Source organism: Brachyhypopomus gauderio, chromosome 20, assembly GCF_052324685.1.
Source record: "Brachyhypopomus gauderio isolate BG-103 chromosome 20, BGAUD_0.2, whole genome shotgun sequence".
Lineage (NCBI taxonomy): Eukaryota > Metazoa > Chordata > Actinopteri > Gymnotiformes > Hypopomidae > Brachyhypopomus > Brachyhypopomus gauderio.
The window spans coordinates 10121256-10193344 of record NC_135230.1 but is presented as its reverse complement, the minus strand read 5'-3'; the positions used below and the strand labels follow the sequence as shown (position 1 = coordinate 10193344).

At 45.1% G+C, this 72089-nt stretch overlaps 2 protein-coding genes and 2 long non-coding RNA genes across 9 annotated transcripts in view; 3 read left to right on the top strand and 1 right to left on the bottom strand.

The window, feature by feature from the left end:
- Positions 1-21670, top strand: part of atp11a (ATPase phospholipid transporting 11A) — a 62682-nt gene extending 41012 nt beyond the window's left edge. The window contains exons 14-31 of one of the 6 annotated variants that reach the window (XM_076983351.1): positions 61-227; positions 1271-1342; positions 2709-2782; positions 3194-3297; positions 4807-4988; positions 6369-6620; positions 6728-6905; positions 7742-7844; positions 8297-8442; positions 8958-9017; positions 9105-9232; positions 12033-12168; positions 13058-13081; positions 15511-15576; positions 15903-16006; positions 16268-16433; positions 19534-19624; positions 21101-21240. In XM_076983351.1, the coding sequence (XP_076839466.1) occupies positions 61-227; positions 1271-1342; positions 2709-2782; positions 3194-3297; positions 4807-4988; positions 6369-6620; positions 6728-6905; positions 7742-7844; positions 8297-8442; positions 8958-9017; positions 9105-9232; positions 12033-12168; positions 13058-13081; positions 15511-15576; positions 15903-16006; positions 16268-16433; positions 19534-19614 (2043 nt within the window). In that variant the 3' untranslated portion in view covers positions 19615-19624; positions 21101-21240. Of the gene's footprint in view, positions 1-60; positions 228-1270; positions 1343-2708; positions 2783-3193; positions 3298-4806; positions 4989-6368; positions 6621-6727; positions 6906-7741; positions 7845-8296; positions 8443-8957; positions 9018-9104; positions 9233-12032; positions 12169-13057; positions 13082-15510; positions 15577-15902; positions 16007-16267; positions 16434-18573; positions 18672-19533; positions 19625-21100 lie in introns of those variants that run through there. The other 5 variants (XM_076983352.1, XM_076983354.1, XM_076983349.1 and 2 more) reach the window with 5 other exon arrangements.
- A 1224-nt stretch (positions 21671-22894) lies between these two features.
- LOC143484267 (uncharacterized) lies at positions 22895-26462 on the top strand. Its single transcript, XR_013122591.1, has 2 exons — positions 22895-24407; positions 24446-26462. It is a non-coding gene; the product is annotated as an uncharacterized LOC143484267 (long non-coding RNA).
- Positions 26463-32861: 6399 nt separating this feature from the next.
- Positions 32862-41529, top strand: LOC143484630 (uncharacterized). The gene is made up of 5 exons (XR_013122666.1): positions 32862-33167; positions 33430-33659; positions 34126-34248; positions 34842-34961; positions 41320-41529. It is a non-coding gene; the product is annotated as an uncharacterized LOC143484630 (long non-coding RNA).
- Positions 41530-57100: 15571 nt separating this feature from the next.
- Positions 57101-58977, bottom strand: sox1b (SRY-box transcription factor 1b). Its single transcript, XM_076983244.1, has one exon. The coding sequence runs from the start codon at positions 58712-58714 to the stop codon at positions 57689-57691; it is 1026 nt and encodes a 341-aa protein (XP_076839359.1). The 5' UTR covers positions 58715-58977; the 3' UTR covers positions 57101-57688.
- Between the last annotated feature and the right edge of the window lie 13112 nt (positions 58978-72089).

Genomic DNA, 72089 nt, shown 5'->3' with positions numbered 1-72089 from the left:
AAAAAGTGTGTGTGTGTGTGTGTGTGTGTGTGTGTGTGTGTGTGTGTGTGTGTGTGGCAGGAGCGTGAGGAGCTCTTCTTCCGGGCGGTGTGTTTGTGTCACACGGTGCAGGTGAAGGAGGAGGAGACGGTGGATGGTATTAAGAGGGGCCTCCACCAGGGCAAGACCTCCTCCGTCTACATCTCCTCTTCACCCGACGAGGTCGCGCTGGTGGAGGGCATGAAGAGGTCTCACACACACACACACACACACACACACACACACACACACACACTCTAAATAGATGACTAACAACAGCCGTGTGTCTGAGTGTGTAGCTGAGATTCTCTTCTAAGCAATAACTGCTCTTCTAAATGCACACTGGGGACCCACAGCACTATTTGTAATGCCTTAAAGCAGCTCTGAAGTCTCTCCAGCTGAAGTGTTTCCCCACACCTGATCTCAGAGCAGTGTTTCCCCACACCTGATCTCAGGGCAGTGTTTCCCCACACCTGATCTCAGGGCAGTGTTTCCCCACACCTGATCTCAGAGCAGTGTTTCCCCACACCTGATCTCAGAGCAGTGTTTCCCCACACCTGATCTCAGGGCAGTGTTTCCCCACAGCTGATCTCAGAGCAGTGTTTCCTCACACCTGATCTCAGAGCAGTGTTTCCCCACACCTAATCACAGGCCAGTGTTTCCTCACACCTGATCTCAGAGCAGTGTTTCCCCACACCTGATCACAGGGCAGTGTTTCCCCACAGCTGATCTCAGAGCAGTGTTTCCTCACACCTGATCTCAGAGCAGTGTTTCCCCACACCTGATCACAGAGCAGTGTTTCCCCACAGCTGATCTCAGACACTCAACACAGTTTCTGAACTGCTAAACTGCACTAATACACTGAATAACCAATGATTACACTGTATTAGACTGAACATGGTGTAACTATTCGAATGTCTGTACGGTGCCAGGGCTGAGAGTTTTAATATTGAGCAAAGACTAAATAAATAAAGAAACAAAAAGATAGAAATTTCACAAAACTCTTCAAAAAGTGTTCAGGCCTGTCTGAGACCAACACCTGCATATCCCTTCTAAGAAAACAAGACCGAGTTCTCACAAATTCTGTTGGGCTGTAATTAACAATTAATTATTTATCGACCATTCTATGATTTACTGCTTGCTTATTACCGAATGTTAATTCATGATAAATAGTGTTTAGGCCCCATTCATGATAAATAGTGTTAAGGCCCCATCCATCAACCTGATGTCTGATGTCCTCACGCTCATCCAGGCTTGGCTTCACGTACCTGCGTCTGAAGGACAACCACATGGAGATCCTGAACAGGGAGGATGAGATCGAGAGGTGAGGACCACACGCGGCCACACCGGCACGCAGCTACGTCGTTCTGGACGGGCCTCTGGCATCTCTGGGTTCCGGCGGGCTGGATCTCCATGGCGCTGAGAGAAGAAGTGTCAAAGGGGGATTTATGGGAATGGGATGTGTGTGTGAAACGTGATGTTTATAGGGGTGTCGGGCTTAGCACGGTGTGGGGGGGGGGGGTGAGTCCTGGAATGGTTTAATGTGGGCTGACTGGGAGGTGTGAAGGTGTGTTGTGTGTGTGTGTGTGTGTGTGTGTGTGTGTCTGGTAGTTGGGCGTAAATATACAAGCAACTGTGGAAGTGTGTGTGTGTGTGTGTGTGTGTGTGTGTGTGTGTGTGTGTGTGTGTGTGTGTGTGTGTGTGTGTGTGTGTGTGTGTGCTTTGCTTCCTGCCCTGCAGGAAAGTGCAAGTCTGACTTCACTGTAATTATCTCAGCAATATAATGCCCTGCAGAGGAGTACATGCAGGGGCGTGTGTGTGTATGTGTGTGTGTGTGTGTGTGTGTGTGTGTGTGTGTGTGTGTGTGTGTGTGTGTGTGTGTGTGTGACGAATCCAACATACCTCACTTTTATATTTCCTTAGCTGCACCCTGTGTGTGTGTGTGTGTGTGTGTGTGTGTGTGTGTGACGAATCCAACATACCTCACTTTTATATTTCCTTAGCTGCACCCTGTGTGTGTGTGTGTGTGTGTGTGTGTGTGTGTGTGTGTGTGTGTGTGTGTGTGTGTGTGTGTGTGTGTGTTCTGTTGCCTCTCTACTCTGTGTGTGGGAGTCACCTTGCGTGCTTCTCATGTTCTTTGGCTCTGGTATGTATAATCGTATTGGCACAGACCGGCTTGTGTGCCCGGCCGCTCTGCACGTCTCTACTGAGGTGGATCGTTTGCAGTTGTTTGGACTGTTTGGTGTTTTGTATGTGGGCTAAACTCTACAGAACATGTTGAAATTGCTGAATGCTTGAGACATGATAGAAAGCTACAAGAAGAGGCTCTTACCTCCGTATGTGGAGATTTAACCGAACCGGTGACTCCCTACGTCATTAAACCCACCTGAACGGTTCCGCGGGTCCAAGCACGGTTAACTAAGCTGAATCGTGTTGGGGTTTAAATGTGGTTGTCGTGGTTACTCTGCGTACCCAGAAGTGCTTGGCCCCATTGTGGAGAAGAGGCTCAATTCTCTCTAACCTAACACTGCGTCTCCTCACACTGCGTCTCCTCACACTGCGTCTCTTCACACTGCGTCTCCTCACACTGCATCTCCTCACACTGCGTCTCCTCACACTGTGTCTCCTCACACTGCGTCTCCTCACACTGCGTCTCCTCACACTGTGTCTGTGTGCATCTGGATTCACAGGTTCGAGCTTCTGGAGGTGTTAAACTTCGACTCTGTAAGGAGGAGGATGAGTGTCATAGTCAGGTCCAGCTCAGGTACACACACACACACACACACACACACACACACCATGATCTTAACCACACTCGACCCGGGGCAAACTGGTACTGCTGGTGAACTGGATGTTACTGTGTGTGTTCCTTCAGATCTGGCACTGTGGAGTGTAAATGCAAACGCAACCTCCATCACTCTGACTTAAAAAAACAAAAACAAAACAGTAGTTGATTTAATTAAACCCGTTTGTTTATTCCAGAATGATGCGTTAATATAAGCAGTGATCAAAGTGATGCGTTATTAAGAAGAACTTAGCGTCAGGGTAGCTGAGGTCTAGATAATGAAACAGATAATGATGCTCTAATGCTCACGCTGGCCTGGCTCCCGCTCTTTGATTGTGGCTGATTGCTCACGTCTGTGTTTGTTTGTTTGTTTGTTTGTGCTGTCCTCAGGGGAGCTGTACCTGTTCTGTAAAGGCGCTGACTCCTCCATTTTCCCGCGGGTCATCTCGGGGAAGGTGGCCCGGGTGCAGGAGCGCGTGGAACATGATGCTGTGGTGAGCAGAACGCGTCTCCGTCACCGTCCTACACCCCCGCAGTTATTTATGGGCCGTCTGCGGAACCGCTGTGGCCTGGGGGATCTCCATCTTTCTTCTGCTTTAGTTTACTTCTTCTTTTGTTGTTGTGTAGTGTGTGATTTTTTTTTTTCTGGAATTTTGTGATGTACCCTGACATAACAAAGAGAAAGCGTGGACCTGGGAGATGTGGGGGAGGTGGGAAAGACCAGGGACCCATGACAGGGTCCTTCACACCTGGGACCTTCACACCTGGGCCCTTCACACCTGGGTCCCATTACAGGGTCCTTCACACCTGGGTCCTTCACACCTGGGACCTTCACACCTGGGTCCCATTACAGGGTCCCTCACACCTGGGCCTTTCACACCTGGGTCCCTCACACCTGGGACCTTCACACCTGGGTCCCATGACAGGGTCCTTCACACCTGGGACCTTCACACCTGGGACCTTCACACCTGGGTCCCATTACAGGGTCCCTCACACCTGGGCCCTTCACACCTGGGTCCCTCACACCTGGGTCCTTCACACCTGGGTCCCATTACAGGGTCCCTCACACCTGGGTCCTTCACACCTGGGTCCCATTACAGGGTCCTTCACACCTTGGACCTTCACACCTGGGCCCTTCACACCTGGGTCCCATTACAGTCCTAGTAGTGTAATATAGGATTTTATAGGGTTGTTATTATTATTTTTTGGTGGGGGGTTATACTGAGCTTAGATCAATCTTTATGTTGCTCTTGATATTTATCTCAGTATATGATACATTTGAAAAAATGATATAGTTTAAAAGAATTGGTGAACTGCACCATGGTTTTTAGCTGTATAGCACCCCCACCCTTAACTTCAGCTCATCTTTTAGACCTGTGGTCTAAAAATAAACAGTCAGAAAATCTGACCTTCAATTCTGAGACTTTTCTAAACCACATATGCGTCTGTGAGGTGTGCTCGAGCTGCTCGGTCCTGACCCGGTGCTGACTGATGCGGGCCAGGCCCGTCGCCAGGGCCCTGCGGCCCAGGATGACTGAAATGCTGGAACAAGTTCACTAGGCGCTTGTGACGCATGCGGTTGCCATAGCGCATGCGGTTGCCATAGCGCATGTTGTTTTTGTTTAGTTTTTTTTTTTCGGGTTGGAGTCCGGGCAGCGCGGCGGAGACTGGTCAAGGTGAGGGAGCTGATAGTAGCCAGTCAGCTCGGGGGACGTGTCAGAGGGGACGTCCTTGTATTGGTCCCACACATGTCTGCCTGTTTAAAGAGCTCCGTTTGAAGGCTGAAGTGAATACGCAGAGGACCATCACCATCAGCGTTATTACAGAACACTGTAATATCTGTACTGTTAAATATAATGGCAGGAATATTTTATGTGACTATTGTATTATTTCATTGCCACCTATCGAGTGGCGGTATTACAGGTAATGCCTGTACTGGTGTATTTTAGATGGTTGTTGGCAGTATTGGTGCGACTCTCTCAGTCCCGCCTCTTCCCCTTTAGGAAGGGTTACGGACGCTTTGCGTGGCCTATAAGAAGCTGAGTCGGGAGGACTACGAGGAAGTCTGTCATCGCCTCAGCAACGCTAAGCTGGCTTTGCAGGACCGGGATAAGAAACTAGCCGAGGCTTATGACCTCATCGAGCGGGATTTCATCCTGCTTGGAGCAACAGCCGTGGAAGACAGGTGAGTCGTGACCCTCGCACGCCCAATCAGACTCGGTTGAAGCGAGTCAGACCTGGTCAATCAGATTTGATTAGGTCAATGCTAATCAACTAATCCTATCTCGCACGGAGTCAAACTCCACGACCGAACCTCTCGGAGAAAACATGGCCTGGAATATACAGCATTATTTACAACCAACAGAACTCCTCCAGCCACAACCGAATATACTTCGCATCTTACTTCAAACTTCACAGGATATCAACCATGATGTTGATATCTCTCGTTAGAGTTAGTTGGCAGGTAGCCAGGAGTCGACACCTTTCGGCCCCCTCGCCCATCCCCCGTGTCCCCGCCCCCCCTCTCCCATCCCCCGTGTCCCCGCCCCCCCAGTTCTCTGATAGCCTTGTACATTCAAGCTCTGTAGTGACTGGTGCAAGAGCTCCGTGTCCATGTTAATTGCACATCCAGTCAATACAGCCTGTCGTCCTGGCGATTAACGAGGGGCGGCTCTTAAGTCATTACTGCTCCCTTCCGGTCGATTGGCAGTCTGGACAGGCAGTACCCTGATGAAGGGCGGATGTATTTAGTGCCTTTATTAGTCAGACACGCCACACGACATGTACGAAGTTATCAATCAGCAGAGATGCTCGGGGCTGTCGAGATGTGATCGGTGCTCAGGAGAGACCGTCTGAGAGCCGCGGTGGGAAGCGGTCATGAAGGATCCACTTCCACCACCCGGACGAGTCCAGAGGCCAGAATGGAAGGTCCACTGGTGAGTCATTGGTCCACAGGCTAGATATGGAGCCTTTGAAAATTCTCGATGAACGTGACGGTGGTGAAATTAGAGCTACAAGTGTCCTTTGCCCTTAAACTGGGAAGTGAAATTGAATGTTTGGTTTAGAAAAGAAATGCAGCGTTCAGAGCGGTCACCTCTGGCAGGTGAGCTGGACTCTGTGAAGGAAGGGGCCCTGGGGCCCGGCGAAGACGTCTGGGCATGGGGCCGGGCCTCAGACTCCCGCTCCATACTAGGCTGGATGGAGACTCCCCCCACCGCCTCAACCCTGGGAGGTTTCAAATTTTGTCTCTTTCTCCTTGTTTGTTTTTGTGGGTTTTTTTTTTTACACCTTTACAATGTTTTCGGGTTTGTGAACTACTGTCCTCTGTCCTCTGCCTGAGCAGTGAAACTGATAGAACATTCCGGAAAATACCTGCTTATGCTCTAATGTGCTGTATCGACTTTGACATTACTGAAGTTGTAAATCGAACAGCGAGGTTTTCCTATAGTATAGTATACTATACCAGAGGTATAGTGTCTGGTACTCTGTGCAGATCCCAGTTAATCATCTCCTTTATGTTATTAATTCTTAATAAATAATGCCCCGCCCCTGCCCCGCCCCCCAGACTACAGGACAAGGCGGCCGACACCATCGAGTCCCTGCACAAGGCCGGCATGAAGGTGTGGGTGCTGACGGGGGACAAGATGGAGACAGCTGCGGCCACGTGCTACGCCAGCAGGCTGTTCCGCCGCTCCACCCAGATCCTGGAGCTCACCACCAAGCGCACGGAGGAGCAGAGCCTTCACGACGTGCTGTTCGAGCTGAGCAGGACCGTCCTGCGGCAACAGGGCAGCATGAGCCGCGACGCCTTCTCGGGGTGGGCAGACACACACACACACACACACACACACACACACACACACACCTGCACACGTGTATGTGTGTGTTGAAGCTGTAGGTGTGTGGGCCTGCCTGTGTCCGCAGTCTCTCCGGCGAGTTCCAGGACTACGGGCTGATCATCGACGGGGCGACGCTGTCCGCGGTGCTGAAGCCGCCCCAGGAGGACAGCAGTGGCGGCAGCTACAAGGACATCTTCCTGGAGATCTGTAGGAACTGCAGCTCCGTGCTCTGCTGCCGCATGGCGCCCCTGCAGAAGGCACAGGTAAACCCCACCCCTCCACCCCGCGGCCAATCGCACGTTAGGAGGGGCGCCACGTCACTTCCTGCTGACTCGAGCGTGTCGTTTGGTTTTGCTTCGTCGCGTCCTGCGTGATGCTGGCTCGCTGACGGGGCGGTCACTTCATGACCTACAGAGCTGTGATTTAAGGGCTGGCCCTCTACGTTTGGATTCCGAGCAATCAGCCAATCATATCAAGGCAAAGTTTAGTTCCGCCTCAGACTGGAACTGTTTCAGAAGTGTCTGTGACCCTAAAACCACAGGAAACAGGGTGTTGTCCTGCCTCTCCAGCAGTACCATATCACTGTAGAGTGACCCGACACACACCAGTCACTCCACCTTTCTCTCTCTCTCTCTCTCTCTCTCTCTCTCTCTCTCTCTCTCTCTCTCTCTCTCTCTCTCTCTCTCTCTCTCTCTCTCCTTCATCATTGAACAACAGGCCAGATGTCACTACAACAGTAAAATTCCAATGTTAAAATGAGCTATTAGGGAATAACACAGTATTCATCCGAGTGAGGATATGGCTATTCAACATTATCACGCATCTTAAAGATGCACTTACATTTTCTATCGGTGGTCAGAGAGGAATATTAAATCGTTCCTTGTCCTAAAAAGATTACAGGGTTCGTGTTGGCCTTAGGTTTGCAGTCATGCTGGCCTGCACCACTCTGACCTTCAGTCAGACGTGCTGAAATCACAGGCACTAAAATGAAAGCAGGTCATTGATTGGTTGCTCACCTCCGTAGTACCAGCCTTTCTTGGTTAACTGTCCTTTTAATGCCTTCTGGGCCTGGAATTGAAATGAGGTTTGGTTCTGTCAGATCGTTAAACTGATCAAGGCCTCGAAGGAGCATCCCATCACGCTGGCCATCGGGGACGGGGCCAACGATGTCAGCATGATTCTGGAGGCTCACGTGGGCATAGGTGAGTATCCGTCACACGCACCCGCCATCAGCTGAGCCCCACGACACCCTAAATCAGTGATCGCCCCACGACAAATGCCCTGAAACACTGGGTCGTGATGATCCTGGTGGCCACGCCGATCTCGAGTCAAACCCGCAGCTCTCCGTAAGCACCCGTCTGTGAAACGACCTCCTGGTTACGACTGTCAAGAAGCAAATTACATTTTCAAAATTGAATAAACGTTCAAAATTCATTTGAAGCACTTTCCTTAGCAACCACTTGCCTGATCAGTCCGTGTCTTCACAATAAGTTGTCATGTCGTCATACTCTGTCATGAACGTAACACAGTGGGATTCCCAAACCTCCACTAGCCCCTCCGTCACACCACACTTCATCTTCGTCACGTCCGCTCCCTCTGCCCTCGCTCAGTCAGAACGGCCTCTAAACGACTAACCTCAACGTTCTGCCCCAAGGCATCATGGGTAAGGAGGGGCGTCAAGCAGCCCGTAACAGCGACTATGCGATCCCAAAGTTCAAACACCTGAAGAAGATGCTCCTTGTGCACGGACACTACTACTACATCAGGATCTCCGAACTGGTGCAGTACTTCTTCTACAAGGTACGCCTCTCCCTCAAACATCTGCTGTGCACATCTGCCGTGTACATCGGCCATGCACCTCGTGCACTGTCCTCTTAGAGACTTTTCTGCCGTTGTCTTGTTTCCTGGGTGTGTATGATGATTAGATCTTTCTAATCTTTCTAATTACTCTTTCACACGTAGATGTTATTTATTTACCTTTATTTAACCAGGAAGTCCCTTGAGATTAAAATCTCTTTTTCAAGGCAGGCATTATGTACGTAGTAAAGCTGAACAGTTATTTCAAAAGGCAAGCGCCTTCTCCCAAGACGTAAATATATTTTTGTATATTTTCTACTTAAAAACGTACATAGTGATGGGCATTCTTCCCAAAAACTATTGTGGTACCATCGTGCAGTGCTGGTTGTGTTATTTATAGTCTCTGAGTTCTCACTTTATACCGCAAGGTGCTTTTGTTCACTTGGGACTGCAGCTAGTGGAGATCTGTGAATTTTACTTCTCTCTCTCTTTTCTTTTGCTCGTCTCTCTCTCCGCAGAACGTGTGTTTCATCTTCCCTCAGTTCCTTTATCAGTTCTTCTGCGGCTTCTCACAGCAGGTACGTGTGTCCTGCCCAGTGGTCCTGCCCATTGTGTAATTCTTCCTGTACGCCCTCAGAGTCACTCGTGTTTTTGTCCCTCGGCAGCCACTGTACGACACGGCGTATCTCACCTTGTACAATATCAGCTTCACATCCCTCCCCATCCTGCTGTACAGTCTGATGGAGCAGCACGTTAACACAGACACCCTGAAACGAGACCCGTCACTCTACAGGTCAGTCCCCGTATGGACACCCTGTCCCCAGATTGGATTGCACTACGTTCCCTCATCCCCATCTGTGCCCTTCTCTCTCTCTCTCTCTCTCTCTCACACACACACACACACACAAACACACACACACACACACAGACCTGTTTGTTTTCAGTGGATTTTGTACTTTTTATTTTTCTTTTTTAAGGATCAAGGAAAAGAACGTGTAAAGTGATCGTGTATCCCAGGGCGATCAAGGTAGCACTGTAGAAAGTTCACTCGCGATTTCTGCTAATTGTCCACCCAGTTTAGCGGTTGGGCCGGTCCTTTAAAGCATGCGTGCCTCACAGGAAATGACAATAATCCGGATCAGCAGGTGTCGTCATAGTTACTGACCTGCTCGTGTGGCTCAGGGCACAAAGGGAGGTGATCCACCTCTGTGTGTGGAGGCCTCTGGGTATTTTTAGGGCTTGCGCGTTTCTATATTTGGCCTTCTCTCCAGGAGCTATATATAAACCCCACGCTTGCCTGCCTGCTATTTATACCTGCTGTATCCTCGTATGGAGACAGAGCCCTTGGTGGATGCGCACACTCGCTCGCACGCATGTAGTGAGCGAGCCGTTAAGCCCAGAAGAAACAGTGAAAAGTGTGTCCAGTGACAGTTTTACACTCATAACAGTTAATTAGGTTTTATTGAGCCTCGCCAGAGCTCTCACGTCATATTAATACGTTTTTATGCTTTTAATCTTGCTTCAAACAATCTGAACTTCTCGCCAAATCAGTAACAAAAGAAATTGTTGACAGGATTGTGAAAATGGCTCTTTCCAAATGTTTGTCATAAAAGTATGTCCTGGTGGGTTGTGTGTTGACTGTTCATTGTAAAGTGTGTCCTGGTGGTTTGTGTGTTGACTATTCATTGTAAAGTATGTCCTGGCGGGTTGTGTGTTGACTGTTCATTGTAAAGTATGTCCTGGAGGGTTGTGTGTTGACTGTTCATTGTAAAGTATGTCCTGGTGGGTTGTGCGTTGACTGTTCATTGTAAAGTATGTCCTGGAGGGTTGTGCGTTGACTGTTCATTGTAAAGTGTGTCCTGGGGGGTTGTGTGTTGACTGTTCATTGTAAAGTATGTCCTGGAGGGTTGTGTGTTGACTGTTCGTTGTAAAGTGTGTCCTGGTGGGTTGTGTGTTGACTGTTTGTTGTAAAGTATGTCCTGGAGGGTTGTGTGTTGACTGTTCGTTGTAAAGTATGTCCTGGAGGGTTGTGTGTTGACTGTTCGTTGTAAAGTATGTCCTGGTGGGTTGTGTGTTGACTGTTCGTTGTAAAGTATGTCCTGGTGGGTTGTGCGTTGACTGTTCGTTGTAAAGTATGTCCTGGTGGGTTGTGTGTTGACTGTTCATTGTAAAGTATGTCCTGGAGGGTTGTGTGTTGACTGTTCGTTGTAAAGTATGTCCTGGTGGGTTGTGTGTTGACTGTTCGTTGTAAAGTATGTCCTGGTGGGTTGTGTGTTGACTGTTCATTGTAACGTATGTCCTGGTGGCTTGTGTGTTGATTATTCGTTACCCTGTCTGAGGTCTGCAGGGCGACCGGCAGGCGGCGGATACGGTGCTCCTGTTTGGTCTTGGAAGGCAACAAACAAAACAAAAACAAACTGACAATTTAGTCATCATTAGCAAACGTGGCATGAGGCAGTTCCAGAGCTCACCCCCCTTCACTGTGTGTAGTGTCAACCAGCATGCTGCAGTCTGATTGTGGCAGTATTAACAGATGATCATGTTTAAAAACAGACGTAAAGGGCTCCTTCACGCTGCAATGTTAACGTGGGTTATGGTAGCAGATTGACCGCAGGCAACGTGACCGGTCGCCGTGGCTCCCTTTCGCTCTGATCCTCCCTTAACCCGTCTTTAATAGATTAGCTATTTACGCGTTTACTTTCCGCCCCTTCGGCTTGTCATGTCAGGGTAACGAAAGACTCCGGGTGCCTCCCAAATCCTCCTTTCCTTCAGGAAGACTTTGTTAAGCCCCTTGGCCTTCATGTAATGATCAGTGTGCCGTTTTCCTCGTTCCTGGATGTAATAGCAAACGGTCTCTCTCTCACTGGGGCTGCGGGATAAGCTGCAGGATAACGCGGGACCTCTGCCTGGCTCCCAGTGTCCCGCTGACACTCTCCTCCCCACTTAAGCGCTCGATTATTCCAGCGCCATCGATCCAGTAATCCATCCAGTGTGGTTCTCTCAGGAGCGTGGCCCCCAGGGCCTTGGGCCCCCAGCTGCACGCTGGGGAGACCGCAGAGATGGAGCGTTCCAGAGATGGAGACCGCAGAGATGGCATTTAGGGGGTGGTTATCGGGAAAGCGTGTAATGGTGCATAAGATGCAACTGTGTATCAGCATCCCTTCAATATCGTCAGATTCAGATGGATCATAAAAGACACTGAGAAATCATTTATGTTTACTGTAGTTACAGTTATGCTCTTAAAGCAAGTGTGAACGCAAGGCCAAGCACTTTGTAAGCTGCATCTGCTAAATGCCCATAATGAAAATGTAAATATTCAAAGTTCGTTATTTGTCAAAAGATCTAAAATAAATAAATAAAAAATGACCCTAACCTTAGATGGCTAGAGTGTCCGGGCTGTGCTGCACACTCTGGACGGGCCCTTCCCTTCGTGGCCCTGTTGACCCGAGACCCCAGCAGGCTGGAGCAGGCAGCCCCGCCTCCCTGAGTTAGACACCATCCATCCTTCAGTTTGGACAAGATGGCCGACCCCTGCCCACACGAACAAAGGTTCATTTGTGCTGAGGCTTCAGACCTGTTCTTCTCGTCTCTAGGGACATTGCGAAGAACTCTCTCCTCCAGTGGCCTGTGTTCGTCTACTGGACCTTCCTAGGGCTCTTTGATGCCATGGTCTTCTTCTTCGGAGCCTTCTTCCTGTTTGACAACACCACCTTCACCAGCAACGGGCAGGTAATGGCCGTATCGCCATGACAACCCATTTTTGCTTCATATATATATATATATATATATATATATATATATATATATATATATATATATATATATATATATATATATATATTTTTTTTTCTTTTTTCTTTCTTATTTTTGTTCTGTTTTTGATGTTATATAAGCCACAGTCGTCTTTAGGTCCTTTACCTGATTGAGTAATCAAATCGCATGCTTAGTGAATGGTTGTGAGGTGTACTGGAAGTGTGTGTGTGTGTGTGTGTGTGTGTGTGTGTGTGTGTGTGTGTGTTGTTTTGTGTGTGTGTGTGAGAGAGTGTGTGTGTGAGTGTGTGTGTGTTTGTTTTGTGTGTTTGTGTTAGTGTGTGTGTGTGTGTGTGTGAGAGAGAGTGTGTGTGTGAGTGTGTATGTATGTGTTTGTGTGTGTGTGTGTGTGTGTGTGTGTGTGTGTGTTATCTGAAGTGCTGCTTGTCATGGTGCTCGTGCTGGTTACTGTTTGTATGTAATCTGAGGTGGTGAGCTAGCGTGCAGACATCTCGTCTGTCCTCCTCCACACACGTTTATAGCCATTATAGGTGCTTCTCCATTCACATGTGCGACGCAGGGTATGCTGGGTAATCAGTCAGACATCTTTCTCTGTATCATTAAGTTCAGCACATTGATCTTTTTGGATTACGTTTTTTGCCTGTTTGGTTCGATTTTTAAGTTTATAACATCCTAATTTTTTTCTTTACTTTCTTGTCCCCCCCTCCCCCCTCCTCCCCCTCTTCTCCGGTTGATCCTTTATTTTTCTCTCTTTCTGTTTCTTCTTCCTCTACCTCTGCTTTTTTGTCTTTTTTCCCGTTTTTGTTTCTGTTTGTTTTCTTTTTTTTGCTTTTCTTCCTTTCCTCAGCTAATGGCCACCAACACGCAGATGGTAAGCCTGTCCCTGTCTGTCTTTTCATCTTCTCTTGGGTTTTAATTAGCTCTGTTTCTACCCCTCCCTGACCTATTCCTACCAAACCTGATGCTCACAATCACACCATTTTAATCTCCTGTGTCTCAAAACGACCCCCCCCCCCCCCACCAATCCACCCCCCCCCCCCAATCCCCCGTACTCACGTCTTCGCGAGGCCCGGGTGTGGCGAGGCTGACCCCACCCCCCACCCCCGTCTCATTGTGTAGTACAGTAGGGCTTTGTGTTGTCATCTAAGTGTGCGGAGCCCTCCGGAGGGAGAGGGGGCGCTGTAGTCGTCCTCGTCGGTTTGTTGGACCCGCGGTCTGTCATTCATGGCTCACTGCAAGGGCAAACGGTGAAACGGGAAGAAGTGGGGAGGCATAGGGTCACATGACCCTTATCTGGGTCATGTGATCAAATGTCCATAATCCAGTGTGGAATAAAAGGTTTGTCATATTGTGTCCTCCTCTGCTTGATGCTTTTATCACATGCAGTCTGCATGGGAAGCTGATTAAAGCCAATCCAACACAAATGTTTGTCTTTTCCGTATCGTTTGGCCTTGCAGTGGATGTTAACATTAGATTGTTTTATTGTTATTTGTCACAGTGGTAAGTTCCCCGTACACCCGTTTGTGCGTGTGTATGTTAACTGTTTTACTGTGGTGTTGCAACTCATCAACTTCACGTGGTGTTTACTAAATCTCTAAAATATAGTCTCACATTCTGTACTGTTTCATGTTCGCTGTGGCTTTATTCCTTTTTTTAATCCATTGTTTTTGGTGTGAGTGGTGGTATCAGGGTCAGCAGACATGAAGGAATCACTAGATGTGTGCGGCCGTCCTGATGAAGATGTAGTTCAGTACAGATAGGAAAGCTGACGTGCAAAATATCTACACAAAAATGAGATCTTACTGACCGAGCAGCCCTTCTGAATCCGTTACATTACCGGTCAGGACACTGGCTGTCTCCTATGCTGTATTCGGTCATTTGTCTGCTATGACCACGAATAAAAAGTTAACATTAAGTCCCATTAAGGCTGTCGATTTAAAAAGCCATTACTGCAGGCCCAGAGGCTGAGGGAGCAATAATACCAACAAAGTGTTCACAAGAGAGCTGAAGATGCGTTACCGTGGCATTTATGGGATGTATACGTGTGTCATGAATTCAGTAACTTCGAATTTATGAACATCGCTTGAGTTTTTGTTGAATCTTCAGTAATGGATACCTTCGTAGATCTCTTAGTACTAACTTAGCTTTCATTTTTCTGTCTGCTCTGCATTTCTTCAGAGTCAATGGAATATGATAGTTAAGACCATCGCCCATTATAAATCCAGGGATGATTTAAAAAACAATTGTTTATTCTCCGCCCATTTCTGTTATTCTTAGATCATTTAAAAGGAGTAAAAGGAGTAAATAATTAGTTTGAAATTATTTAGTTTGAATTTATTTTATTTGAAATTATTTAATTCTCTAAGTCTGTAAGTTGTGGAAGTTCTGCATCTACTTGATTCAAACAGCATTCAGCAGCAATGAATATCCCAGGAGACTCTTCTGTCAGACGCGTCTGTCGAAAATAAACTTTTAGTTTTCCCAGTGTAATGAGGTAATTACACGTAGTTCTATAGTTTATACATCCAAGACAGAGTAGCGTCTTGTTCAATGACTTGAGGTCTTAAACTCTTTCTGGTTCTAATACATAGCAGCTTCTTTAAATGTGCTTCAAATGTGCTTTCTTTTTTATTGAAAATCAACTTAATACTATTCAATAAATAAGTCGCCCATTAATGCTGCAAACCTGTCAAATATTTTTAAATGTTTTGGTTGAATAAAAAAATATCTTGTAGTAAAATGCTAAACTCTTTATTGAGAATTTGCACATCTTCCCAGATTTCTTCACATCCTTTGGAATATTCAGTGATTAAATGTTAAATTAAAATTTATTTTGACTTTGCAGTAATCAAATCTGTTGATATTGTCCAGAAATGAGTTTTATTTATTAACCCTTATAAATTTTAAATGTTTCATAATGTATTCATTTTAAATGGTTTTTAACAATGTATTTTTTCAGTCACATCCTTACTGGTCCTCTAGGTAGTCATTCCATACTGATATTGCATCTTTGTTCTTTTCAATATATATAAAAAAATAATCCCTAAGGTAACTAGGTCAAACTATTTCATATGCAGGAAATTATCTCATATGCAGAAAGATTTTTTGCTATAACATGTAGCTACAGCTTCTAATAGATTTATAATTGTTTTACACACTGGCACAATTTTACATAATGGTAAATGAAATGGTAAGTAGTGTAACAGGTTACATTAGGTTCTTGTGCATTTGTTTATTTTATTTTGTGGATTTTTATTAAGTGTGTGTTATTATTTTTATTATGTTGTTATTCTGTTCCAGATGTTTGGAAACTGGACGTTTGGAACTCTAGTGTTCACAGTGCTGGTGTTTACGGTCACTTTAAAGGTAACAAAGAACAAACAAACACACACACACACACACACACACACACACGCACACACACACACACACACACACACACGCACACACACACACTCACACAGGGTGCAGCTAAGGAAATATAAAAGTGAGGTATGTTGGATTCGTCACACACACACACACACACACACACACACACACACACACACACACACACACACACACACACACACAGTATTATCGCCAACCTTGTTTCTGAACTGCCAGAAAATAGTCCTTTTGTTGACTTTACATAAAACAGTATTTTTGACAGTGTGTTTTCTTTGTGTGTGTTTGTGTGTATATGTGTGCAGCTTGCTCTTGACACACACTACTGGACGTGGATCAACCACTTTGTCATTTGGGGATCGCTGTTGTTCTATGTGATATTCTCCCTGCTTTGGGGGGGCATTATATGGTATGGATTTGTACTTGTGTGCTTCTGTGTTCTTTCTTTATTGTTTAATACACTTAGGTTTCAGTGCACAAAATGTAGTGCTATATACCGCCAAAAAATCTCTATTTTATGGCTTATAACAAGCAAAATAAAGTGCTAAGATCTTTTTTATCATGATAAGAGCACACAAAGCCCCAGATCACATCATGTCAGTGGTGGCCTGTCCTGAGGTTGAACAACACGCTGCACTTCTGTCTTCCTGCCGGCGCTCGCTGGTAAAAGGCCGTTCCTGAACTACCAGAGGATGTACTACGTCTTCATGCAAATGTTGGCCAGCGGTCCGGCCTGGCTAAGTATCGCCCTGCTGCTGGTGGTCAGCCTGCTGCCCGACGTGCTGAAGAAGGTCGTGTGCAGGTCTCTGTGGCCCAGCAGCACCGAGAGAACACAGGTGCGTGCCGCCAGACCCCCCGCGCTCTCCGCCGCAGCTCCCGACTCGTTTTCAGGTTCGGAGCGCGCAAAAGCTCCCTGGAGAAAATAACGCAGGCTTCACACAACGAAACGGACGTCAGTTTAAGACACTGTGAAACACATCTATGGAGGCCCATTCCCGCCGCTTGAAGAAAAAAAAGTCCATATAGTATCTCATAATTATGACATAATATTTCGTAATAATGACTTACAATCTCATAATTATGACATACTTTCTCATAATTATGACGTACTTTCTCATAATTATGACATACTTTCTCATAATTATGACTTAGTATCTCGTAATATTGACTTACAATCTCATAATTATGACTTGGTATCTCATAATTATGACTTAATATCTCGTAATGATGAGTTACAAAGTCATAATTATGAGATTGTAAGTCATTATTATGAGATATTAAGATACTGTATGGACTCTTTTTTTCTTCAAGCGGCGGTAATGAGCCTCCATATTTATCTCCTGTGCCAGAAGCCAGTGGGTTGTGTTTAAGGTTGGGTATCAAAACCTGGTTGCAGTTTGGAACCGGTTCCAAAATGCCAAGAGCCGGGTATCTGATAAAAAAAAAAAAAAAAAAATAGAATTCCTATTTCACTTATCGATTCTTACCAACACATTTTATAGTGTACCGTATACCAACTATGCACTCCTAGCCAAAGTGCTACTTCAGTCAGCGTCACACAGCGCTAGCAGCTCGCTAACAGTATTACATACAGCAAACCTGTGATGGCCGTTTCTCATTAGCAGTGAGTGGAAAACTAACCAGGGAGAAATTCAAGGAGTGTCATCATAGCACTGAGGGAATTTGTAGTTAAAGGGCTGCCTCCTTTCTCAGGTGTCCTTGGTGGGCAGATTAAAAAATAATAATAATCACTAGTCTGATATTAGTTTTCTTGTGCATTATTACTAAGCTGTGTCTACAGCGTTGATGTTTTTTTTCAGGAAGATAGTAGTAGTAGTAGTAGTAGTAGTAGTAGTAGTAGTAGTAGTAATAATAATAAAGCTATTCTTTGTAGCTAAACATTTGGCTCCTTTTTTCACCATTTTGAATCGAAGCTTGGCAGAACCAGAATCTATATGCAGAATCGGAATGAGAATTGGAATCAATACAGTGTAAACGATACCCAACCTTTGCTGTGTTCCAAGTGTTTATAACGCTGAGGACAGGTTTACAATGTAAAGAAAATCTACAATACTAAATACAATAAGGGCTAGTAAGTGATCCTAGTTGTAATGTAATCTTGCTAGTTTTCTTGCTTGCTAGGTAAAAAGCTCTTTAAACGGTATTCTGTGTAACTGTAATGGAATACCTCTTGTAGTCTGATTACGTAACACCGCCACAAGTATTGCATTACGACCCAACGTACACAAAGTAGGAAGCATGGGCTGATATCAGAGACAGCAAATCAAATCACAAATGTAAGGCTTCTTGTGAAGATATGAAGACGTGTAAATTGTTCCTTCACATCCTTTTGGAGGATTTTCTTAAGCTTGTTAAACATCTTTAAAAAGAAATACGTGTGCAGATGGAAGTGAAAATATGCTATTTTTTGTCATTCTTTTTCAAATTTCCAGTTTTGCTATTAAACTGCTATACTTCAGCTATCTACTAAAAAGAGTAGTTTGACCAAAACATTTGCTAATAAAATATTTTAATAGTCCCTTAATTATTGTGATTTGCATATTACCTCAATGATCGTTCTCATATTGGATCTGTCATGTGTTTTGTACTGTTAGCCAAATATTTCTGGTTAAACTACACCTACATTCAGCTAACACTTCTTAAGCTAATCTTGCATGATGATTCCTGTCAGTCTGTTCTTCTTTGCTAATATACTACAGTATTCTAGTTCTAGATATTCTGTGTGGATTCCAGAGTGACTTCTTCAATCCTTGCTAATAGTTCTAAACTTTTACCTTTTTCCTCTTCCCTTCTCTTCCTGTCGCCTCTCCTGCGATGGCGTGACCCCAACCTTGAACTTGCCCCCCCCCCCCCCCCCCCCCATATTTCCACCCCTCCCCCGACGCATCCACTCCGGCTCTTTAACCTCTGACCCCCTGACGTTTGCCCTATGAATGCCCGTCGCTGTGGTAACAGCTGACAAAGCGCCAGTGCCTTACCACCGAACAGTCCACCATCTTCATGCTCTCACAGACCTCCAGCAGTGTCAGTTTCTGAGCAGGAGGTGGCAGGAGGTGACCCTTTCACACTCTCGGCATGCGCGCGCCTGTGTGTGTGTGTGTGTGTGTGTGTGTGTGTGTGTGTGTGTGTGTGTGTGTGTGTGTGTGTGTGTGTGCGCCCACGTGCTTCTGTCGGCCTACAACAAGTCATTGTCGGGTACTCGTAGCTCCACGCTAATTATCGTATTCATCTGACCCAGGTAACAGGAGAGGGGGAAAAAAATGTGACAAACAGAACAATGCCACCCCGTGCAGTTGGCCCGATGTAAATTGCTGTGGATTTAAATGCTTGATTGGAGACTTTTATTCTGACATGGCCAAAAGCATGCATAATTAACTGGAGATCTGTGGTTTTACCACCAGCAGACCCTGGCACTCATCAGGCCCCCTGAATTATTGAAGAGGCGCTAGTTAGACTCGTATGACTCCCGCGTTGTCGTGGACGCCGGTACCCTGCAGTGCCTCTTGTTTACTGGCTTGTGCTGTGCGTGACCTTTGGCCTCTGGCCACAAGCATGGATGTGCACATCTGTGCTGAACTTGTCTTGTCCAAATGTCCAGATACATCCCCCGCTAGCTGCAGGACATTGAGCATATCAGTTGCTAGCTGTCTGTCTGTCTGTCTGTTTTGTTTCTTCTCCTGATTTAAATATCAGCTCAATATGATTTCATGTGTTGGTTTTTACCAGAGAGGGGTTCAAAGTGTTCAAAAGGGTACTGAAGGAATCTCTTCAGTAGAAACACCAGCAATTGAATATCCACATAAAAATACAGTTGTTTCTTTTAGTGTATGTCATGTGCATGTGTGTATGTGTGTGCGCGTATGTGGGGTCGGTGTGTGTGTGTGCGTGTGTGTGTGTGTGTTTGACCATTTCCAGAAGATGAAAGCTGATAAGATCTTACTCGCACACAGTGAAGACTCACTGTTAGATGGGGTTCAGACGACCACTGAGACATAACAGTACCATGGTAAAGCAAGAACTCTGGGTCTAGCGTCACAAATATGACCCACCATCAGACTGACCAAGTCTGGAATCAGTTTTTCCATAGAAATATTATATTGAATTGTTAGCCACTTCTGGCACTTCTAGTATAAACACACCATGAAGAAAGCGTTTGGCATGATGTCATAAACCAATCACAAACACTTGGAACCAGAACTATTGTGATGAGGTTCCGTCTGCGGTGCTGTGTCACAATAGTGTTTCTGAAGTCGTGATTGGACCATACTCGGTGGTCAGGGCCTTGATTGGTCTGATGGTGCTGGACCCAGAGGGAGCGTGATGCAGTGTGGACCGTGTGTTGCTGTGGCAGCCTTACACGCTTCTTTGGTCTGGGAGTTTTACTACAAGGGGGTGTTTGCTCGCATCTGACAGAGCTTAATTGCTATAATAAAGTTCTCTAATATTGCTTCTCTCTCACACACACACATACACACACACACACACACTCACAACCACACAAACAGCAAAGGAGGAACACAATTCATTAATTACACTTCTGTGCATTCACTGATTGCGAAATAGTCTGCAGAAAGACACCATTCAAACATCATTCAAACAGTACTGGATAGCCGTTCAGTCCTGGACAATGCCAGAAGATAGATACCTACTGTAAATATCCTGTACAGTGCAGTACTGTTATGCTGTATAAAGTAGGAGTATTTTAATCGTTTTCCCTATTAACTGCTCTGGGACCCTCTAGCGTTCAGATTTGTTACTGCAGGATTGTATTTCAATAGTCCTATGGGGGTTATTTCATTCAAATTGCAGGGTACTTTTCACATGGCTCCTTAATAGTTCAGGGATTTTAAACAAGTTCAGGCTACTTTGAGAATTTCCTCTACTTCTGTCTGACTAATGCATAAAATGCTTCATATTCAGCCTACAGGCCAAAGCAATAGAGTCCCGATCAGACAATGTACTGGATACAGCTCACGTCTGGCTGCATAAATATATATGCATTGTCGGAATGATTGATTATTCAAGCCTTAGCTTCCTTAGCATTACAATTAAATGTAACCCTGCAGTGTCATTTCATTGTAAACACTCATCCTGGACAAAGGCATATTGTCTTGTCCATATTGATCAAATCGACACTTTCTAGGACTGAATGATCTTAAGTCTCTCATGTAGTCTTATCAGTAAGTGTGTGTGTGTGTGTGTGTGTGTGTGTGTGTGTGTGTGTGTGTGTGTGTGTGTGTGTGTGTGTGTGTGTGTGTTTAACAGTTTATTTACTTTTTTGTCATGTTAAGTTCTGCTTGAGGCTTCAAGATGTATTTATTTATGTATTTATTTATTGACTCGTCTCCTCTTGTGCTGTGCCATTGTGTGGTGTCCCTGTGCACGTTGTGTTCTGAAGTGTGTGAATACCCCCAAGACTTCACGTCTAACACTCTTTCTTTTTTCTCATTCTCTTGTGTTTCCTCCTGTCTCCTCTCCACAGGGTGTCACGAAAAACTATAAGGGTCATCTGTTGGAGTTCACCCCTCTCTCCTCCCACCACGCCCCCCCTGTCCGGGGTAGGCATGGCAACGAGGGCCTGGGCCACACCCACCGCAGGTCTGACTCCTCCCCTCACAAAAAAGTGATGTACACCCACTGGGGCGGTGGACCCAACTATTGCACGTTCCGCTCCTTGCTCCGGTTCGGGGAAACCCAGAGGCTGTTTGGGCCGGCGTATGCTTACACCCCACCTGGGCCTGAAACGTCCGTTTGAATGTCCCCTACAGAGAAGCACATAAAGTCCAGACTAATGTGTTTTGGACGGATGTGGTTTCTTTCAGACTTGCCCACTGGCCAAAATGGACCCCCTGTTCTATAGTCCTACAGCAAGACTGGGCTACTGTTCAGATGTAATATTAAAGACCGATCTGGGATTGATTCTCATGCCAACAGCTAAAAGAGCTGTTTTTAAGTACAGTCTTAGTGCACAGGCGTTCCACCAAGGTTCCTCCAAAGCTGTTGGGTATTGGGCTGGGTGTTGGGTTGGGTGTTTGGTATTGGGCTGGGTGTTGGGTTGGGTGTTTGGTATTGGGCTGGGTGTTGGGTATTGGGCTGGGTGTTGGGTTGGGTGTTGGGTATTGGGTTGGGTGTTTGGTATTGTGTTGGGTGTTGGGTTGGGTGTTTGGTATTGGGCTGGGTGTTGGGTATTGGGCTGGGTGTTGGCTTGGGTGTTGGGTATTGGGCTGGGTGTTGGCTTGGGTGTTGGGTGTTGCTTGGCAGTGTGGAGTAAGACCACATTGTCTGGCAGCTCCACAGAAATGTTCAAAGTGCTGTGCTAAGGGGCCTAGGGACCCTTTTACCATGATTCCTGTGTGTGTGTGTGTGTGTGTGTGTGTGTGTGTGTGTGTGTGTGTGTGTGTGTGTGTGTGTGTGTGTGTGTGTGCATAAGTGTGTTATGCCCAATCATCCCTTTTCATCATGAAAATTACTTGAAGTGTATACACTGACACTAAGCAGCTATCATCTCCCTGTCTCTGAATGTGGTTACATTACGTTTAAATAGCCTTGCATGCTCTGAAAACTGATCATCATATTGTTCTCTTTTCCCCTTTCTTCTCTTCACCTTCTCCCTCACCCTCCTTTTTCTCCTCTCTTGTTTTCTTTTTACTTTTAATGTCTTATTACTATTTATCTGTTTATTTCAGTTATTTTAGAACAAACTGAGGTTGCCTTTGCTCATATCTCTTTCTGAGGAACGCCCCATGGCTCGTTTGGTTTCACAAGACTCAAACTCGACCAGGGCGTGTTGGGCGGTTTCTGAGTGTCTGTGTGCTGACACAGCCACATAACCCAGCCTACAGACAAATTATAACTGCACTCTCCTCGGTTCTTTCAAAAAAAAAAAAGAATACACCAAATGAATTTCCTTATTTCCTACAATGGAAAAGGAAATTCCAGGAAAAAGAAGCGAATGAATCCGTGTGTGTTGTCTTGACAGCTAGTTACTCTGTCCTAGCTGCTTAGAGGTGTGGTGTAGAACACGTTGACCCCTCTCCCTTATAGGTACCTTTTTAGTTGTTCTTTTAGTAATGCCACAAACACAGCTTCACTCGTGTTTCTGGTACCAGAGCTCACGATCTACCTTAGCATCCGTCTTGCTCTGCCTTACTTCTTCAAACTTTCCCATGTCACATGCCGTAGTCCGGACACCAAAGCTTGCGTAAATGGAGTAAACGGAGTAAACTAGTGTTATTTTTTGCCTTATGCTGAGCACGGACCGTGGGGCGGGGCAGAGAGCAAGGGGTGGGGCAGAGAACAAGGGGTGGGGCAGAGAGCAAGGGGCGGGGCACAGGGGGTGGAGCACTTGCTGGCACTAGAAGAATCCCACCGCACTGCCTTAGGTTCACATGCCGCACCAGCGAAGGGGGGGTGCTGGTAGATCACGCCTCTTTTACACTGATCAGAGATCAGTTTTCCGTGCCACTGTTACGGTTGTTATTATTCAGTTGGTGTCGGGAAGGATGGCCTTAGATCAGTTTAAGAACGGGCTCTTCTCACTGAAGAGATGGATGACAAAGCTCTTGATCTCATCTCTTTGATGGATACAGCTCTGCATCACAGGGCTCCGAATAATATCTGTTGTTGAAAGATTGTGTTTATTTATTGTGGCACTGAGTTCTGGTAGATTTATTTAATTAATATCTAACTTTTATATTAACATAAGTATTACTGCTGTAATTGTAATTTCCATGAAAACAGCCTCATATTTCTACAGCTTTTGTTTCTATGAGGAATATGATTTTGAGCCTTGTGTTGCTAAGCTAGCTTTCGCTGTAGACTGTGTGATTGTCATTCAGAGTTTTTATTTGTTCAGATCAGTTTTTAATGTGTCAATAAGTCTGTGTGCTCTTATGAAGGGCTGTGTCTCATATGACGACTGTTCACTTTGTAGCACTTCCCTTTAAAGTGTAGTCTAGCACTAGCTAGAAGACACCCTGTAGTGAACAAAGGGGCCGTTTAAGACTCACCTCTGCAAACCTGACTTTTGCATTTGGTGCCTGGCCTATGAAATATAAAAGCTTCTGATTTACACTGAATCTACTTCAAATTGACTATCAGTGGAGAAGAACGTAGTTCTCCACTCTAGGTCCTGCACAGAATCTCATCTCATCTAGTTCTGAAGCAGCTGAGCTGAAACCGGATCTAAATTGGAAAACTGGCCAATTTCAGTTCAGATTCATTTTACAGTTCACACTGTGATATGCCATAAGATCACTCCTTTTTTATCTCACTCGTTTCATTTCTTTCCTCTTATGTCACATTCCATCTGTTTGTCCTCCTGTTTTTTTTTTGTTATCCTCAGACATGTTGGACGTGTCTTCTGTTCTTCTTTGTCTCACCCCTTTGGTTGCACTGTTTCTTTCATACCAGTGGTCCATCTTGGGGTTTCTATCCATCATCTGTGGCAGACTCAGAGACAGACTCGAGGGCAGAGAGAGTGTGACTGAGGTTGAGGGGGTTTGACTGCTAAGAAGACCAATGTTCAGATAGCGTTGTCCAATTATTATTGCTTTTTTTTTTTTTTTGCTTTGTTTCGTTTTTTTGTCTCGACTTATTGAGAGTAGGTGCCTTCTGGTGTTCGTTAAGATGTACCTGGATTTGTGTACAACCATCAAATGTTATGTTAGACCGTGTCCACATGCCGTGATGCATTGTGGGAATAGGGAGGTGAATGTGGAGGGAAGGATGGGAGAATGAGACATTTATTAGTGTTCTGTGTGTTGCTCAGGTGATGGAGGTCACTCCAGGTTCCCATCATGCCCTCAGGTGATGGAGGTCACTCCAGGCCAGCAAAGATGTACATTATTTAGTTGAGAGTTTAAATATATGTCATGCCACAATCAAAATCAAAATGTTAGAATGTTCTATTTCCTATATATATATATATAGATAGACAGATATCTACAGAATATATGTAGTATATATTGATGGGTGTATCGATAATGAGGTTTACCAATACTGAATGAACTACTGAAAAATTAAACTCATTGAGTGGGTTACTTTGCTTCTTGTCCAAAGGTGTATTGCTCTGTGTGTCTGAATGTAATCCCAGTATATTAGTTGAAGTGGAGTAAATAACACATTTTCATTGGTCATCGAAGCCCGAGTATTTCTGCATGTCCTGCGTTGCCATGTCAGCAGTGCGCCTACTGTAGTCCCGCCGTAGTCCCGCCGTAGTCCCGCCTTCACTGCCCACACAGTTCTGTTTGTCATGAAATGCTAAGACGAGCTCTGACTCTGCGTTATGAGATAGGCCTACATTATTGAATTTGGTCTTGCTGATGCAAAGTGCTTATCTGAGCTCGGGAGCCCGAAACCAAACTGAAACGCGTGAACATGTACTCCGTAGCTTACGATTTTCATGGAACACAACCGTTTTGGCACAACGCCTGCGTTTGGTCGCCATTCTACTGTTTCGTTGCCGTGGCTCTGCTTGAAAAACCACAAAGTAATAATTTTGGATTGTATATTGTGAAATTGATGCGGCACTGGAAATGTTAGCAGTCGTTTGTTTATAGCACTTTATTTATTCTGTCAATACTGTTTGAGGATTTTGAATGTACTAAAGCAGTTCAGTCAGAAAGTGCTACTGATGCATACACTGAATCAATGCTAAGAGATGCTAGTTTGTATGATACAAATGGTGTCGTGCGTAGTCATGGCGGACGGCATCCACTCTTAGTGTTTTCTTTTTTGTTTGTTTGTTTGTTTGTTTTTTTTTTTTTAAACCCAAGTCACTGTCCTCGTTTCTCATGGAAATGTAAGCATCACCAATAGTAACAGTAGTGATGCGAAAAAGTGAACTCCTGACTACTGCGCTTTGGGAGGGAAAACGAGAACCATCATCTTCACGAATGCGTTGTGTGTGGACTGTGAAGTCTGTTGATGTTTGGAGGGGGGGGGGGGGGGGGCGGTTTAATGGCCTGTGAACCCCAAGCAGTTGCCTGCCTCATGGTAAACTGAGTCTCTTTTGACAAACCACTGCAACACATCACAACTCTTGGTATGAAATGAGATGACCATGGTTTAATGGTCCCCACTTCGAGTCCGAGCACGCGTTAACACTGATTCATGTCTTGTAGAACTGTCAGATGTGGAGATGTTTTGTATGACTTATATATCAAACAAAAAAGTCATTTTGCTACTTTTTGTATTGAGAGGTTTAAAATGTATTAATTGCTTGTCTCAATTTAGAATATTATTTTCTGTTTTATACCAACCAAAATCAGAGCTGTAGAAGACGTCACTACACAAATGCAGTTAAGGTAGAGGTCAGGAATAGCTTTGACGTTCCTTTGTTTAGATCGGCTAAAGACTTACGATGAGTAATGTCCACACGCACCAAGTTTCAATAGGGGGATGCGTAGGTGATGCTGAAGATAGGAAGGACAGTCTCACATTCATTCGCTGCTGTTCTAAAAGTGTGACCAAATCCTAGCCTAGGTGTCTATTAACTTAATGCTTTACTGACTAGTGGAACTAAATCGATGCCAGCCTGTTCAGATTCTCCAAATGGGTTCTTCTATTTCTTAATTTTCTTTTTTGTTTTCATCAGCACAAAGTGTGATGTTGCTCTTGGCTAAAAAAAAAACATAGTGTACAATTAACTGTATGTGTACTACTGTACACTATCGTATGTATGTAGTAATATGGCTCCATGTACAGTTTGGAGGTCTTTTGTATACAGTTTTTAACAGATTATCTGTACATATGTGTGAATTTCTGCCAGCTTTTCTGTAGCTATTAACAGCAAAAAAAATTGTAAATCCGCTTGCTTGTAATAAACAAACAAAAACAATCTATGAGTGTCTGATTTTCTATTAAGGAACTTAAATACATTTGCAGTAAGAATGAAGAGCATTTGTAAAGTGGACACACTGATCTACAAATAATCTACTGTCTATAATCTACATGAATTCCTTTGATGCTCACATATAGTTCAAATCAAACACTTCAGAATTCTCCAGAATGAGGCAGAGACCACATCCACTGATCTCCTACACATGAGATGAGACCATCAGAGACCACATCCACTGATCTCCTACACATGAGATGAGACCATCAGAGACCACATCCACTGATCTCCTACACATGAGATGAGACCATCAGAGACCACATCCACTGATCTCCTACACATGAGATGAGACCATCAGAGACCACATCCACTGATCTCCTACACATGAGATGAGACCATCAGAGACCACATCCACTGATCTCCTACACATGAGATGAGACCATCAGAGACCACATCCACTGATCTCCTACACATGAGATGAGACCATCAGAGACCACATCCACTGATCTCCTACACATGAGATGAGACCATCAGAGACCACATCCACTGATCTCCTACACATGAGATGAGACCATCAGAGACCACATCCACTGATCTCCTACACATGAGATGAGACCATCAGAGACCACATCCACTGATCTCCTACACATGAGATGAGACCATCAGAGACCACATCCACTGATCTCCTACACATGAGATGAGACCATCAGAGACCACATCCACTGATCTCCTTCACATGAGATGAGACCATCAGAGACCACACCCACTGATCTCCTACATGAGATGAGACCATCAGAGACCACATCCACTGATCTCTTACATGAGATGAGACCATCAGAGACCACATCCACTGATCTCCTACATGAGACGAGACCATCAGAGACCACATCCACTGATCTCTTACATGAGATGAGACCATCAGTGACCACATCCCCTGATCTCCTACACATGAGATGAGACCATCAGAGACCATGAACACTGAATACCGTGATACTTTATCCTCCAACAGCACAGTTTAATGTTAACGGACATTACATTAATACGTTATTGCATTCATTTGATTGAATTGCCAGTTGCTGCTAAGACAGCACTGAATTTAGGTAATTCAAAGAATAAGAACTGATCTATGTTTTTGGAATTTTAGAACCCCATGGAATGAAGGTTCTGTCTATAGGATAGGGTTGGACCCGTCTGGTCTGCAGAACTGCCTTAATTCTTCATGGTAAAGATTCACCAAGGTGCTGAGAACCTTCCTGGGAGATTCTGGTCCAACCGAGGATGGAAGACCTTGCCTGGTCTGATCAGTCTCGGTTTCTGCAGTCAAATTTGGATGGTAGGGTCAGAATTTGGTGTAAAAACGGGTGCATACCGCTTGTAATCTATTGTACAATTTTGATCAAGCCCACATGAATTGTAGCTTCAGTTGCTCAGTTGTTCACTCCTTAGGAGACAGGAGTGGCACCCTGTATGGTCTGTGAAATTGAATTTTGTTTATTTACAATTTATCAAGTGGTAAATAATAACTCAGAAAATATGCTAATTTCTCTCACACTGATGGTTCTTCTCAGTCCTTTGTAGAATTACTGGTAAGTTCAGAAAAGAGGACCCAACAGAGATGACTGGACTGTATGCAGGACTGTGTCTACAACTGAGCAAGTTGTTCGAAAGTGGCGTGCGTGACTGTTCAGGGCTCCCCTCAGTTGCACAGTGAGATTGAGTTCTTGTGAGCAGCATTATTATTGAGCCATTATTACCTACCTGTGGTTGAGATCCGTTTCAGAGTTTCCACCATGTTCTTCTACTGTAACTCAAATGCTTCCCAGTTCAACCTGTTGAGGATTCACAGAAGCTCTCCTGCATTCCTCAGTTGCATGGTGGTTATTTGAGTTACCGTTGTTTATTGAGTGGTTATTTGAGCTACCGTTGTTTTTCCGTCAGCACAAGCCAGACTGGCCATTCTCCTCAGACCTCTGGCATCAACACGGCACTTTGACCTAGAGAGCTGCTGTTAACTGGATACATTGACTTTTTCAGACCATTTTTGTAAACACTGGAGATTGAGGGCTGTTCATATAAATCCCAACAGATTATCAGTTTTTGAAATACTAAGACCAGCAATGCCACGTTAAATAACATGAATCACCTTTCTTCTCCTGATGCTTGGCAGGCCATCTTGACCTTGTCTACATGTCTATATACACACACACATGTAAGAAGAATTGTTCTTACACAGCTGATGAAGCACTTCTGTCTGAAACATCTTGTGTCTCTGGAAATGTGTACTTCACCACAATGTTTCTCTCTATATATAAATAATCTGAAAAAGATTCCAGGTAAGTAACTGTGAAGCATAAACGTTTCCGGAGCAACATAACGTTTTGGACAGAGGTCCTTTTGTGTTATGATAAAGTAGATGTTTAAATCATAACATTCATTCCACTGGGTTCTAAAGTTTCAAGTTCATTTCTTTTTTGCGTAAGATGGTCTGATTTTAGTACCCATACTGTCTCCTCTTATTTATGAGTAGTACTTGGAATGTGTGAAGAGTCTTGTTTGAATTGGATTGAACAATTTGTTGATGAATGTCATCCAGAAACCCGGATATAATTGATGCTGGTCAGGAATAGGCAGATACAATGGGACATCCAGGATTATTTTCCTTATGAATTTTCGAGGACGAGATAGAAACGTCTACTGCGAGAATTATCTATAGTAGCATCACATGCGGAATCAGGAAGGTGTCCTGCTGAAATAGCATGATTAATAGATTGAATGGAAGACTGTAACTGTGAAGTGATATCAGAGATGTTCCACCTACAGAATCTGGTGTCAGACAGTTGCCTTGTTATGTGAGCTCCAGCCCTGAGCTCCACTCAACTCAAATATTCATGGAATTCAGCTGGTATGAGGAGAATCTTTCTGGATGTTTCAATGAATTTTACGAACTCTTGTTTACCACCATTATAAACCTACATACTCTCCTTTCTATCAACAATGCGATTTCTTCACATTCCAAGACCTGCCAAACCTCAATTCCTCCCTCACAATTACGCAGACCTAAACGCATTACTAGTGACAATGAAGACTTCCTCCAGAAAAGTGTGGAAATGTGTGACAGATTATCTGTACGTATGTGTGAATGGTGCCAGCATTTCTGTAGCTATTAACAGCAAAAACTGTAAATTCGCTTGCTTGTAATAAACAAAAATATTTCTAGTCAGTGGGGCATTACTCAACTATTGAGATTTTTATTTCATAACTGTGGGTTTCCTAAGGAAGTCATAGGCTTACTCATGTTTTACCTGATCACAGAATGGACGCACTGACCTATAAACAATCTACTGTTAAGACAACAAGAATTCATTTGGTGCTGACTTATCGTCCTACATATAAAACAGTGACTAATATTATATATAAACGCTTCAGGATCCTCCAGGATACGTTTCCTGAGGACGTTTTTAACAAGTTATCTGTACATACAGTATGTGTGAATTTCCTTCGGGCTGAGGCAGAGACAACATCCCTTTTTATGGATCCTCCACTAATCTCAAAGATGACACAAAAAAGTAAATGTGCTACATGTAGGCTAGATGTGTTAACCACTAAAATAACTGGCACAAAAGGATGAGTTGGCATCTCCCATTCATCATCATGCATTATGGTGGAAGTTGTCTACTGCACTACATGCTAGAGATGTAGTCAGCATTATATTGGAGAAAGTAAAAGAGTTGTTGATTGGTGTGCTTAACACCTTCAGACCATGAGGATTAAGGACATTTCACTTCCAGTGATGAGGCATTTCAATACTAATGGACATTGTTGGAACTTTAGAACTTGGAATGAATATTCTGATTAAAATATCTACATGTTCATATATAAACTGGTTCCTCAGAAGCACTGCTTGCACGTGGGAAATCTTAATCTCCCTTTTAATCTCTCTGCCTCTCTCTGCTTGTCTCTCTGTCACTTTCTGTCTCTGTTTCTCTCTCTCTCTCTCTCTCTCTCTCTCTCTCTCTCAAGATTCAAAGAAGCTTTATTGGCATGACTGTAGTTACAACAATATTGCCAAAGCATTACAAAAAAAAGAGGAAAAAAAAACAAGATAGAGTAAAATAAAATAGAATAATAATAATAAAAAAATTATAAATAGCAATAGTAACAAAAAACAATTACAATGATTAAAAATAACAATAATTACATATATATACGTATATATTCTGTACACTCTCTCTCTCTCTCTCTCTCTCTCTCTCTTTCTCAGGATAATTCTACTTAATGTCATTTCACGGGGTTTCACACTTTGTTACTAAATTAAATTGACTGTAATGCTACATAATGGCCAGATGATGGCAGCACATAATATAATTATAAACCACTGAGAATCTGTTAACTTCAGTTACACAGTCACACATGTGTATCTTTTGCTAACAGTTTGTAACTAAGAGTGTAAAAGCTGTGACTTGGTTTGGTTCATGTATTGCTCCTGTTATTTACCAAAATAACTCGCACACCCACCCACCCACCCCCCCATCACCACCACCAAAAAACATCCCCTCCTTTGTTTACAGTGCTTTCCTCTCTGCAGATGAAATGCTTAAATAAAAATTATTCAGGCGATATTTAAAAAGAGCTTGCTTCGCTCAATAACTTAAACTATGCATTTGAAACGTTTATTTGTTGCAATGAGGTGTAATGGCCAGTTGGTGGCAGTAAAGTTATAGCCTTTTAGTTACACCGCTGCCACTTATTCCATGCGTTCACGTATCGGCAGGAAGCGGACGAAACACTAGACGAGTGCTAATAAGGTATCCCACCAGCGTTTTCTCACTGGTGTATCACACTCCCTTTTCAATGATTACAAAACCTGGAGCTCATAGTTCAGCAGAATTAGATTTACAGACATTGATCTTTGACTTGAGCATTAGGATAATCTTCATCTAGGTATCTAACTGTGGGGGGGGGGGGGGGGGGGGGTGCGGTATTGAGAGGGACAGAAGAAATTGCAATATCTAATATGACTACACAGTTATTGTATCCAGGCATATTGTAGTTTAAGGAGTTAAAAAGAATTCCAGTTCTGGTATTGGTATTTCATGAAACTGTGTCATACTTTGAAATGACATGTAATTACCATTAGACCCCCATTATAATCCCATAGTTATTGCAAACGTCTCCTGATAGCACAGGTAAAATTGCCGAACTACGTCTGAAAGCCGTGGTTGAACCACACGTTAAAGTTAAGCTCCATAGTGTCATGTCATTTTCAGATGTTTATTAGATAGCATCCATGCGTGTAAACAACCGAAACGATACCTAAAACTGTGCGACTGTGCCTGCTATCATGTTTATATTAGTTCTGTCCAGCTGTTATGTCAACCGTAGGTTTAATTTGTAGGGTAAATGTTAATTAACTTTATTTATAAATTAGGATTAGCTTGGTGTGTGTTGATTAAGCTTGATCATTAAGACTTGTTCCCCAAGCACACCACTTTGGAAGGAGTGTTGTGAGTGCCATAAAAATTAAAGCTAGCATTGAAAAAGTGTAATGGAGCGTGTGTGTGTGTGTGTGTGTGTGTGTGTGTGTGTGTGTGTGTATGTGTGTGTGAATGAGTGTGTGTGTATGTGTGTGTGTGTGTGTGTGTGTGTGTGTGTGTGTGTGTGTGTGTGTGTGTGTGTGTGTGTGTGTGTGTGTTCACTCAGCTGTGAAATCTCCATGAGGACTGAAATTGCAGTTATTTGCTAAGATTGTTTATGAGTCATTTAACTTTTATTCTCTCTTTGTCTGCTGGTCGGCCCCTTTTATTAACGACTTAAAATGAGTCTTAATGGTTCATGAAAACACCGAATTGTCTGAATTGGGCTGTTTGATTGGCTGTCCAGTTCCTTGGCCCAGTGCTCACCTGTAGGAGCACATGTACATGGTTATTACTGGCGCACAGTTGATGCAGGTCCACCCACAACCACAGTCTTGAATTTTTAGTTTATGTAGTGCTCCAAACTGATACATATTTCATATGAATATGTACTTTAACTGTCATTGTTTTGTATGCTGTATTACTACACAGTTATGAAAATGGTATCAAGTTAGGAAAAAAACCCTCTCTCAACATCACCAAAGTGCTTCTTTGGTTCAGTTCGGAATCAAGCCCTTCGTTTAAAATCAGAGATCAGCATTTAAAAGACCACGAAAGGTCCTGTCATCTACATGGTGAACATGTCTGACGAGGACTAGCGAGAGGAACTGCGTCAACCTCAGCGTCACCTCCGTGTTGTTAAGGTGGAGCCCGCCAAAAGCAGCAGCTCGCGCACAGCCGCGGGCGAGTTCTGCCGCTCGCGCCGCTAACACTGAAACATGAGCCATGAAGAGAGAGAGAGGGAGTGAGTGAGAGAGAGAGAGAGAGAGAGAATGACAGAACGAATGAACAGAGAAATACTCGCCTCTTAACCCTTCTTCTTAAATAGAGTAAATTGCGCAGAAATTTCATTTCGTGGCCTCTGTCGCCTCATCTCTAGTCATTTTAAACCGTTTATGTTTCTCGTCCTTCATTATAATTCTCTTGAGAAGTGCTGATGGAATTTTTGGAACATGGACATGGTCTATGAACATGGTCTCACACAGAATTCAGGATCAAATTAAGACAACATAGCCCAACATATTGTTCTTGGGCACCGAGGGAAAGTCGTCGTGTTCTTACCACAATGACTCAGATAGGTAGGCTTCCCTTCAGCAAGCAAAAACCCAAAAGCCCATGTTTCTTCACTCTGGTAGCTGTATACTACATTACTCTGAAATGGTGCTTCACTATTCACTTTCTATTAAATTAAAAAATCAAAATATTATTGATATTATGCCAATCAAATTATTAGCAGTTTATTGATTTCAGATTTGTTTACAAAAATAAATTTATCTTACATACATACACTGAATGTAAATGTATCTTAATAATATATAATAATATTTTTATTTCATACAGTGCCCATAGGTGACTGAATCAATTTTAAAAGCCTGACTTGACAGATCCAATTAGGCTACTCAGCCTTGTTTCAAGTCTTGAAAAGACTCCAGACTCATTTTGCTAGGTGCTACAGGCTTTCTTTCTATAGAAGTGATGAGAAATTATGAGAAAGTATGAGAAGTGATGAGAAAGTATGAGAAGCAGTGTGCTCCAGGGCATCATGGGAGCTTTTTCAAATGCGCGGAACGGTATGTACTCGAAAGTCCTGATATAAAAAACACTCTCTAGTAGACTTCATATCAACATAAAAATCTTTCTGACATGGCGTAGGCTAAAGTATGTAATAAAAGTGGCATGTCTTTTTATTAGTATGTCCTTTTAGTAAGATGTTCTTTTAGTATTATGTCCATTTAGTGGTATGTCCTTTTAGAGGTGTTTCCTTTTAGTACTATGTCCTTTTGTCCTTTTAGTAGTATGTTCTTTTAGTAGTATGTCCTTTTAGTAGTATGTTCTTTTAGTAGTATGTCCTTTTAGTAGTATGTTGTTTTAGTAGTATGTTCTTCTAGCAGTTTGTCCTTTTGTTGTTTTAGTAGTATGTTATTTTAGTAGTATGTCCTTATTTAGTCGAGTTCTACAGTACATGCAAAAATTGGAAGATGAAAATTGTGTGTGTGTGTGTGTGTGTGTGTGTGTGTGTGTGTGTGTATACAACAGAGAGCATCAAAGTTTTTCTAAGAACTTCTCTCCGATCTCCATTAACTACGTTTTGCTGGCCCTGGGGGAGGTGGGGTAGCAGCAGACGTACCTGTCACGGCTGCAGAAGGAATGACCAGCCAGGTTTGGAGCGTTTCATTTTCATGTCTTTCAGAAGTGTGCTTGAGAATGGATGGGAATAACAGGAGCCTGAAAGAGCAAGATTAAGCTTTAACAGGCACATTTTGGGCACCATAACCTCCTGTCATAATCTCTGTGTTTATGAATATTGAATTCGGAAGATGTAGCGTAAAGCCGTCTGCTCGCCTGTGCCCACCTAGTGAGCTCTTTCAAAGGAAGAAAAAAAACCCACAGAAGTGAATTTTGAGGAGGGAAGTCACAAAACCCGCCTGCTGGGTCCTTTCCAGTCTTCAGCTCTTAGCCTCCACTCTAACAGCTAAAGCCTTACCTCACTTCTCTCTCTCTCTCTCTCTCTCTCTCTCTCTCTCTCTCTCTCTCTCTCTCTTCACCCTCTTTTCCTCTTATCTATCATTCCCTTTCTGTCCTCCTCCTTCTCCTTTCTCTCCATCTCTCTCTCATTATCTCTCACTCTCTCCTCTCCTCCTCTCACCTCCCCTCTATTGCTCTTTCTCTCTCTCTCACACATTATCTCTCTCTCTCTCTCTCTCTCTCTCTCTCTCTCTCTCTCTCTCTGTCTCTCTCTCCCCTGATCACAGTGATTGATTTTATGGCTACTCTTATCAAACGCAGCAGGCCTCATCAATGACAGCGTGGAGGATTGTGGTCTATTTCTCTGTAACGTCCTAGTAACAGATAGGAAGTCTGCGAGTGAGTTGGTAAGTGAGTGAAAAAGATAGAAAGGAAAAAGAAGAGATTCCAACCGTCCCGAGGACCAATTCACAGAGGGATTATTATGGGATTATAATGAGATTAAGGGTCTTTCTGATTAGCTCTCTCGTTCTCTCTCTCTCTCTCACACACACACGCTCACCCTCCCTCTCTTTCTCTCACTCTTCTTCTGTCATTCTACAATCAGCAGGGAGTTGAGGAATTAGTCATGGTTGGTTAGGAGCTGCAGTTTTGCTAAACGCTTCATTAAGGGTCTTTACAGGCGCAGCTCCTACTTTGTGATAACTTCCTACCCACTTGATATGATCTAATAGAAACATCTGTCTAGTTCTCCTTATCACGTATCTATATTGGGCTGTTCCTCAGGACATCGGTCTCATGATGTAGTGTGGGGGAATGAGTTTCATAGGCTATTGGGGACGGGGGAGGGGCAGTTCTTGTAGGTAATTGTCTGGTAATTGCCCCGCAGGTAATTGCTGTTTCTGTTTAAAGCTCAAGACCAATTTAATTCCTACCAGAGGAGGGTGCTGTTCAAATCACAAGCACATACAGTGTAGGAAAAGGTGTGTTCTGAAGTGCAGCGTGGAATGGTAGAATACAAGACTTGTATAATCGATTAATGAATAATCGTTAGACACATACATATTCACACCTGCTCATGTCTTCACACAAGCACAGATAAATAAGGATCCATAAACATTAATGTAAGATAATTTATACACAGCCTATATAAATGCATTATATATTATGTAGAACTGTTCCTAAGTATGAATCCTATGGATATTAAAACTGTGTGCGTGTGTGTGTGTGTGTGTGTGTGTGTGTGTGTGTGTGTGTGTGTGTGTGTGTGTGTGTGTGTGTGTGTGTGTGTAAAACACGTGGATCTTTCACTTCTGAAACTTTTCATATTATTACACGTTTTATGCCTTTGGATAAATAATGGAGAAAAAGAGTTTGAATGCAACTTATAATTACCTACATATTTATTAAACTATCTGTTTGTAATTATTGATTAGTAGTGTGTCCCGAACATGTGGCAGTAATTCTCTCAACAACAACAACGGAGGAGGAGGAAAAGAGAGAGATATCTCTCTCAACAACAACAACGGAGGAGGAGGAAAAGAGAGAGATCCCGCGCGCAGCGGGCCTGCTGGTCTATGGAAACGGGGCGCGCCTAATTAGCCGGTGAAATCCTCCACCGGGGCGATGAAGCGGAGCGAGGCGGGCTATTGTACGGTGTCGCTTTTCTTCCCGTCAGTCTTTCAGCGCGGGGCTCGATTGGCGCTGTCCCCGAGTCTGTGGGAACCGGGACAGCACTCTCACGCGGGCCCTCCTCAGGTCGACATCATTACACGGCCAATTAAGCTGGGTCAGCGGGCGGTGGCGAGGGCAAGACAGCGGGGGCGATTGTGTCCCCCCCCCCCCCCCTCCACAAACCTCTCCGCTCGCTCATCAACCTGCCCAAACAAGCCTCTATTTTGGTTTAGCGTTGCGTTGGCGCATTAAATTTTAACTATCAATTTGAACAGAACAGACGCTGAAACTTAAATGACTGCAAAAAAAAGTGTTTAGCGTGTGAGTCGTTACCTGACCAAATAATGGTTATACTTTTATTATCGGTTGTTGTGGGGCGACGAGGGGAAACAGGTGACTCGTTTTGGCACGACGACAAGCACGAGCGCGTTGGGCGCCAGCTGCGGGCGCTGCACGTTCAGCTGGTGCGGGACAAAGAGACAGGTGAGCGCGCGAGCTTGTTTACCCCGCGTGAAAGGCCTGGAGGTGCTCGCGCCGCCGCCGCCGCCGCGCCGGGCTGGGTGTCTCCCCGCCAAACCCGCACCTGGTCCGACGGTCTTGGCAGCGCCCCGGCGGCCTCGCAGGTGTTCCACTCGCTTTTGTGGTGGTCGACGCGGTGGTTCCTCTTCAGGACAAAACTACTGGGAGGGGGGGGTTTTCCCAGCTGAGCCCTCATCAGAGGATAACAAGACCCCCCCCCCCCCCCCTCGTCCCCCAGCCTTTACCCGAAAGTACGAGAGACCACTGTCAGAGTGGGAGGCTTGTGTGGGTAATTGTATGTAATTAGCTATTTTAATTAGCCAACCAGGTGCTTGGGATAGTCACCCATGCACACAGGCACCTGACAAAACACAAAATACTACTAGTTCTCTATCTATCTATCTATCTATCTATCTATCTATCTATCTATCTATCTATCTATCTATCTGTCTGTCTGTCTGTCTGTCTGTCTGTCTGTCTGTCTGTCTGTCTGTCTGTCTGTCTGTCTCTCTTGCTGTGTGTGTGTGTGTGTGTGTGTTCCTATGGGAGACATCCAAGGTGACAGGTGTTCAGTAGGGCAGGTGTGTGGAGGTATCTGAGTGGGACACTCAACAGACTGTTGCAGTAAGACAGCGGAGACAGCAGCGTCCTGCAAACTGTGGGCTCTGCTGAGTGTTTGGGTCCAGTGGCTAAAAGCTAAAGGGAGTGGCACCCATTTCATCTTTCTCTCTTTCTTCTAATACTGCCAGACCTGCCAGCTGTAAATTCATACTATGTTGAGTTTATGGCTGACAGGTCTAGCAGTACTTTTAAAAAGCACATTGTTAGCACTTTGTTTATTTATTTATTTATTTATATTTTTTAATGATAAATGAATTTTTCAAAAAAAAAAAAAATTAACATCCTCATGGGGATCAATAAAATGTCTGCTCAGTTTCAAAGTGGTTAATATTTTCCTGTAATTGGACATCTGGTCTCAACAAAGAGATGAAAATAATGTACTCACACACACACACACACACACACACACACACACACACACACACACACACACACACACACACTCACAGACTAAATGAGGCCAACACCACATTGGTCCTGCCATTCTACACATGTGCACACCTACACTATTCTGTCTTATATGTTCTTGTGCACCTGGGCAGGTGTGTATATGCTCGGATATAGATCTGCACAATTGATCAGCTCCTATTTAACACACTGCCACTTCACTAATGCACTATCCATCCTCTGGCCCTGTTTGTAATAGTGTTCTGAAGTGTCATGTCCACCGTGGATAGAGATGCTGGTGCCTTCACGATCTTTTGTCTCTTTCAGTATTTATTTTATTGACTGGATACAGGGTGACTAGATTCAGTCTACCTGCGGGGTTTGATGGGGAAAAGCACACACCCACTGTCATGCCAAGGCGTTAGGAAATGATCAACAATGCAGAGAGGACAGGAGGCACCCAAGGACATCAGGAAGAAGGTGGTGACAGTCCATCAGTGTGGGGAAACAAAGACCACCTCCAAAAGACTCCAGCTCCATCCATCCACTGTAAAACAAATCATTTACAAATGGAGGACACTGTATCACCACAACTCTGCCCAGAGGTGGATGGCCATCAAAACTTACACTAGGGAGTACAAGAAACATAATAATTAATTTCAAGGCCGACCCACACATCACCTTCAGAGAGCTGCAGACCTCACTGGCAGCATCTGGGGAAAATGTACATGCGTCTACAATCAGGCAAGAAAATCAATAAACATGGCATTCATGGGAGAGCTGCTAGCAGGAAGCTTCTGCTCTCAAGAACAAACAAAGCTGCCTGTTTAAACTTTGCCAGAGCACTTGGACAAACCTGAGGCTTTCTGGAAATCCATGGTCTGGATAGATGAGTCTAAAACTGAATTATTTGGCCACAGTCACAGGTGCCATGTTTAGAGAAAAGTCAACACTGCATATAAAGAGAAGAACCTCCTTCCAACAGTGAAGCATGGTTGTGGAAATGTGAAGGTCTGGCCCTGCTTTTCTGCCTCCGGACCTGGACGACCTGGATGAATATCATCCAGGGAACCATCAATTCTCAGGCCTATCAACAAATTCTTGACCAGAACCTCCTGCCTCAGTCAGGGAGTTGAAGCTGGGATAGAAATGGATTATGCAAAGCTACTGACCCTTGGCACAGTTTCCGTTCTTTACAGTTTTTCTCAGTCGATTTGGTTCATTTCTCACATCATGATTTACATTGGCATCACAACTAGAGCATTTCTCAAAACAGTGCAAACAGCAAAACTCAATGAAATACCTGCAAAAGCAGATACTTGGGCAGTCATGGCCTGGTGGTAGGGAACTGGTCTTGTGACCGGAGGGTCGTGGGTTCGATTCCCAGACCTGAGGACATGACTGAGGTACCCTTGAGCAAGGCACCTAACCCCAACTGCTCCCCGGGCGCCAGGCTAGGGCTGCCCACAGCTCTGGGCACGTGTGATCCACAGCCCTCTAGTAATCACTAGTGTGTGTGTGTGTTCTAACTGCACAGATGGGTTAAAAGCGGAGGACAAATTTCGATTGCGGTGTAAAAATCACAATTGACAAAATATGGCACATTTGCACATTTCACTCCAAATTCTTTGTTTTTGCCCCAAAATTAAATATTTAGGTCAGTCAATTTGTCAGTGCCATCAGAGTATCTAGTCTGTGTGCCTTTGCCTATGAACAAGGCAGTCAAAATACTTGTCATGTTTTCAGTGCAACTATAAGTCACAGACAGTGTAGACTGTATATTCTAATGGAAACTAGCTAAGCTTTTGATTTCAAGAATGCTGCACATTCTGTGGTATATCAAAACTTATTCTACACATTCAAAACAACCTGAGCACATACAGCCTCCTCTTGTTGTGTGAAAATGGAACCTCTGCCCCCCCTATGAGCTAGTCTTGATATCCTACATGGTATAAGAATCCAAAAATGCAACAATCCGTACAACACATTTTGATAAACATGTCATAAGCAACTGATAATGTAAAAAACAACAGACAACTGTCCATGTCCCTTTACAATATGTACAAAAGCATTTGCAAAATGTTAAACACAATGAGAAATGCAATTATGATGTGCACAAGTGACAAGGAGATGTGGAGATTGAATGAACAGTTTTGAGAATTTCAATTCTGATCTGAGAAACGAACCAAATCGACTGAGAAAAACTGTAAGAAAGAAATTGCTTTGTTGAATAAATACATTTTTTCTGTGTGTGTATTTGGAAGGTCTGCTTTATATATTGAAATTTGGATGCTTATTTCATAAGATAATTAAATTTTTTTTAGAAAACAACGATTGTTTTTGGGTGATTCACAAACTTTCAAGCAGCACTGTATCTGTGCCTATGAGCCTCAGGTTGTGATGGTGTGTGTGTGTGTGTTTGGAGGGACTGGGACCTGTGACTTCTCTCTTGGCCTGGGAGATGGTACCTGTTGAAGCACTGCACTGTTACCTGATCACAGATGAAAGCTTCCTCTGCCCCTCTGATGGACAGGCTGAATAGGAACACTTACTGTGTGGTGATAGACGGAGAGAATTAGGAGAACAATGCAGGCCAAATTATAGCCTTTTGCTGCAGGAGTCACTGATACCTACACACACACACACACACACACACACACACACACACACACACATAGGCTGGCACACATGCAAACTGGACCTTGTCAAGGCATGAATTATGTGTGTTTTTTTAAGATATGAGGAGTTGATTTCTCTTAAAATATCTTTAAATTATATATTTCATTTTAAAAATATTATTGGCAAAATCATATTGACAAATGTGTTTTATATATTATCTAGGCATGCAATAAGATGTCTTAATATACATGAAGGATGTATCGTAAATAATCCATGTACATAAAGAATCTTCTTGGTACATTTCTGTTGTAACCCTGTGATATATGTCCTACCCCCTCACACCCATCTGTGCTCTCTGTTACCACTGGTGGAGTTTAATCCTGATCACATTACAGAGAAGAGTATGTGGGCTGATTCACAGCAGGATTACTATGAGATTATGAGATTAGCAGTATCAGAGGTCTCTCTTTCTCTGTCTCTGTCTCTCACTCCCCCCTCACAACCTCACATATTCTCTCTCTCTCTCTCACACACACACACACACTCTCTCTCTCTCTCTCTCTCTCTCTCTCTCTCTCTCTCTCTCTCTCCCCTAGCCGAGCAGACCTCCTACTGGTTTAACATAAAATATTTATAATATAATATAATATAAACTGAAATGGATGTCATGTAATTTATGATAACCTTGTACTTAAAATTCTTAAAATATGATATTGTATGAAATACCTTCTTAGTGTCTTCAGTGATACACACATTTATTCATTATGACATTGACATCTACTCAGATCTCAGCAAACATATTCATATAAAACATTAAGTTCAGATGAACATGATAAACATGAGCACCCAGCGTGTGTTTCTACATCGAATTACAGTGAACGTATCAGTTTTCTAAATGCATGTTTCCTGTTCGTAACTCCTGCCGGGTTTAATCTGTCCACTCAGCATGAGAATTCGAGATGTCTGGAGTTCGGGCTTAGAGGCGTCAACTGGTGCTAGACGGACACATGGTGGACCAATCATCCACGACTTGATCCTCAGATGTTCCACCTTGCTCAGAGGATTGGCTTACAGAGGATTGGCTTACAGATGATTGGCTTACAGATGATTGGCTTACAGAGGATTGGCTTACAGATGATTGGCTTACAGATGACTGACGAGGCTTGGCCATCATCCCAGTCTCTAGGTGCTGGACAGGTAAGACTAGGTGCGCACACAGACCCACATCCTAATGCGGTCTGCAGTAATTACTGTTTAGTATTACGGTCATATCACATGTCACCACATTAAGGTTTATTAATGACTTTCCTCTATAATTATCTACAATAGCGTTTGCAACCTAGGCCGAAGCGTTATAAATATATTCGTTTTTGAGGCTGAGAACGATAGACCAAAGTTAACTTATTTTGTAACTTAACCAAATGTACTTGCTTTTATATATTACTAACAATGTTAAGACCAGGATGTAGATAAAGAATTAGGCCCTTGAACTACATGGTGCATTAAAGGTCATATGTCTGCAGGGTACCATTGGAAATGATGTTTTTTTAAGTTACCTAAGTTCACTAACCCTCGATGTTGTATGCCTGAACAAGGCCAATCGCGTCTTCCCATGATGGGCTTGTAAACGAGAATACCTTCTCCATGGTAACACAATACATTCGCAGTAGGCAATGGATGTCCGTTAGGGAGCCGGTACTTTAATAATCCTGCTTTTGATTATTTCCCATTTATAACGGAACGGTGCACATTATAGACCCACGTTTGAGCCAAGACAGACCGAGGGAGTCCTTTTATCGGTGTAGTGGTTAGGGTTAATGAAAGTCATTTTAAAATCGCTTTCTTTCTGCGAGAGAATTGTTTATGACGGAGATCCCTTACTCACGTGTGTCGTTTTGAGTACACTTTCAAATGTCATTTGAGCGTGTGCCGCTGATGCGTACAACATGGCTTCCTCATGACCGTGCATCCTTGTAGGGGTGTGTGTGTGTGTGTGTGTGTGTGTATCACGTACTAGGCTGTTTGCTAGATGAGGGTCTCCAAAAGAGAGCTCATGATAGCAGCTCTTCGTGTTACCAGGAGAAAATATGTCTTTGGTATGCTATGCTGTCTGTGCTTGGAATGCTAAGGTATCTTGTAGTGTCAGTCCATACAAGATACGAATGTCAAAGGAATGTGGATGTACTGAGAATGTGTGAGCTCGTGGGGGTCAAAGGTTATGATGGCAGAAGTCTGTCAAGTGCAGATGTGTTTTCCTTTGAGTCCTGTGTGAAGACCTACATGCTGTCTGTTGGGGATGTAGTTGCAGTCTACGTGAATGTGTTGTGTTAGATAGATGAGGCATCTAAACGCAGTATGTGCTGAGAAATAATGTTTTGGAATGAATGAAACCCAAGGTTGCTTTACAATTAGGTACACTGGTACAAGCTTTTACAACCACACACTGGTGAGAAGTGGCAGCCAGTTGTCAGTTGCAAATCTATCACACAGCGATACTCTCTACCGCCCCCTGTGTGTCTGAATCAGGTGCAGGAAGGGGAGAAAGGACAGAACAGAGCACCATCCACCACTGGGCAAGCCAGCCAAAGTTCCACATTCATGCACACACACTCAGACAAGGAGAGACACACGGTCACTATTTACCTTTTTGGACTGTGGCAGGAAACCGGAGACCACAGAGGAAACCCACACAGACACGGGGAGAACATGGAAACTCCACTCAGATAGGGACTTGAACCCAAGACCCCAGTGCTGAGAGGCAAACGTGCTCACCACCAAACCACCATGCTGTTCACGGGTTTTGGTTTGCGCACTTTACATATTAAACCATCCTATTTCCCTGAGACTTGGCGTGATCACTTCCATTTATTTTCGCTTACCCTACCCGTCACATTTAGGTTGAACCGAAAATGAGTATCAAGTGAAAGGTTAATTTGCACTATCGAGATACGTCTCTCTGCAGTTTGTGTCATAAACACAAAAAGCTTTCCAACAAAATAGACTGATAAATAGACAGTCCCCAAAATATAAAGAAGTATAAATGTAATAAAGAGTATTTGAATTTGAGTGCAGGCAAGGCTAAATTATACATAAGGAGACAACAACCCCCCGACGATCTCATCATCCCCCCCTGCGACAATGCCACAGTGCATCTTGGTCCCACCTCCAAACACAGACTCCTCCCCCACACCACAGTGCATCCTGGTCCCATCTCCTAACATAGACTCCTCCCCCATCTCCAAACACAGACTCCTCCCCCCACACCCCAGTGCATCCTGGTCCCATCTCCTAACACAGACTCCACCCCCCACACCACAGTACATCCTGGTCCCATCTCCTAACACAGACTCCTCCCCCCACACCACAGTACATCCTGGTCCCATCTCCTAACACAGACTCCTCCCCCCACACCCCAGTGCATCCTGGTCCCATCTCCTAACACAGACTCCACCCCCCACACCACAGTACATCCTGGTCCCATCTCCTAACACAGACTCCTCCCCCCACACCACAGTACATCCTGGTCCCACCTCCTAACACAGACTCCTCCCCCCACACCACAGTGCATCCTGGTCCCATCTCCTAACACAGACTCCTCCCCCCACACCCCAGTGCATCCTGGTCCCATTTCCTAACACAGACTCCTCCCCCCACACCCCAGTGCATCCTGGTCCCATCTCCTAACACAGACTCCTCCCCCCACACCCCAGTGCATCCTGGTCCCATTTCCTAACACAGACTCCTCCCCCCACACCCCAGTACATCCTGGTCCCACCTCCTAACACAGACTCCTCCCCCCACACCCCAGTGCATCCTGGTCCCATTTCCTAACACAGACTCCTCCCCCCACACCCCAGTACATCCTGGTCCCACCTCCTAACACAGACTCCTCCCCCCACACCCCAGTGCATCCTGGTCCCATTTCCTAACACACACTCCTCCCCCCACACCCCAGTGCATCCTGGTCCCATTTCCTAACACACACTCCTCCCCCCACACCCCAGTGCATCCTGGTCCCATCTCCTAACACACACTCCTCCCCCCACACCACAGTACATCCTGGTCCCACCTCCTAACACAGACTCCTCCCCCCACACCCCAGTGCATCCTGGTCCCATTTCCTAACACAGACTCCTCCCCCCACACCACAGTACATCCTGGTCCCATTTCCTAACACAGACTCCTCCCCCCACACCCCAGTGCATCCTGGTCCCATTTCCTAACACAGACTCCTCCCCCCACACCCCAGTGCATCCTGGTCCCATTTCCTAACACACACTCCTCCCCCACACCACAGTGCATCCTGGTCCCACCTCCTAACACAGACTCCTCCCCCCACACCACAGTGCATCCTGGTCCCATTTCCTAACACAGACTCCTCCCCCCACACCCCAGTGCATCCTGGTCCCATTTCCTAACACACACTCCTCCCCCACACCACAGTGCATCCTGGTCCCACCTCCTAACACAGACTCCTCCCCCCACACCCCAGTGCATCCTGGTCCCATTTCCTAACACACACTCCTCCCCCCACACCCCAGTGCATCCTGGTCCCATCTCCTAACACAGACTCCTCCCCCCACACCACAGTACATCCTGGTCCCACCTCCTAACACAGACTCCTCCCCCCACACCACAGTGCATCCTGGTCCCACCTCCTAACACAGACTCCTCCCCCCACACCACAGTGCATCCTGGTCCCATCTCCTAACACAGACTCCTCCCCCCACACCCCAGTGCATCCTGGTCCCATTTCCTAACACAGACTCCTCCCCCCACACCCCAGTGCATCCTGGTCCCATTTCCTAACACAGACTCCTCCCCCCACACCCCAGTGCATCCTGGTCCCATTTCCTAACACACACTCCTCCCCCCACACCCCAGTGCATCCTGGTCCCATTTCCTAACACACACTCCTCCCCCCACACCCCAGTGCATCCTGGTCCCATTTCCTAACACAGACTCCTCCCCCCACACCCCAGTGCATCCTGGTCCCATTTCCTAACACAGACTCCTCCCCCCACACCCCAGTGCATCCTGGTCCCATCTCCTAACACAGACTCCTCCCCCCACACCCCAGTACATCCTGGTCCCATCTCCTAACACACACTCCTCCCCCCACACCCCAGTGCATCCTGGTCCCACCTCCTAACACAGACTCCTCCCCCCACACCCCAGTGCATCCTGGTCCCACCTCCTAACACACACTCCTCCCTTCTCTTCAGCCCTCTCCGTACACCCCGGCAGCGTCTCCATCCCAACAGTCTCCCGCTCCCCTGCTGAGTGCACTCCATTATGGCCTCACTCCCTACGCACTCCACCCGACGCACTAAAAGCCAGGCTGGGGAGCGCTCGGGTTAAGAGGCGGGAAAATGGGGCCCAGGCCGAGAGGACGGGACCATTCAGTCCACTGATTGCTGATTTGTCAGTAGGGGGGAGAGTGTGATAATAACACTCACTTGTTCACCTCTCCCACCTTCTTTCCTTTTAGGGATAGTGGAGGATGGAAGGTTCAAATGGACAGTGGGTACAGGGTGTGTGTGTGTGTGTGTGTGTGTGTGTGTGTGTGTGTGTGTGTGTGTGTGTGTGTGTGTGTGTGTGTGTGTGTGTGTGTGTGTGTGTGTGTGCATGCCTGCGTGTGAATGTACCTGGGTACATGTATGTGTGTGTTTGTTTTCATATTTTCTATCTATCTATCTATCTATCTATCTATCTATCTATCTATCTATCTATCTATCTATCTATCTATCTGTCTATCTGTCTGTCTGTCTGTCTGTCTGTCTGTCTGTCTGTCTGTCTGCCTGCCTGCCTGTCTGTCTGCCTGTGTATAAACCACTCAAAGTGACAGTTTTGGAAAACGTTAGAACTTCTGACATTAGTCCATTTAAGGCCTTGAGTCTAGATGGTTGGACCTGTCATGTCCAAGAAGGAAAACTATCGTGGTATTTTAATTCGTGGTAAATAATAAAACACTGAAGGAGGATGGATGTGTATTTCTGCACACGCTGAATGCTGTTGTGTAACATATTTACTCCTTGCCTTCATGAGTCCAGTCTGCCCCGTGCATTGTCACCCTCCAGACTACAGATCTCCATTGCATTTGCCAACCTGCATTAATTGATGAAACGTTGTAGCAATCAGTGGCTGGTTGGCACCGTGCTGTCCTGCCAACACCAGGCACTCAGAGCAGACTCGGTGCCAGCTCACGGTACGCCACACCACGGAGATGCCGGAACACTCTTTCTCTCTCGCCCTCTTTCTCTCTATCCTTCTTTCTCTCTCCCTCTCACACTTTCTTTTTCTTTCTCACTCTCTCTCCTTCATCTCTCCCTCTCTCTCCCTCTCTTCCCGGCCAGAGAGGGGAGGGTGTTTGTGTGCAGTGGTGGGTGATGGGGAGTGGTGGAGGTGACTGAGTCTCACACAAAGGCAAACACAGCTTCCCCTGTGCAGCGGCCCTGTGAAATCGTTTCACTGCCAGCCAAACTTCCAGAATCCTTCAAAATGGAGAGAAGCCAAGCAGCAGGATGGGAGGGAGAAAGGCAAGGAGGGAGAGAGAGAGAGAGAGAGAGAGAGAGAGAGAGGGGAGGGGTGGAGGAGGAGAGAGAGATAGGAGGAGGTGGAGGAGAAAGAGACACAAGGGGTGGAGGAGAGAGATAGACATGAGGGGTGGAGGAGGAGAGAGAGAGATAGGAGGGGTGGAGGAGGAGAGAGAGATAGGAGGAGGTGGAGGAGAAAGAGACACAAGGGGTGGAGGAGAGAGAGACATGAGGGGGTGGAGGAGGAGAGAGAGAGACATGAGGTGTGGAGGAGGAGAGACACAGGGTGTGGTGAAGGAGGACAGAGAGAGACGGGGTAGAGGAGAGAGAGACACATGAGGGGGTGGAGGGGGAGAGACAGGAGGGGTGGAGGTGAGAGAGAAGGAGACAGGGGGTGAAGGGGGGAGTGGATGGGGTGTTGGGGAGGGCACTGAATCACTAAGCTACGTTCATTAACCTCATCTCAAGGTGGCCTGTAACTACACTTCCTCTAATCTTGTCAAGCACCACATGAAAAGAGCAAAAAAGAACAAAAATTGAGAAGAGAGACTTCCAAAAGGGAGCAAACATTAGAGCTGCAGTGTAGCAGCTGTGTGGCCAGCACTGCAGAACACACTACTGCACAAACTCGTGTTCATATTCTTATTGTCTTTTCAACTGCTGATCACGTCCTAATAGAGAAATCTCTTTCAAAATCCCAAGTATGAAAATCAAAATCCCAAATGGTGAGTTGTGGAATAACCTTGTGGAAAATAACCGACCACCGAACATTTCAAAATTCCCCCAAACGAGATTAAGTGCATTTTGATTGCCGGAGAACACCGTGCGCTCCCAGGCCGGCCTCAATTAGGTGACCAATTAGCGCTGGTCCGAGCTCGGCAGGTGCGAGGTGGCGGTTCGGCCGGCCAGTCAGCACAACTGCAGGCTTGATTTCCAGCGCTGCCGTGGGCAGTCAGGATGTTATTATCGAGGCTTGACATCAGCGGACTAATGCGGTCGCCACGGCACCGACTCGGGACGCACGCGGTGAAGAGGTGAGGCGAGTCTCGCGGGGTTCGGATGTATGTTTCACTCACAGCCGCGAGGAACAACGTTAGAACAAAAACGCACGTCAAAGTGCGCGGCTGAGAGCCCAGGCTCATTTCTGCCGCCCTTTTAATAGATTTAGCATAATATATTCCTTTTATGTAATGCCCATCATTATTGGCCCATTTTTTCCTCAAGTACAGACTAGAGTAGACTGTCACCTGTAAATGTGACCACACGTCTGTTTACATGTAAACAAATGTTTACTCACGTCTGTGAGCGGAAAGATCACACAAAAAAAGATTGACAGAAAAAAAAACCCGCGTAAAGTGCACGAGCCCGCACGCACCCCCCCCCCCCCCCCCGTACGTGGCGATCGGTCAATGCAAAAACAAAGGTCACAACTTTTTCGGAAATGTCACTCTCTCTCTCTCTCTCTCTCTCTCTCTCTCTCTCTCTCTCTCTCTCTTTCGTCACTTAGTGGCCTGTATGTCGGGAGGGGGCTCGGCCTGCTCCCCTGTCGCCGGGGGCACCGCGAATAAAGCGGCTCCGCGTCTGGTGTGTGGAGGCAGCCGGAGCAAATGCCGCAGGAGACCATTGTTGCCGCGCTCGCGCTGCGGGCAAAGCGAGGAGGCGGGTGGCCCTGGCACGAGCGCTGCGCTCCAATAGAGTCGTACTGCTCGCGAATGCGTGCGCGCCGCTGCGCCCGCGGGCTGCAAGTGGGCTTCTCTCCCTCTCTCCGTCTCTCAACCTGACTCGCTTAACACCGATTTTATAAACAACGCTCGGTTTCTAAATAAATTGCTCTGGTTTAGAGGAGATGGAAGTGTTTAATCACCGCCAGATCTTCCTATACTATACTTCGGAGGTTGCGTACATCTGACCTGCCAAGGTGAAGACGCCCTGTTGTACAGATCTGACGGGAGCAGGTTAACCCAACAGGGCTAAACGATTTGCAGTGTTCACGTAATAGTGTGGCTGGCCACGATGTCAAGTGTAATCCAGACATCCGTTTTTATTATCCATTATTATTTTTTTTTCAAATCCAGAGTAGTAGCTGGGCAGACAGGTTGGCTTTAAAGTGCATTCACCTTCAAGACCTGAAAAATGCAAACAACCAAACAGAAACACACATTCAGGCTGATGTGAGGCAGCGAGAAGATGAATACATGTGTAAAGGATAAAAATAAGAGTTTATGGGTCAGGGAAATAGTCATACTCAATGTTTGCTTAGGTCCAGGAAGACTGGATCTGGTACTGACCTCCTGACTGCTGCTGTGCTTAATTCATTGTTTCTTATCAAAGCTCGACAAGCGTGTCTGGGGGTGAGTCACTGGTGGGATTAGTTAGACATTCGCTGACACAAACTCATAGATCAGCAGTGAGCAAAATGGGGGCGACCGCTGGTTGAATAATCTAAACAGCACAGAAACATGTCGCAGCCTTAAAGGGACACTCAGACAAACACGCCAATGTTGCTTTTAATTGACGTTATCAGACAGACTCCACGTGGCGTGTAACATACGTGCGTGAGGTCATGCGAGCTGGTCACTATTCGCCTCCACTTTACCCTGTTATCGTGGCCAAAATGCCTTTACCTCCGTGTCTGGGCCACACTGGGAGCCCAGGCCCCTCCCCCCCACCAAGAGTCCGGCTGATTGGATGATTATTTCTCGGGGAGAACGAAGTGGCTGCTAACAGAGGCGTGACAATGACCCGAGGTATAGGTGATCAAGGCTGGGTCCGGAACAAAGAGTCCGGCCCGAGAGCTACACCGCCATCGCTCGGGTTCCATTACCTACTGCGTCTTTTGGGTAGCGGAGCTGCAGTAACTGGACCCAGGGCCCTAACCAGCCGAGCCTGGCCGTCTGTCAAGTTCATTGTGTTTGTCTCAGGTGAAACAGGACACCACAAGTGTGTATGTGTGTGTGGCGGTGGTGGTGGGGGGGTTCAAAGGATCTGGGGGCATCAGACATGACCCTGGAGTGGTGGCAACCTGTGACCTGTGCTCATGATATCAACAGCGCTGGTGATAGTGGCAGTAATGACTAGCCTGGGACAGAGGAACAGTACAGAGTTCATATGCAGCTCTCTGTGGGGCTCTTATTAGTCTGTTACCACTGTGGTGACCCCGAGGAGGCAGAAACCTAAGAGCTGCTTATTTCTAGAAGCCAACAATGCAGGCCTCTCATTCACACTGCCTACACAGCCAAGTTGGAGTACACGTGGCGGGTTGGAGTTTAAGAATAAGTTAAACAGGCAGCAAGACAAGGTGAACTTGGGTGTGAGTGTGTGTGTGTGTGTGTGTGTGTGTGTGTGTGTGTGTGTGTGTGGTGGCGGATCGGGTAAATGAATGTGGTGCCACGGTGACAGTTACTTCACAGTCGGTGGTGACAGAGACAAAACTCCCTTCCCCAAAGATAATTACAGTTTGGATCTGCTCTCCAGTGTCGCTCCAGTCATGTTTATGCAGCCTGCTCTAACCTCTCCTCTCCTCCCCTCTCATCCCCTCTTCTCTCCTCCCCTCCCCTCCCTTTCCTCTCCTCCTCTCTTCTCTTCTCTCCTCCTTTCTCCTCTCCGCTCCTATATCCTCCTCATACAAATACTAAAAGCATCTAATGAGATTGCACTGGAATGTCTTACACTTGTAGGGAGGAAACGTTTAGATGATTACAGACCTAAACATCTATAGATATAAATCAACCAATGATCTGACATCATATATTTCAACCCTGCAGAAGAAGATGACAGACGTATCAGCAGTGTAAGGTCTGCCCAGCTGTTGTGCTTCCTGCTTACATTATTCTACAGTAGTATTTCCCCATAAATTGTAGTATCTGTGGTAAAGTTTCAATATCACGGTAGTATCAGTCAGCACATATGTAAAGTGAACTGACTTCACGCTGTCATAATCGTGTTTGTGTTTACAATCTGTTGTCCGTGTCTGTTGGTGACTTCAAGCCCTAGTTGTTCATGGTTTATTGTTTTATTTGTTGAAATGTTTTTGATAATGCCCCATTGTGAATTCAAGAACTTAAGAAGAATCTGAATCATATCCTTCAACAGGAAATTGAAAGTGAAATGAATTCAATCAAAGTGTGTCTGGCTCTAACGTGAACCCATGTGTGCAGACTCAGATTATGGAGCTATAATGGGAAGAACCAAAAACCTCCAGACTGCTGCTTCCTGCACTGTTTTAATCCCATATGTGTTTCCTCTAAACCACGTTCCACTTCCATGTGGACGGTGTAATAATCAGTGTAAAAGTGGATCAGAGTGGTGGGAGAATGTGTGTGTGTGTGTGTGTGTGTGTGTGTGTGTGTGTGTGTGTGTGTGTGTGTGTGTGTGTGTGTGTGTTTGTGCACTTGTGAATCTTGAGCCAGGATATCACTAACATGCATGGTTCCCTGGTTAAGCAAATCCCTGTCTAGGATTTGCATACTGCTAAATACGTATGAGCTTCCAAACATTAGAGAGGATTTGCAGACAGACAGACAGACAGACAGACAGACAGACAGACAGACACACACACACACACACACACACACACACACACACATAGTTAAGGCTAGCCTATATAACTGCAGTTTCTCACTAGCTACACCATCAGATCGTACCATATATAATTCACTGCATATGTGCTTGAGAGCATAAACTTGTCTGTCATGCTCTCGGGTCACGACAGACTTTTGAGTGCCTCACGCCTCGACTCAGTCACGCGCTTAGATATCACGTGCTTGTAAATGTCTTCTAAAGGAATACTTCAGGCCCATAATGCCAGCTTTGCTAATTGTGAATGGAAGCTTCTAGGGTCCAGCTACCATTATACAAATGAGCTCGAGCGAACTGGTGTGGAATAGTTTACACTCGTTTCTTAGCGAATACGCCTTTTCCCTTGACGGCGGGATCAATCAATCAATCAATCAATGATTATCTGTTTTGTGTGGTCACGGACGGTTCTGGCTACTTTAATATGCACTCATATCCACTGATGCCCACGTGAGAAACATCCCAGCCTTACATGGTCGAGTTAGTAATGCAGGCTCATTTGCAACCTTAATGGCAATTGTGCAAGGCGGACAGGTGGATAAAAGTGCGGGTTGACCATCTGGTTATGGAAAACGGGAGAGAGAAAGAGAGAGAGAGAGAGAGAGAGAGAGAGAGAGAGAGAGAGAAATGTGTTTCGTGCAGTTCGGAAATATTTCTATTCATCTCCTATTAGAACTGCGATGATGCGATTTTATGTTCAAAATACGTTACAGTAGCGCTTGTTTCTTATAGACTGCAAATGTTCACTCTCTGTAATATACAATTAACTTGCACCTACACATCTTACACGTGTAATTACAGTGCAATTAAGATGGAAACATTTATTTAATGTAATAAATAAACATGTAATCTGAATTAACCTTGGACACACTTTGATTTCAGCACCTGGACAGCTCCACCTGTGGACTTAGTCTCCCAAAGATCCAACGAAAACAAAAAACAAGTAAACAAAAAAAATCTTAATTTTTCTTAATTTTTAAAAGTGTTTATGTCGGATTTTCACTTTCTGGCAAGCATTGGGGAATCATTTATCACTGCAAAAACTTTTTTTAAGGAGAACTTCCCATATATGTTCCTCAAAAACGTCTAATGACTCGAATGAAAACGAGATGGAGTGGGCGGACTTTTAGATTAGACTTCGTTCGGCGAATGTAAAGCGAAACTGTCCCGGGCAAGTACGGGGGTGCAGCTGTGCTGGAGGGCTGTAAAATCCAGCGAACAATTGCGGTCACTGTTCCTCAACCGTTCGCTTTCCAAAGCCCATTTGCATAGTCCGTTCTGGTTGATTGACTACTATAGCCGGTCCGGGTGACTTCCTTTGTCCGCTAATCAGCATAAGACGGCGGGGTGACAGCCCTCAGGTGACAGATCCCCTTTTGAACGCGAACATGGCAATGTGAAGAAGAGACTGAAATGCCACCGCTTCCATAGGTTTCGGTGAGAACGTGATCGAGCGCGCCTATAGGTCTAAATGTCCGGAGCGTCAACTAACTGCCTGCGCAGTGGGTTACGAAGTTAAAGCGGTTCTGAACTCGAAATAATCGGAAAGAATATTTAAAGTCGTGGTCGTATCATTGTTGATGCTAATCACGGCTCGTGGATAATCGCCTGGAGAAAGGAAGTGCCTGTCAAACACTCGCAAGAAGGCCTGCACTGAAACGGAGCCCGTAGCCTACATTAGATGAAAACCGAAGTAGTTATGATACTCCTTATACACTGTTTTAAACAGATATTCGGAATAAATAGATTACAATAGCAATCTAAATTACAAAGACTATAACTATTCCCTAACTGTAAATTTATGGAATATAAAATATAGCCACAATATCTAATCAGAAAGTCACGTTGTGGCAAATCTGCGTTTCAGTCTTAAATTTGACATTTTGTAATTTGAGGAAAAACTGCTTTAGAAAATTCCATTTAAATTATAGACACCAATGAAATAATTACAATGCGTACCTAAAATAAAAATATATATAGTATGTGAAACCATGTCGAAGAAAACGACAATCATGATAATAAAATGTAGCCTAAATTACTTTGGCAATTAACATAATATTTTGAATTTTGGGTTTTATTGCAGTTTATCTGTGACTAATTAGACGATAATTCTTTTTTTTTTGGACACTGAAATAAATTATTGTGAATTCTGCAAATAACGTCATTAACTGCGCTTTTAATATCGGCTTGTGAGCACCGGGAGAGACGCACGCTCGAGACGACATCTCCGACGGGCTTTAAGATGTCATCTCCTTCAAGCTTTACAACTGTGCGCTCCTCGTACATTAAGCAGTATGTGCTGTATTTGCAGGCCGGGAGTCTCCTTTTGTCCGGCGCACCTGCGTCGCTTCTAGTTGTCTTTGGGAATTTGCTCATGTTTGTAATCAGCTTTTGTAAGTGCCAATGAGTGCACGGATGAGTGAAAGTTCCCAGCCGCGCGATGCGGCACGCGGGCCCGCTGAATGACTGTCGGAGTGAGTCGGTGCTCCGTCTCAGCTCTGCCAAATTCCAACAGTCTCTCACAATCACGACTGCCCAGCACGGCCTCTGTAGAGGCGGACACTGGATACAGGGATTGCACGTGTGTGTGTGTGTGTGTGTGTGTGTGTGTGTACACTCCTGCTGCCAACTGGTCCCTCAAAGGTGTGCTTTTGGAATGTATTTATAAACTGTGCTATAGATTGATAAAGAAACAGTGCATTCGACATACAAGTTGGTGGCCATTTCACATGCACGTCTCTTCAAGACATATTTGATAAAGTAGGCCCGACAAGTGATGGATAAAAAAAAAACTTGTTTTATAAGTTTTGACATAAACGTGTTAGACGAAGTATAAACGTATGAATTCGGTTCTAAGTTTTCGTGACCCCCCCACCCCCCACTCCCCCACCCCCGTCCTCCGCCCTCTCCCCGGTACCCATCTGACATTCAACAAGATGCTGACACGATTTAGGGGAGCATCTCGGGCTCCGAAACGGCACAAAACGTCTCTCTCCTCTCCGCGAGGTTCTGGATTAGGCAAGAGGCTGCAAGATTGTTAAACATGTCAACGTGTAATTGCACGATAAGGCTCGCGCGAGGAATTTATTGGCCCGGTTGCTATTTCTACTCCCCGCTAATCTCCCGCCGCACACTCGTCCTCTCCAATCTGTCTCCGTAATCTTCCGTGGCAGAAAGGCAACCAATGGCGTCAGGAGCGGCTCCTCTTTTTTTTTGGGAGAGACGAGAAAATATGCAGGGAAGTGATAAACGCGGATGCTAATTAGGGACATTTAGGACAGCGAGCGCAAGGGTTCTGGGGTTTACACACGGAGAACATTTGGACCAGTTATGACGGTTTCTTAGTAGTAAAGCGGTTTTTCCAACCCGCAAGGGGAGACTCTTGAGTTTTGGATTTGTTAGTTAGAAGTTTCGTTTTCTGGTCCTTTTCGCTGTATATGAAGCGAACTAGTGAACTTTAGTAGAAAACGAGTCGGGTAGCAACTCACTGTGTCTTTACGCGCAAGACCGAAGTGAGTTAAGGTAGAGAAGTCAAATGTAAAAATCTTACTTCGGAGTGGAACCCCATTTGAAGGACTCCAATCCGAGTAAATGTGTTAGGTGTAATATATATATTTTTGCCATTAGCGCCTCACCAGTCTATAAAACATTGGAAGACGGCGTATTATCACGTTGTTCAACGTTGGTACTGTGTTGAACCATATCCGCTCCTATTGCCGCATAACACGTCGAATATTAAACCAGAACAAACCACCAGATCCTCACACGACGTGATTGGCAAAAAAAAGAAATTCACACGGTCACCAACAAAATAACTGCAGGGCTCCCCACACACCCGCCCTCCCGAGGGCCCAACGCTGTTACAGGAAATCTCAAAGCCTTCCGCGGTTCCGGTAGGTAATTGCAAAGAGACTGTGACTCGTCGCTGACCCCGGGGTTAGCTCTCAGGCCCGACTAATCCCCCTCTTCCCCACACAAAACACCCCGCTCTCTGCATTCAGTCTAATCCTGCTGACACCCTACGGACGTTTCCTTGATGGCCCGCTGGTGATTCACTGAGAAATTCAACTTGTCATTTTTTTTTAAGTTGAAAGCAATAAACTAACAGGCGCAAAAAAATACTATTATCCTAAATACGAGGATGAAAGCCATGTGTTTTGTAGCAGTAAATGATAGGATATATAATTCCATTACGAGATATAGCACTTTATTATTCTAAGGTAAATAAAGTCGTGAATGGCGCCTTGTGTTCCCAGACGGATTTAGCTGAAGTGGAAGGGATTTAACAACGCTCACTAAGCAAAAGCTGGGGTTTGTTCATTGTACAATGAATAATGTCGTTTTCTTTGGATTGGTGGATCTTCGTTTTCATTGGATATTCTTTATTTAGAAGGGTCTTGATCTTTGACCGACTCCGTCCGTAACCTCTGAACAAGCAAACAGCAACACAGCTAACTGGTATAAATCTCTCTCCCTTTTGAAAGTTCATACTTCTGCAACGTCTCTCCTGAAAGATTGTGTCACGTTACTGAAATGTATTTGCGTTCAGACTGAAATTCGTTGCCCTCGTCAAATTTTATATAACTCAGTCAAATTATATGAGGCACGTTTAGCCTACGTCCTATGATACGTGACATTGAAATAGTCTGAACTTTGTTGTGTACACGTGGATAAATACATTGCCCGTATAACATTTGGGCCTTAATAGTAAAGCTGTTAAAATTATTTGTTGCATGTTTATACTACCCCATTTTATAATCAGCTTAATCGTATTACTACAGTTTATGGATAATGGGCAGACAATAATTTAGTAAAAGGTCGAACAATAAATAATACATCATTTAAAATGTATACAAAGACAATTACAATTAAACAACTACAAACGTGAGTTGCATTTTCATTAACACAACGTATGGCAACCAATAAAATTAGTTTGCTCAAACTTATTCCCGTTTTGTGTGAACAATATAATGTAAACGCGAAAGTAGAATATTCAAGGAAGTAAAGAAACCAATGACAGTTTGCAGTAAATAGGTCCGCCCGTTTCTGAGTTAAATCTAAGTTTGAAAAGATCTAGTATTTCGTTAGGGTGTCTTAATCTTATTTCTTTAGAAAATTCATATGTAAATAACATACAATATTTAATGGTATGATTATTTTAGATAATAATAATAATAATAATAATAATAATAATAATAATAATAATAAATTAATACATAATACAAGTGCAAACGCTTTAATTAAGACTGATTTTTATGTTTTTTGAGTCATACTGATTTATTTTGTTTTCATGTTTTATTCAAAATTCATTACAATTTAATTTGAATGTTTTTCCCTTCCTATTCTTCTTGCCGGAGCTCACGTCGTGTTCTGACTCGAATTTTGCTCTTACGAATATTTGCACTCTGAGGCCCAAGTCGGAAGTGTTGAATCATGTATTTTCTGGCGAGACTTCTAGAATCGCCCAGGCAGCTAGTCGACTGCAACCCTGTTTGTTCTGGACTGCCCAGTTGTGGCTCTGACAGAGTGAAATGCGACTAAAAAATGATACAAAGAGCAACAGCTGTGAAATTTATTCGTTTCATACCAACGCAAAAAATGTTTTCTTCCTCTTTTGAAAAAAAGAATTAAAGAAACTATTTACATTTCTTTAAGCCTATCAGTTTTCTCTATAATATATGCACAATTATTAAATACAACGACCAAAAGGGAATAGATCAAACACACAGGCTTAGTCACGTGTTTACAAACCAAAGAATTGTGTGCTGATGACACATAACATAAACCTTTAAAACATTGTAGGCATTTTCACTAGGCCTATAAGCTGTAGTCTCCACTCGTTCCCTGTTTAAAATGAGTATTTCACAACAACCAAAGTTACTTCAAAATTGTCAAACTGTCACAAGATAATGGAGATTGTTTAGAGGCTAGCTTACCTTCCCTTTAGCAAACGCACAGGCCTAAAGCTAATTTGTATATAGGCAATTTTCATTGAACTCTGGACAAACCTAGCTTACCCATACTGTGCCCCACTGTCCCGTCTGCTCACGTTCAATGTTTAAATAATAGTCGACTTTTACAAGAAACCATTCTGTACAAAAAGGTAGTTATGATCTGAAAAGAGGTAAATATTTGGTTACTTGTTTCTGCGTGGTTGGTTTTATGTTTCGTTTTTTTTCTCTCTTTCTTATTGTTCGTTTGTTTTAAATGTGTGTCAGCGGAACGGTTCCGTTAATGCCTGTCGTAGAACTTTGATAATGCTGAGGCAGCGCGTGAAGTCTGCTTTGGACCGAACTGTCCCCGGCCTCCGCGCTCGGTAAGTACATGCTTATCATCTCCCGCAAGTCCCCGGGACAGGGCCCCCGAGAGTGTGCGGTAACCGGGGGGCTCACGCTCGGTTCGGACTTCACGAGAGACCCCAACGAGCCAATGCCCCCCGAGGCGGCCACACTGGAGTTCTGGTGCTGTGCGTAAGATATCCCTCCGTAGCCCGAGGGCGAGGCGTTCATGTAGCTCTGAGAGTTTGATATGGGGCTGTACTGGAGAGCGCTCATGTCGTAGCGATGCATGGGCTGCGGGTTGTGTGGGTGGTGGTGGTGGTGGTGTCCGTGGTGGTGGTGCGCGCCGCTGCCCGGGTGCTGTCCGTACGCCAGCTGCGCCTCCTGCATCATCGCGGCGGCGGTCACGGCGGCGGCCACCTGTCCCGAGTACGCGCCGTTGGCCCAGCCGTTCATGTGCGCGTAGCTCGCCGTGGCGCCGCCGTGACCCCCGGGGCTCTCCAACCTCTGACCAACACCGCTCGCGCTCATCCCCAAACCCACACCGCCTCCACCGCCCGAACCTGCAAGCAGGCCACCCGCCAGGGAATATTTGTCCTTTTTCAGCAGCGTCTTGGTCTTCCTCCGCGGTCTGTACTTGTAATCCGGGTGCTCCTTCATATGCATGGCGCGTAACCGCTTCGCCTCGTCGATGAAGGGTCGCTTCTCCGCCTCGGACATGACTTTCCACTCCGCGCCGAGCCGCTTGCTGATCTCGGAGTTGTGCATCTTGGGGTTCTCCTGGGCCATCTTCCGCCGCTGACCCCGGGACCACACCATAAACGCGTTCATGGGTCTCTTTACGCGCTCCTGGTTCACTTTGTTCCCGGAGTTTGGTCCGGTGTGCCCCGTGTTCGTGTTCGTTTGAGGTCCCGGGGAGTGCAAGTCCGTCTCCATCATCATGCTATACATTCACCTGGCTGTAACTTTCTCGGTCAGCACAGAAACATTCAGCCCGACCAGCACCGAGGTCCGGACCGCCGCAGCCACGCGTAAAGAACACAAAGCAAACTCCCCAAGAAAACACACAAACAAGAAAACAGCGATACAATCCAAGACCGTAAAGCGTAAGTCGCTTGTCCTGTTTTTCTTTACTTTCTGTTCGTTTGATTTGCACATCCAGCGCGATGAAAAGAGTCTTTGAGCGACTTTCAGTGGCGCGGTAGAAAAGTTAATGGGCGATCGGCCACGTGACGCGCTTTGACAGCCGCTAAATGAGGCGAAGTCAGCCAATAGCGTTCCAGGAACGGACCTGATTTGCATGTCTCACGGTCACGTGACACGCACGGGCGAGCGCTCGTGGCAGGCTGGAAGGGGTTCCTCTAACTCAGACAGTAAACAGTAACACACCAAACCTGCCCTGCGTGTGTTTGGCAAAATCCATTCAATTAATAAAGGAAATAATATAGAGAACTCTAACATTTAATTCAGATAAATGAGCAAATCAACTGTTGATTGTGCATGTGTTCATTTATTTGATATTTATCGTTGGTAGCCTATGTTGGTTTAAATCGTTGAATGTATAAGTTAAACCTGATCTAGCTCACAAAGGCATCAAGCTGAAAATAAATTAGAGGTCGTCATGTTTTGTGTAACCCGTGACCTTTTAAATTACACACTGATTTCATTTTGACAGATGCTGAAAGATTTCGTTCTTGTTACGCGCATGCCAAATCGCAACACGCACATTGAAACATTAGCCCTCCAAGTCGCATAAAAGTCAGCAAAAGTAGACGAAAATAAATAAACGAATGAATGAATAAAACAGGCGAAAATAGCTCATTGACTGTTTGGAGGCTTGTCGCCGGGTCTGATCAGATCTAGGCTCAGCCACTCCACACAGCTTCGCCATTTCTCGCTGCTCGCAGCTTTTGTTTCGAGCTGTTTTAAAATCTGTGAAAGACTCTTTTCAGCAAATTGGTGCCACAGGTGCTCCCCTGTTGTGTCGGTTGCTAAGAAACAGGTGACTGACGCCCAGTGCACGTGCCAGACCAGCCTCTTTGTCCACAAGTGGCTTGAGGACGATGTTAAAAATCTTATTATGAAGAAACCGAATCATCGGTGTTAGCCAAGATAACCACAGGTGATGTTTTACATTTACAATACGTGACGCATTTTATAAATGCTGTTTTGTGTTATGTCCTGTAATAAAAATAGGGTCTACTCAAGATCTCTGAATAAACCAATGGACATGTCTGCTAAAGATAGAATTATACCAGTTTCAAATGCGAGAAATTGGATAAAATTGGACATACTTCAGATTCCCTTTTTAAAGCTTCGAATCTAATTGACATGGGAGTAAAACTGGGGAGCGGGCGTTAGAGCTACAGAAACCCCTCACACCGCCGCTATGTTGCTAATGTAAAGACAGGTTTTAGGACCATATTCTTTTTTCTTCAAAGGTAAATTCTTCACGAAAAAGGAGATTATTGATATTAAAGAATTGTAAGAAACAAAGGCACATATGTCTTAATCTAGTAATTATTATTATTATTATTATTATTATTATTATTATTATTACTAATAACAATAATAATAATAATAATAAAAACATTACTATACAATTCTTAGATATTTTAAAATGGCATTGACATAAATAGTTTAATGCTGTCTCAGTTGACACGTGTAAATGCACCACGTGAGCACACACCTCAGCTGACCGCACTGCCTTAACATTAAGGGTTCAAAGAGCTTTGATTTCTAACTAAGAGACACAAGCCCCCAGTTGTACAGGTATAAACGATACAATAGCAACTGGACTACAACATCGTTAAGTCTGTAATATGTCTATAAAAAGGCGTATTGCCACATATATTTGTTTGATTTTTCTCTCTTCCTTTAGAAAGATTCATTGCAAGGCAACACGAGCCGGGAAACGTCAGCGCGAGGGAGTCGCGAGCACATCATTCAAATTTCACACCAGACTTGTTCAGAATATCTCAATTAATTGTTAATTGAGGCGAAAAATAAATATCGCGTCAGTGGAACACTGTTAACAACTTAATCATCACACTCATCACTGGAAGAAGAATGGGCATATCCATTATGCAATTATGCGTTATTTGTCGAATTACACTATTGGTTTAACAATGCTCTTCGCTTTATTCAGGACAGAATTCTAACTGGGCAAAAGTAGTAATTAAAAAACGCTCCAATAAACTACACTGGAGCAAATACAGTGGGCTATTGTCTTGTGTCTGTTTGTTGTTTTACCGCCGTAAAATTATCGTCTGCATATATTTATTGGTAGATGGCCTCATATTCATATAGTAGTTGTACGGTGCAATTTCCAATTAAATAACGACGTACGCAGTTCCAACAGCCATGCGATCCAAGTTGTTATCCCATCAAAATGAGGGACATTCAATGAATCATTTCATAATTATTTATCAAACTTAATTATATTTATTGGAACTAAAATAAACGTTCTCATTTGCCAATGATCGTGCAGAACGTGCATGAGTGATATAATGTAACGCAATTACTTTGTTTCTGCACCTTACCAACAGCGCTCAGTGGTTGCATAACCTGAAATATCAGCCTTCTTTGAAAGACCGTTTTTAAAATATGAGGCTTTTTTATATTGCATGTGTTCATCGGCTCATTTCGAATCAGTATACCAAATCAATATGCCGAATTAATACACACCGAATTATACTGTATCTCACGGTAGTATATGCCAAATTAATTATAATGGAGATTAAAAAAAACATTATAATCTATAGGCTATAATAATAATAATAATAATAATAATAATAATAATAATAATAATAATAATAATAATAACGTAATCTAAACTAAGTTAAGGTTTATTATTAATATGCAGTTACAATTTCAGTTGGTATGAGATGATGTCTCCCTTATAATGTTATCATTTATAAATAAATCCGACGTAATTGAGGGCATGGCCTTCCTTAAAGTCCGTGTTCTATTAATGCAGAGATCAGTTCACTTCTTTGTGAACTTTTACAGACGCGGTGCAAAACGCGACCACGGCTTCAGTCGAGCGCGAGTGGTGCAGGCTGAAAGAGCCGATCCTATTGCGAGGAGCGCTTTGCTGCTAAAACCCTCCTGCGCACAGCCCTGTGTTTCAAATACTCCCCGCGAGACAGCGCGCAGAAATAAGTGGCGTCGCTCCGTTTCATCCCGTCTGCAAAGTGAATTAGAGAGTCTCTTGAACTTGTGAGAGCGCACGGGGTTTAAAACGGTCAACATCTGTCAGGTGCGCGAGCTTTCGCTCTTCACCGCGTTTTAAGCATAATTGGATGCGGAGGGGAGGAGGCACGCGGAGGGGAAAACTTCCATTTTACGCCCATTTTCAGTCCCAGACTTATTTTCGCGCAATTTTCACAACGTCACTGACACACTGAGTGCCGAGGCACAGAAATATAAAGAGGTAAATAGGATAACACTCGCACACCTACCACCCAGACCAAATCAACAATCAAAACGTGAAAAGAAGAGTCACAATACCAACCAAAATACTCTATTGTCTTCTTTCCCGCGGTGACAGACCGAGACAGAAAATGAATTTGCTACTGCAGTAGATTCCATTTCTAGGTCATTAAAAAAAACACCTACAGGTTAGACTAGAGCTGCACAGTACAGAATCTGTTCAAATAGGAACTCCTAGCCCTGCTGTTACATTACACTGTACCTCTGTAGGTGTATTAAGATGTTAGATTAGAGAACATGTGAAGGAATATATTAGAAGGCTAGACTAATATTAATCCCTGATGTATAATCACTCATAATTCATAGGTTTCTTCACCTCCAATAACATTTCAATTCTGTGTTCAAAGCCCTGCGTGAAACCTTCATGAAACCCAGGTTGATGAACAGGCTACAATTTATATAGCACAAAAATGTATGTTATGTGTTTTCAGTGCCAGTGCTCTGTGTGGGCTGTACTTTAGTGCAGTGTAGCTATACTGGTGTGTTTGTAGCTAGGCTGTAGTGTAGCTATACTGGTGTGTTTGTAGCTATGCTGTAGTGTTGGTAGTTTCAGATATCATTTCAGGTGTCCAACCACCCGTCAGATGCCTCGTGGTCTCAACCAGGGTGATATTTACAGCCGGAGGACGAGAAGGATCCAACTGTGACAGACACGCGGCCATTTATCCACAAAACAAACCCGAACAGCTGCCTCTCAGACCCCGACACAGGCAAAGAGCTGACGGGGCAGCAGTGGCTGATGGGGCACCTTCAGTCGGGCAAATTCTCCCATGCCCCAGTGTCAGTAGCTCCTGTGAAGAGTACGTCCATCATGGGTGGAGCCTCCATCATGGGCGGAGCCTCCATCATGGGTGGAACCTCATAGCGCAGTTATGGTATAATAGGATAAACAGTTACAGCATGTGTATAGGAAATGTGCAAAATACAGTTGGATCACCACAATGCCTTGAGCAAGTATGTCTGTGAAGAAAGTGATAATTTTTTATTTACAGACGTCATTTTTGCCGGGTCCTGGTCTTGTGACAGCTCACATTCCATGCACCGGGAGTCTATAAAAGAAGTAGATATTAATTCATTCTTCTTTTCTTTTCCTTTTTTGAAGGTTAATGCCAGTCGTTTGGACGTAACGTTGGACTAACCCTTTAAGGTACGACGGGGTCATATCAATCTATGGATAAGGCTCACTTCCCAAGATGCTATGAAAGGGTGACTTGTCAGAAAAACTTTGCAGTTTTGGCAAAGTTTCAAATACCTTTTTTTTTGCCAAGGGAGTCTTTTATTTAGTTGGCCTTTAAAGCAACGCTAAGAAAAGAGCAGTAAAATGCATTCTTCAGCAGGGTCAAGATGTTTCTATCAGGAGCCATATTTTGTCAGAGGTGCATTCAAATGGAGAGAGATTTTATTACAAGCATCGTATTAACGATACAAGCCAGTAAACACAGCAAATAAATTCACAATGTTGAATAGGCTTATGGGGACTTACTGTGTTCACCTGGAGTTATATTAGTTTTACATACATTCATTTATAACTTTAAACATGATTCATTAGAGAAATAATCAAAACGTTCTATAAAGTACCATGTGGTCTGGTCAGGGTGTGTTTCTATTCTGCCTTCTCTGTTGCACTGAGCAGCGAGGAGAGTAACAGTGTGTGTGTGTGTGTGTGTGTGTGTGTGTGAAGAACAGACCAGAGTCAGAGTCATAGTCTCAAAGCTACTCACACACACACACACACACACACACACACACACACACACACACACACACACACACACACACACACACACACACACACACACACACACACACACAGGGGTGCGTTTCACAGTGTGTTTCCAGCCGCCCGTCCTCCCATCCCTGCTGTTAGCTCAGGAATCTCTAAGCCAGCAGGTTTCTCCTACCCGAGCGGCAGACACAGGCCGCTTCACAGGATCAGCTGAGGCTGCTAGAAACAAGCCGTTAGCGCGCCGCGGGGGCTAGCTCTATCAAAGGCATTTCTGCCTCTCGCGCTCCAGTCCCATAAGCTGCCTGTCCCAGCAGCTGTCAGGTCCACTGTACTGGCCTGAGCGTGACAGGCTCAGTCTGCTGCACTTTGCTGTGTGTGTGTGTGTGTGTGTGTGTGTGTGTGTGTGTATGTGGTTTCCAGGGCTGACTCTGAAAGGCTAGGTGTCACCATTTCACATGGTGCTACCGACGGTGTTGTGCTACATTTTGAGTTCGGTGTGGGAGAAAAAAATGTACATGTGAGCAAAAGGCATTTGTGACAAGACAATGAAGAGAACGCAGCTAAGACGGTGTTCACTCTCCGCTTGACAAACGTCAGGGTGTCTCTGTGCTGTTGCCAAGAACACTATCCAGTACACCAGAAAAAAGTAACAACAGCAAAAACCTTACAATGTTGATGTCATGCCACAACAAACAACAAAAACAGCAACAACAACAACAACCTAACAACAGTTGTCACCACAACAACAAAACAGCAATAACCTAACAACAGCTGTCACCACAACAACAACCTTACGACAGCTGTCACCACAACAACAAAAACAGCAACAACCTAACAACAGCTGTCACCACAACAACAACCTAACGACAGCTGTCACCACAACAACAACCTGACGACAGCTGTCACCACAACAACAAAACAGCAACAACCTAACGACAGCTGTCACCCCAACAACAACCTAACGACAGCTGTCACCACAACAACCTAACGACAGCTCTCACCACAACAACAAAACAGCAACAACCTAACAACAGCTGTCACCACAACAACAGCCTGACAACAGCTGTCACCACAACAACAAAAACAGCAACAACCTAACAACAGCTGTCACCACAACAACAACCTAACGACAGCTGTCACCACAACAACAACCTGACGACAGCTGTCACCACAACAACAAAAACAGCAACAACCTAACAGCTGTCACCAAAACAACAACAGCTGTCACCACAACAACCTAACAACAGCTGTCACCAAAACAACAACCTGACGACAGCTGTCACCACAACAAAAACAGGAACAACCTAACAACAGCTGTCACCAAAACAACAACCTAACGACAGCTGTCACCACAACAACAAAAACAGCAACAATAACAACAACCTAACGACTGCGGTCACCACCACAACAACAAAAACAGGTACAGCAACATCAGTGAAGCAAAAATAATCAACGCAGTAAGAACACAACCACGCATGCCTGTGTTGGCCGGGTCCGGCGTGTCCTGAAAGGTCCTGGCTTCCCTTCCCAAACGGGAAGAATGCATCCTGTTCCCTCGTTAATTCATCATTACATCATTTTCGAGTGACACGTAATGACCAGAATGGGGTTTTGGCAGCTTGTTGAGCACTTCCTCAGAACAGCCCTGTTAACAGTCCCCACAGCCTTGCTGTATTTAACAACGTCTGCTCCCTAGAAACACATCTATAATTAGGCCCTGTGTCACCCATTACAAGGCTAATGGGCCCTGGCTCTAATGGGTATTAGACAAGGCATAGACCCTGCCACGGCCTTAATACAAACCCCCGCAGCCTTGGGCCGGAGGACGGACTTAGGAAGGGGGAGGAACACAGCATTTTGTACTAGATGCTCCACACAGTGGTTGCTATGTGTTAGAGGGGGGAGGGTGGTATCTTTGGTTAACCACTTTGTAGCTCATGCTTGTTAGCTAATGCACTTTTGGCTATTTCAGATGTTAGCCAGTCCGCAGGAGTGTGTGTGTGTGTGTGTGTGTGTGTGTGTGTGTGTGTGTGTGTGTGTGTGTGTGTTTGGGATAGAAAGAAAAAATAACAGGCACCACGTTCCTCTCTTTGACCACTCTTGCATATTTGAAGTTGCATTTATCGGAGTTAAAACTATTTAACCTCCTCAGAAGTTCCTCACTATTCCTTTCATTGGATAAATAATTCAGTAAAACTTTTTGAATGTAACTGTGCCGGTACCTCAGCTGACAGGAAGGTAAGGAGAAACAGCCGGACTGATCTGGAGTCAGAAGTAATTTAGCCCGAGCAACACCTCACGACCCACAAGGCTCAGATCAGCAGCTCCCTGTCTGCTATCATTGCTTCTAATCCCCCTCTAATCCGCGAACAAGGGTCGGGGTAATAACCATAATCTCATTACACCTCCTAGGAAGGTTTCCTGTTTATCTACTGATTTCAAATGAAAGTAATAAGGCTCACACTCTCTGGCAACCTCTTCTCTCTCGTTCTCTTTCACTCTCTCTTTCACTCTCTCTCTCACTCTCTGTCCCCCTCACTCTCCCGCTTGCTCATAGCTTTACCCCCCTTAAAAAAAAAACCTTAATCATATTTCGTTCATATCTGAAAGCAATCAGTAATTGTGTGTGCATCGGCAGACTGAGGTGGCAATAACGGTATAACGGTGCAGCGGAAGATGTCAGTGTGGCCAGGCTAATTCAATTAAGAGGGGGGGAGGGAGGGAGAGAGGGAAAGAGGGGGGAGAGAGAGAGAGAAGGAGAGAGAGAGTGCGGGTGAGAGAGAGAGAGAGAGAGAGAGAAAGAAGGACAAGCATTAATAAGTATTGCTGATGTTTGGGTGGGGGAGGGGTGGAGTCATATTGTAATGGAGGTTGAGGTGTTTGATGCTGGATGGCCCTTATGGAGCGTTGCCATGGGATTTACGCGGGGTTTTTACGTCAGGTTCGGCGGCAGGGGCAGCAGGTTGAAGACTTAGACAGGTGTAGTGGGTGTGGGTGTGTGTCCCCCTGAACAAGGACCTACATTAGATATTTAAATCAAACTTCTACTTACATACATGTATTATATAACAATCCTAGTGCATCACAGCAGTGAGCCGTTGCGTAACAGTGTTGACTAAATCAACACCAAGTTCCCAGTTCACCGCTGTTTGCTTTTCTCACAGTCGACATCCGTTAACCAGTAGAGAATGTACAGACGACAGAGCCCCCAGTTGAGGGTTTAGAAACAAGATGGGGGATGTCCACACTATGTAAAGGAAATCATAGTGAAAGTCAAGGACGGTCGAAAGATCACGGAAGCCAGGTTCAAGATCGATGTATGAAATGACTAAAACGGAATATTACCAGCCAAGCTGTTCCCCTCAGAAGAAAGAGCTGACTCTTTAAACGTGACATGGCTGCCGGCAGTGTGGGGGGTTTGTGCGCTGGTCGCGTGTAAAGCCACTAATCTCATTTTTGCCCCGTTCTGACAGCGCTGCAAATTAGCTCTGACACGCTAACAACACACATGAAATGCTCTTTAGCCTTTAAAGTCAAGCTACACTGGAGGCCAGTGACCTCTGCTCTCTCTCTCTCCGAGTTTCTCTCTGTCTCTCCTCCTCTCCTCCCTCTCTCTGTCTCCCCCCTCTCTCCCCCAGTAGTCCTCTCTGGGGCCACCGTAGCCGCCCATGACTCTCTCTCTTCACTCCCTCTGCCTCTTAATTCCTCTTGCCCCAGCGGAGGCTTCTCCTACCCTCAGCCCTCCCACCCTGAGCCCTTCTCTTTCTCCTTTGAGGATAAAGGCCAAAGGAGAAGAGGGCGGACCCCTCGCCGTCCTCCCCGATGCCTCCGACCCTGCCAGGGGCCTCCGCCGTGCTGAGGGTGAGGCCTTTCGGCTGGGTGACCCCCCCTCCCCCCCCCTCTTCCTCCCCTCTTCCTCCCACACTCTCCAAACACCATAAATGAGGTCATCCTGCCTGTCTCCTTTTCTGCTCGACAACCAGCCGTGTTCAAAGTCTCGCCCACCATACCTGGCCTTTCCTCCCTCAGTCACCTCCCTCTCTCCGTCTCTCTCTCTCTCTCTCTCTCTCTCTCCGTCTCTCTCATTCCTCCCTCATTAACGCTTGAACGAGGGAGCTCGGCCTCTGAGACGCCTTTCAACACAAGGAGAAGAAAGAGGAGATGAGGAACGGAGAGAAGAGAGAAAAGAGGAGTGCTTTTTTTAAAGGAAACAGAGGAAAGCAGTGACCTCGTGGTTATACGCTCACATTCAGAACAGAAAAAAGGGCAGGACATTAATTAATAAATTCATAAATAGCCACCTATTTCAGTGACAAGGCAGCAATCATAACTATCTAGTATGATGTCAAGGTGAAAAGATATCAGCTTTAAAACATGAACATAGTTTAAACTAAATCTATACTAAAGTTTGTGTATATAAATCAAATATAGTGTATATCAAATATACATTTACTGTCAATCTAATGCCCATTACAAGCATTTATAATCAAACTACTTACTTTTTAGCCAACGAACTTACCCAAAGTAATGTGTGATATTGCATGCCAGATACTGAATATAAAAATATTCCATGTGTAATTTTTGTTGTTTCTCTTTCAGTGATTATCAAACCCCAATTATCTCAAGGCTCTGGTTTACTCAAGACACAAGGTTTAAAAATAAAAAAACAAAACACCAAGTTACTCTCACATTTCCAACCAAAACCCTGAATGTGAACCCTGACACATTAAAGCATAATGTACACTGCTTGATTAAATGCAGTTCATTTTGAACAAATGTGCACAAAATTTTGAACAAAAATAAATTAAGAACATTAAAAGCTAAGAGTCTAAACAAATCAGTGAGAATGACAGCAGCTGGTAGTCCCTGATGTAAGTCCCTGATGTAAGTCCCTGATGTAAGTTCCTGATGTAAGTTCCTGATGTAAGTTCCTGATGTAAGTTCCTGACGAGCCTTTCTTGAGAACGACCCTTTGCATTTCCTAAAACAGGTACACTACTCACCACTCATCTGGTTCCTTTTTCCTGGCATGGGCACCTCCTTTCCTCCTGACATTTATGGACCCTTCTGAAACCCCCCCCCCCCCCCCCCCCCCACCGTATAATGACCCCTCTTCCCCTTGCAAAGGTGTCACAAGGTGCCACAGCCCCCCCGACGCCCTACAAACCCACCTTGGAAATCCAAGACCCCATCACCTTCTGTGCTTTTGAAGAGGTGAGGCTTAGGAGAGAGAGAGAGACAGGAAAGAAGAGAAAGAATGAGAGAGAGAAAGAAGAAGAGATCCTTCTTTCCTCCTGTAGTGAAAGAGACGGGAGGCCTTCCTTCCCCCTCTCCCCTCCCCACTACTCACACTGTGTCCACCGCCACACACACACACACACACACACACACACACACACACACACACACACCTTGGTACCACGCTGCCGCTCCACCCTCCAAGCTGTGGAGGAGAGGAGGTGCAGGAGAGGAACTCTGCCCAGGGAGGCGCACTGCCCTGTGGCCTCACAGCCCACCCCGGTGCCCCCTCTCCCCAGAGACGCCTGGTCCCGCCCGCACCCCGGCCCTCTTTAGGCAATGGAGTGGTTTATTTAATTTGCCACTATAATGGAGAATTCTGAATGAGGAGCTGTGGGCGAAAACAAATAGAATAGGGGGAGAGAGGGAAAGAGGGAGAGAGAGAAAGAGAGGGAGGGGAAGAGAGAGAAGGAGAGAGGGGGGAGAGGGAGAGAATGCAGGTATAAACCTGGGGGAAAAGAAAGAAAAGGCAAAGGGAGTGATAAAAAAGAAAAGAGAGAGAGAGAGAGAGAGAGAGAGAGAAAGAGAGAGAGCCCTGAGAAAGAAAAGGCAAGGGGAGTGATAAAAAAGAAGAGAGAGAGAGAGAGAGAGAGAGAGAGAGCCCTGAGAAAGAAAAGCTAAAAGCTGCCACTATTTTGATTCACCCAGACCACTACCATCTTTTTACACACATACAGGAAAAAGGACTTCCAAAGTGTGATATCTATTGTGGCCGGAGGCCGAACACAGTGAGTGAGGTCTTGGCAGTTTTCAGCGGGGCCTGTTCACAGCGGGCCAAACGTCTGCTGTACATTCGAGCCCCGGAACGCTGGGATGAAAGACGCCATCGGAGTGCGGGCCCTCGCGCGCTCGTTGTGAGGGTACAGTGTAAACAAAGCGGCAACGGCGAGCAGCAAAGTGGGAGGAGCAACAGGGGTAAAGGCGTCACGCTTTGTCCCGGCCCGCCCGGGTACCACGGGTGTTCTCTGAGGGCGAGCGGGTGTTGGTTCCGCCCTGCCCTTAGCAGTCATGATCCAGGCCCGGCCGGCCGGTCGTGTTTAAGCCTGCGAGGGACAGGGAGGAGGTGGGCAGCGGGGGAGAGGGTGGTGGCGGGCGGAGCATTCGCTGGACACAGAGTTGGCGGTCGAGCTCCGTTCCGCGGTTTAGTTTAAAGCTTTAGTTCAGCCACTGGGTGTGTGAATGGGGCGGTTTGAAACGCGCCCCGGTTCACACCGCTCAGCTGGTATGGACTGGTTTACCAGATAGTGGTTTGCCTATTCAAGCACACACAAACACAACGTCACACACACACACACACACACACACACACACACACACACACACACACACACACACACACACACACACACACAACGCTCTACGAGACTGCTGTGTGTTCCATTCATACACAGACTCCACCTGGGAGACATGCTTAGTGTTTGCACAAGATTATATTCCCCACGGGTAACCATTACACACACACACACACACACACACACACACACACACACACACACACACACACACACACACACACACACGCATACTCACAGACACACACAGTGCAACAGCCAAACCACCGCCACATCCCCCTAAACAAACAACCCCCGTACACAGAGAGACGCAGACATATCATTATAGTCCATAATAGAGCCAGGACTCAGATATCAAAAGCCTGTCTGACTAGAACGTCAGTCAAAAGCGCTTATCCCCGAGTTGTGTACATATTTACACAAACTCGCACGGGCTTTTATGAAGATGAAGAGTTTATTTCATTCAAAACGATGCCAGGGGCTGATATCATGCATACAAGAGTTCTCATTCACGCAAGCCTGAAAGAAATGAGATGTATTCTGATAGTGCATCACGTAAGACAAAATATTATGCAAGAAACCGTGAAGTGTGATCACAAATGACAGAGCACGGCGGAGCGAGCGTGAAGATGTGGACCACGGCGCAGACTGAAGCTGGGTGCAGCTCTGCAGTGTGTGAGGACCACTGGAGATCCTGACTTTAAGGGTGAGGTTAGAGGGTGTGGCCTGTGTGCTTTTATTTTAATATTAGAGTCAATGCTAGTTGAGTCTGTGCACATCATTTTGAAGTGTGTCATGATCTATACAGTATATACATATAGGTTATTGTACTGTATGTATAACCCAAAAAAGGCAATGTGCTAGTTAGAGAAATCAGATCAGAGGCCTGTCTGAAACATGGTGAAGGGTGTTCTGCAGTGTAACAGGTGTGAAGAATGCTAGCGTGTGTTCTGCAGTGTAGCAGGTGTGAAGCATGCTAGCGTGTGTTCTGCAGTGTAACAGGTGTGAAGCATGCTAGCGTGTGTTCTGCAGTGTAACAGGTGTGAAGAATGCTAGCGTGTGTTCTGCAGTGTAACAGGTGTGAAGAATGCTAGCGTGTGTTCTGCAGTGTAGCAGGTGTGAAGAATGCTAGCGTGTGTTCTGCAGTGTAGCAGGTGTGAAGAATGCTAGCGTGTGTTCTGCAGTGTAACAGGTGTGAAGAATGCTAGCGTGTGTTCTGCAGTGTAGCAGGTGTGAAGCATGCTAGCGTGTGTTCTGCAGTGTAGCAGGTGTGAAGCATGCTAGCGTGTGTTCTGCAGTGTAGCAGGTGTGAAGCATGCTAGCGTGTGTTCTGCAGTGTAGCAGGTGTGAAGAATGCTAGCGTGTGTTCTGCAGTGTAGCAGGTGTGAAGAATGCTAGCGTGTGTTCTGCAGTGTAGCAGGTGTGAAGAATGCTAGCGTGTGTTCTGCAGTGTAGCAGGTGTGAAACATGGTGGTGGGTGTTCTGCAGTGTAGCAGGTGTGAAGCATGCTAGCGTG

Excerpts from the sequence above, each read along its gene's own strand:
- sox1b (XM_076983244.1), bottom strand. The coding sequence starts at position 58,714 with ATGTATAGCATGATGATGGAGACGGACTTGCACTCCCCGGGACCTCAA.